Below are 70,132 nucleotides of genomic sequence, written 5' to 3'. Positions count from 1 at the left end.
CAGCTTTCTTTTCTTTTCTTTTCCCTCCCTCCCTCCCTCCCTCTCTTTCTTTCTTTCTTTCTTTCTTTCTTTGAGGCAGGGTCTCTACATAGCCCTGGCTGTCCTGGAACTCTCTATGTAGACCAGGCTGGCTTCTAACTCACAGAGATCCACCTGCCTCTCAGTGCTGGGATTAAAGGTGTGTGCCACCATGCCCTGCAGTGATTTTTTTTCTTTTTGTCTCTCCATTCCACGGAAGTGTGCAGCTTATTTGCCTCCCTTCCCCACCATCTCTCTTGTATGTGGAAAGATGTATTTTTGTACCTTATTTCATGCCTTATCTTTAGGGCTGTGTACGACTCCTCCTCAGCTGAAAAACATGATAAACATTTTGATGGCAGCTGCTGTGGATCTGTTATAATTAAGGGTCAGGGACTGGCAATATGGTTCAGTGGATAAAGGTTCCTGCCACCAAGCCTGAGTTTATTCACCCCACCCTCATGGTGAAAGGAGACAGGCCACTTGCACAGATTTTCCTCTGACCTCTGCACATGGGGCATGGCTTGCCACCCCTCCCCCACCAATAAATCCATATGTAATGTTTTTAAATGAAAAGAAGATAGGGTTAGGATTTTAACTGTCTTAAAGTCAGTGTTAATTCCCCATGGGTTTTTTCTCACATTAAGTACTTGCTTTACCAAGAATGGGATTGAGGCTATATTTGCTGTCTCTGTAGTACTGGGTCCTTGTGAGCATATTGGGGTTGGTGATTTTTTTGGTGTTGGTCTTTTATTTTGAATATTTTATTTTTATATATGTGTGCGTGTGTTTTGACTACTTGTATGTCTGTGTACCACGTACGTGCCTGGTGCCTGCAGAGGTGAGAAGAGGGTGCCAGATCCCCTGGAATTAGATTTACGGAGAGTTGTCAGCTGCCATGTGGATGCTGTACATTAAACCCAGGTCCTCTGGAAGAACAGCCAATGCTCTAACCACTGGACAGTCTCTCCAGCCCTATTGTTCTGTTCTGTTTTGAGATGGGTTCTCTTGTGGCCCCAGTTGGTCTCAAATAGGCTATTTGGCTGAGAATGACCTTGAACTCCTCCTGATCCTGCCTCCACTAGGATTAGAGATAAGTGCCACCATACCTGTTTTGGTTTATGGAGACAGGGTTTCTCCGTGTAGCCTTGGCTGTCCTGGACTCTCTTTGTAGACCAGGCTGGCCCTGAGCTCACAGAGATCTGCCTGCCTCTGCTTCCCTGAGTGCTGGGATTACAGGCGTGTGCCACCAAGCCCAGCTAGCCACACCTGGTTTAAGTAGTGATGGGAATAGAACCTGGGCCTCCTACGTGCTGTATTAGCACTCTACCAAATTAGCCCAGCCCCAGCCTCTGGACAGTATTTATAGTGATCTCTTCCCTGCTCTAGTGTAGCACACAGGCACCTTTCACAGATACACTTTCTTTTGTTGCCAGCACCTCCCACCCTTTGGGGCCTTTGTTGAGTCTTGGCTTTCTTTTTCCTGGCAATAAAGTGTGGAAAAGAATGTCCTCACTGCTGGCCTTATGAATCATAATGGGGTCTTCTGTTCATAAAAGTGGCCCAGGGACAAACCTGAGAGGCAGCGTGGAAGTGGAAGTGAGGCTCAGCAGGTCACATGGGTTATGAGCAGAAATGGGGGCTGAGGATGGCCTTTGTGACTGTCAGGGAAGTGGCCAGGAGGGCACGCCTTTCCTAGATACCTTGTGAGAACCTCCAACGGAAGCCTGTGGTTGGGAGCATGGCCTTGGCACACCCATGAGGGCCAGTGTGAATAGCTCTGCTTGCTCACGTGGTCCTGCCACTCTGGCCTGTTCACAAGTGGTTTGGAAATAGTATGACAAGGAAGTCACATGTGGTTGTAGTTCCAGAACTCTGGAGATAGACAGGAAGGTGGTGAGTTCAAAGCCATCCTGGTCTACAAGGCAAGATCCTGCCTCAACAAACAAACCCAACTTGTTCAAGAGTCAGTCCAACATCTGAAGATGTAGGCTTTACAGTGTAGAGGCGACAGGGTCTCACTCTAGCCTAGGCTGGCCCAGGCTGCCCTTGAACTCACAGAGATCCACCTACCTCGGTCTCCCAAGTGCTGGGATTAAAAGTTGTGCACCACCATGCCCGGCCTCCCAGCAGGTTTTGAATTGCCTGATTTAACCAGAAAGCCAGCGCTGGTGTGCCTGTGGTGCACCTACAGCTACAAAGAATTTCCAGGGCACCCTTCCCAGCCTTTTTTACTTTCAGGTCCTGGCCTAGTGAGCTCTGCCCCTAGCATGCAAGCTGCTTTTCAAAACAACCTGTGATTGTGACCATCCTGCAATGTTTTTTGTTTATGACCATTTAAGTACTTGGGCTTTGGGCCCCTCACCTGTGAATGAATACACACACACACACACACACACACACACACACACACACACACACACACATATGTGTGTATACATACACACACACACAATTATATTGCAGGTTTTAACCCATACCTTTATCACTAGACAACTGCAGCTGATGCCCTGACTAGCTCTGGCCACCTTAAGCCCATCACCCATCCTTCCATGTTTTGCTCTTTGGTGATATCCCTCCATAGCTAGGACAGACGCTGAGAACCCGTTCTTCTGTCCCGGTGGCACAAAAAAAGCACACTGTTTGCATTGTCACCCGGACAGCTGTGGCAGCTGAAGGCATGACTGACTCTCTGCCCCAGCATCTCGGCAGATTTCAAGCTTTTGCTGTTGTGTCACTTTCCTGTCTGCGTCTGTGATGAATCTCTGAGTCTCCTGTAATTAATTTCTTGTGGCGGTGATTGCTGTGCAGTTAAATCCCCGTGAGATAATTATTTCCCTGTCTTAGCTACAAATTCTTTATTTTAATAAACTGATAATGTCTTCACAATCGAGTTCGTGTTTTATGTCCTGGCTTAGAAATTTTATGTAGTATTTTGTTTGACACGCTAGAAAGCCATTCTGTGTGAACATAGTGTGGGGGTGTGCACACATGCATGTGCGTATACCTTAGGTGGAGAGCTGATTCTACGAATATCTTATATAGAAAAAGAGCATCAGGCTTAATTATTTTTTTGCAAAGTGATGATACATTCCTCTTATTTATTAATCACTGGCTTTGATGTTAGAAGTCTTTGTAGATTGACTAAAGAACTGGATTAAAACATTGTGAATATTATGACTTAATAAATGTTTACTGTAATTTTGTTGTTTGGACTCTTGCGTGAATTTCTTCACTTTGGTGAGGCACCTGTGGTAATCTCCCTAATTAGAGAGTCACTTTATTTTTATCTTGGGTGTACAACAGCTTGCCTGCATGAATATGTGTGTGCTTTGTGTGTTCCTAGTGCCCTTGGAGGTCAGAAGGTGGGGGAGGGGGGTCAGAACCCCTGGAATTGGAGTTACAGATGCTGCCATATGCTGGGTGCTGGGAGGCAGATCAGATCATCTATAAGAGCAGCCAGTGCCATCTCTCCAGACCCATCTTAAAATATTTATTTATTCTCATCTTCATATATATATATATATATATATATATATATATATTTAATATTTTTTATTTTATTTTTGAGACAGGAGCTGAGTGTCCTGGGATGTACTATGTACACCTAGCTGATCTTGAGCTCAAAGAGTCCCACCTGCCTCTGGCGGTTTCCCTACTCCACCCCCACACAGAGTTCTTGGATTTAAGGTGTGCTTAACAACTCCAGGTTATTTTGAAATTATTACCCCCCCCACCCCCCCGAGACAGGGTTTCTCTGTGTAGCCTTGGCCATCCTGGACTCACTTTGTAGACCAGGCTGGCCTCGAACTCACAGCTATACGCCTGCCTCTGCCTCCCGAGTGCTGGGATTAAAGGCATGTGCCACCACACTGGGCTCTTGAAATTATTCTTAATTATGCATTTATGTATTGTTGGTGGGGGATGGTCTGATGTATTTTGATGCTAATTACTGCTTACTGTCTGTGTGACCCAACTTTTGCTTAATAAAAAGCCATCCCTCCTGGGCAGGGCAGGAGATAGATGGGGCTAGGAGAGAAAGGAATTCTGAAAAGAAAGACTACCACATAAAAAGAAGAAAGGAGAGAGACCTAAAGAGAGAAGAGGAAGGCAGCGATGGGTTAGCTGGAGGAGAAACACATTAACAAGTATTTGGGATTATGGATGGGAGGTAGCTTGATAGAAGTTATTAGAAGCAGATGGCATGGGATTGAGACAGGGATCCCATGTCTGCATCACTATGGGAGGTAGTTTAGAGGATATCTGCCCTGCCCCAGGTTAACTAAGGCTATTTTAAAATATAACAAGTGTCAGTGTCTTAATTGATACTAGCCAGGCCTACAGATAATACAGATAAATTTTAAAAACAATAGACTTTTAGTTGCTTGCAGAATCCAGAAGAGGGAATCAGATCCCTTGGAGCTGGGGCTATGGGTGGTTGCGAGCCGCCTTGGACAGGTTCCGGGAACCAAACATGAGTCCTCTGGAAGAGAAATAAGTGCTCTTAACTGCGGAGCCATCTCTTTGGTCCAGTTTTTAAAGTTTTTATTTTGTGTGTGTGTGTGTCTTGTATTGTTTTGTTTTGTTTTGAGACGGAATTTCTCTGTATAGCCCAGGCTATACAGTCCTGGATTCCCTTGGTAGACTAGGCTAGCCTTGAACTGCCTCTGCCTTCTGAGTGCTGGGATTCCCAGTGTGTGTGTGTGTGTGTGTGTGTGTGTGTGTGTGTGTGTGTGTATGTGCGGGCGCACTTGCATGCACATATGTGGTTGCTCAAATGTGCAGACAGCTGCAATAACAACACAAGTACTATTGTAGAGTTGCAGAGAGAGGCTGGGTAGAAGCCACAGGAGCAAAGATAAGGATCTGCTGGGAAGATACAAGGATTCTGGAAGCTATTAAGCATTAAGGGCCAAACCTCAGGTTGGCTAGAAATCCTGGCATGGGATGGTGGGATAGTGGCCCTGGTGGCTGGTGGAGGAAGCCAGAGCCTTGTCTGGCCTCTGCTAGTCTTTGGCTTCAGCTACTAGTGACAGCAGGCAGGTGGTGCCCTCTGGTGTCGCAGGGATCAGCTTCAGAACCCTTAACCCAACTGTGCTCCAAAGCTAGTGTGATGCTAGGCAGCTGAGCTTTTTCCGTCTTTGGGTGTACGGGCCTTGTACCTTTCAGGCCTATTGTTTCAGCTGTCCCGTGGGAAGTCACAATTCCGTAGCTTTCAATGTCTGCCTCAGTCACAAGCTGCAGCCTTATAAATTTAGACCCTGCGGCCACACCCTAGGCCCTGAGGGCTTGACCGATCTCTGCAATGTTTCCTGTAACGGGAGCCTACAATCTCTTCTTTTCTGCCTTCTTACCTCCTTATTTCCTTCAGTTACGTGAGACCCTGTCTTTAAAAGAAAATAAAGTAAAAATGGGGCCAGTGAGATGGCTCAGTAGGTAGAGGCCCTGCCACCAAATTGATGACCTAGTTTGATCCCTAGGACCCACATTATAGAAGGAGAACTGACTCCCCTAAGTTTGTCTTCTGAGGCACACATGTACCCCCCTACTTACCCACATGTACATGGGGAGTGACTATAATAAAAATAGATTATTGAGTTGGGCATGGTGGCCTGTAATCCCAGCACTCTGGAGGCAGAGGTAGGCAGATCTCTGTGAGCTTAAGGCCAGCCTGATCCAAAGCGAGTCCAGGACAGCTAAGGCTACACAGAGAAACCCTGTTTCAAAAAAACCAAACAACACACACACAATTATATATCTGCATGAAATTGTCAAAGAATAAAACACCAGGAGTGCTTATAAACAACTTACCATTAATAATAGTGGTTTTTATTTTTTGAGACAAGATCTCACTATGTAGCCTTGGCTGGCCTTAAACTCAGCCTCCTCACCATAATTAAAGGCACCACTACCACCACAATCATGATTTTTTGTTTGTTTGTTTTTTGAGACAGGGTTTCTCTGTGTAGTCTTGGCTGTCCTGAACTCTCTTTGTAAACCAGGCTGGCCTCAAATTCACAGTGATTCACCTGCCTCTGCCTCCCAAGTGCTGGGATTAAAGGCGTGCACCACCATACCCGGATTAATCATAATGATTTAAAGCAATTAACACCTGCCTAGGGACCAGGGAGAGATGGGTCCTTCTTATCTGCCTCAGACTCTGCACTGTAACACTTGTTGCTGTCAAGAATTAAGGATCTGGGGGCTGGAGGGATGGCTCAGAAGTTAAGAATACTGACTGCTCTTCCAAAGGTCCTGAGTTCAATTCCCAGCAACCACATGGTGTGACTCATAACCATCTATAATGCGATCTGGTGCCCTCTTCTGGCAGGCAGGTGTACATGCAGATAATAATAAATACATCTTTAAAAAAAAAAAAAAACGTTAAGGATCTTGGGCTAGAGAGATGCTTAGTGATTAAGAGCACTGGCTGCTCTTCCAGAGGACCCAGGTTCAATTCCCAGCTGCCCACATAGCTCACAACTGTCTTTAACTCCAGTTCCAGGGGAACCTGACACTGTCACACCTATGAAACAAAATTAAATAAATTATTATTTTTACTTATTTATTTATTTTTGGTTTTTCAAAACAGGGTTTCTCTGTGTAATAGCCCTGGCTGGCTTCGAAGTCACTTGATCCTCCTGCCTCTGTCTCCTGAGTGCTGGGATTAAAGGCGTGTGCTACCATGCCTTACTTAAATTATTATTTTTAAAAAGTTATAAGAGCTGACATTTGAGGCCCTTGAAAGCTTCTGAAACCCTGGAAAGACATCACCTCCTGCCATTGCTGCGCGCACACACACACACACACACACACACACACACACACACACACACACACACACACACACACAGAGAATGCTGCCAGTGCCTTTTGCTACCAGAATAGGATGATGAAAGTCACCAACTAAAGCGCACAGTCACAGCCTCTACCCTGTGACCTTCAGGCCTTCCGTCTCTAACTTCCAAATGGTTTGCCTACTATGAGTGGCCCAGGCCCTGAGCCTTGGGCACTCAAAAGGAGGGGAAACCATCAGACCAGAAAAGAGATCTAGCCATATACTCCTGACTTCTAAGTGAGTGGTGCTGAAGGGCCACCGCCTGAAATGAACCCCAGTCGTCTGACTCCCAGAACGTGAAGAAGCTGTTCACCCCTACGAGACAGAACCTAGGTATGTCTTCATCCTGTGATAGTCTATGAGGACAAGAGTCAAACTATCCCCAAGGCCAGTCAGTCCTGGCTGGGCATGGACCATGGTGCTGGAAACCCTTGCCTGGTGTGGGTGGAACACTTCCGGTGTTCTTGCCCGCATGGGAAAGTGTGGGTAGGTGAAGGGAGAGATGCTAGAGTAATGGCTTTCCAGGAGGTCAGGCTGGCCACAGAGGGTCCCCTGTGCCTCCCTCAGCTCCCCCTGGCTGATCCTTGTACAAGGCTCTATTAAGAAGGAGAAAGCGCCCGGGCAGTAGTGGCACATGCCTTTAATCCCAGCACTCGGGAGGCAGAGGCAGGTGGATCGCTGTGAGTTCAAGGCCAGCCTGGTCTACAAAGTGAGTCCAGGATAGCCAAGGCTACACAGAGAAACCCTGTCTCGAAAAACCAAAAAAAAAAAAAAAAAAAAAAAAAAAAAAAAAAAAAAAAGAGAAAGAGAAAGCCCAGCCTCCTGGAAGTTGAGCTACAATGTCAGCAAATAGTGGCAGGTCCTCCTGGAACTGGCTGCCAGAGCGCTCACTCATTCACACCACCATCCGAGGCAGGACAAAACTCCACTCTTCCCAAAGTGTGGTGTTTGGGTTTTTTTGTTAGTTTTATTCGTTTATTTTTTTTGATAAGGTCTCACTAAGTAACCAAAGCTGGCTTTGAACTCACTGTATGGAGGAGACTGACCCCAGTGGACATACTCTGTTTTAGCAATGAGTAAACACGATTGCAAGCCCTTCAGGTCTATTTTGTGTCAAACCAATACATCAGCTGGGATGCGAAGGGAGAAAGCCAGGGCCCTTGCCTTTTTTTTTTCCCCCTCCAAAGTGCCATTCATTTTCTTTTCTGGCCCTTGTGCACTGTCCCCTGGACCTTTATGTAAAGCATTGGTCCCCTAGGGTCTCCAGGTTCCCCATCCATGGACCTGCCCCTATCTCAACTCAGCATGCAGATGAGCATGCAGATGTCTAAAACCTTTCCGGTGTGGGGTTGCAGGTCAGTGTGTGCAGGGCTCATGGAGCATGCTGGAGGTGAGACATGCCTCCAACCCAACATGTGGAAGGTAGACAGGCATGAAGTGCAGGCCAGCTACATATCAAATTTCAGGCCAGCTTAGTTTGCAATGAGACCTTGTACGGGAAATCTTTTTCTTATATACAGCAGATTTGGAAAAACAGAAAAGGTTCCTCAATTAAAAAAAAAAAAAAAAAAGCTAAATAAAAGCATTTTCCCAGAATCCCGGGCGTCCACTCAGGGCTAAACTCCTGGATTCCCAAGTTTCCGGACTCTCCAGACTATCAAGTTGTCAGGGTGACGACCCCGCCCAACCTCCCTGGTCCCCGGAGGCTCTGCCCCTCTGCCCAAGCCTTATTGGGCACGCCCTTGTCGTGATTCCCTTCCGGATTGGCTGAGAGGCGCAGCCCACGCACCAGAATGCCTTGTGATTGGCTACCGTTCAGGCCGGCCCTTCGGACCGCCGCGATCTGGGCTGATGTGGAGCCAGTCCCACACCAGCCAATCAACACGCGAGTCGCTTGTGGCGCGTGCCTGTGCTCGGAATCCTTCCGCCGGGATGCGGCAGGGGCGTGGCTACCCGGGCTTGGAAAGAAGTACCTTGTAGCTGGTTTGCTGCGAATAGGGCTGCAGAATAGCTTTGTGGCAAAGTACTCGAATCGCTAGCGGAAAGCCCTGGGTTCCCGCCCCGGTACCCCTAAATAAATATACAATTAAAGAAACGAGAGAGAGAGAGAGAGAGAGAGAGAGAGAGAGAGAGAGAGAGAGAGAGAGAGAGAGAGAGAGAGAGAGAGAGAGAGAGAGAGAAAGGGGGAGGAGGAGGGAGGCGTGGTGTACACTTGGAAACCCAGCACTGGGGAGTTGGAGGCAGGAGGATCAGAATTTCAAAGTTATCTAGGGCTACATGGCAAGTCAAGGCCAGCCTGGGCTACATGAGACTGTGTCTCAAAAACAAAATATACCTCAAGAGGATGCCAATAAGAGAGAGATGGAAGGAGCCTGGTATGATGGCACATGCCTGTAGTCTGAGAGGCAGAGACAGGCAGATCTGTGAGTTCGAGGCCAGCCTGGTCTACAAAGTGAGTCCAGGATACCAAGACTACACAGAGAAAGCCTGTCCTTGAAAAGCCTTAAGAAAAGAAATAAAATGAAAAAAAGGAAGAAAAATAAATAAAATTAAAAAAAAAAAAAGGTTGTGGTATCACAGGCCTGTAATCCTATCTACTTGAGAGGCTGAGACAGGAAGTGTACACGTTCCAGGCTAGATTGGGCTGAAAAGCAAGTTCAAGTTCAGCCTGAGCAATTTAGGAAGAGCATTCCTCTTCATTCTCCTGCCTCTGCCTCTTCAGCAAGCACAACCGCAGCCATTGGCTGAACACAGCACGAAATGTGGGCCCCAGAGATGGCTCTGCAGGTAAAGGTACTTGCTGCCAAGCTTGAGGACCAGGGTTCAATTCCTAGGACCCACAGGACGGAAGGCAAGAGCTGACTCTTGAAAGTTGTTCTCTGATCTCTGCTGTGGCACATGTCATGTACACCCCCACCACCCAAAATAAACGTGTGTGTCAGGGAGATGAATCAGTAGTTGCCTGAGACCGTGCTAGAGCAACACACACACAGTGTATTGTTCAGTGCACAAGTGCTTAGTGCCCAGGCATGAGGGCCTGTGTTCCCATCCCAGAATCCATGTAAAACGCTGGGCATGGTGGTTGTCTATAATGCCAGCACTGGGAAGATGTGGAGACAGGAGGATTCCTGGGAACACTGGCCACCCAATTGGTGAGCTTCAGGTTCAGTGAAAGATTTTGCCTCAAAAAAAAAAAAAAAGGTGGGGGCTGGGCGTGGTGGCGCATGCCTTTAATCCCAGCACTCAGGAGGCAGAGGCAGGTGGATCGCTGTGAATTCGAGGCCAGCCTGGTCTACAAAGTGAGTCCAGCACAGCCAAGGCTACACAGAGAAACCCAGTCTCGAAAAACAAAACAAAACAACAACAAAAAAAGAGTGGGAGGACCAGGAGTTGAGGTGCATGCCCCAAATCCCAGATTGTATAAATCGCGCACCTTGGCTCCTGCTCCCCTTCTTTCTTTACAGATGCCAGCTGAAGACACTGGGGACCTTTTCTCTGGAAGCTGCAGCAGGAGAGAATTTTGAACTTACGTAAGATGAGAAAAAAAGCCAAGTGAAGCCAGAGGGTGTGTGCTCACCCCATCTAGTCACCTTCTCACTCTGAGCAAGTGAGGAGGGTGGAGCAGAGCTTCAAGTGACCCGGCTGGCTGGCCGGCTGGCTGGCTGGCCTGCTGGCCCAGTTTCGGAACAGCAGAGGAAGTAAGACCTATGCCTTGGCAGCCACAAGCGTGCTGCCTAGGCATAGTTTCCATGGTCTGTCCCCTAGCTGTGGGCGCTGCAAGAAGGAAGGGCTCCAGATGGGGGCTTAAAGAAATGCACTTCACCGCCTCCGTGGCACAGGATGGTGCCGAAAAGGGCTAGGCAGGAGATAAGAGAGCGACATCTTAGACCCGGTGTGACTGTTCTTATCTGTCATTACAGCACCCAGGAGGTAGAGGTAGGAGGATCGAGAGTTCACTGTCATCCCGGGTTAAGTTCACTGTCACCCTAGGTTATATAGTGTGTTTACATGAGAATCCAGTCTCAAAAATAAAATAAGAGCAGAAGAGATGGGTCAATGGTTCAGAGTACATACAGCTCTTGCAGAGGGCCTGAGTTGGATGCCCAGCATCTGCAGCAGGCAGCTCACAACTGCCTGTAACCTCAGCTCCAGGCGATCTGACCCCCTCTCACCCCCTCATATACAGACATACACATGTACACATGAATAATAGATATCTATTTAAAACAGGCAAGAGAACAGAGCCAGAGGGAAGGCACAGCATGCAAACCTAATGACTTGAGTTCAGTCCTCGGAGCGCATGTAGAAGGAGAGAATTTACTCCTGAAAGCTTTCCTTTTTTTGTTTTTGTTTTTGTTTTTTTGTTTTGAGACAGAGTTTCTCTGTGTAGCCTTGGCTGTCCAGGACTCTTTGTAGACCAGGCTGTCCTCGAACTCACAGCGATCTGCCTGCCTTTGCCTCCCAAGTGCTGGGATTACAGGCTTGCACCACCATGCCCGGCTTGATAGGGTTTCTCTGTATAACAGCCTTGGTTGTCCTAGAACTCTCTAGACCAGGCTGTCATGGAATCCAGAGATCCACCTGCCTCTGCCTTCCGAGTGCTGGGGTTAGAGGGTTTCAAGACCACTGACTGGCTTGTTAGTGGACTTTTTGTCTACTTGGTGCACATGTGTGGGGGCGTGCACATGCCAATGCACATATGTGGAAAGAGAAGACAACTTGTAGTTGTTTATTCTCTCCTTCCACATGGTTCCATCCCGGGAATTGAACTTAGGTCATCAAGCTTGCTAGAAAGCACCTTTAACTTACTAAGCCATCTTGATGGCACCCCCACCCCCTTTTAAAGGCCCCTTATTTTTAGTTTTTAATTTTTCCTTTTAGATTTATGCACATGAATGAGCACTTTGCTTGCATATAATGTATATACACCATGCATGTGCCAATAGGTGGTTGTGAGCCACCATGTGGGTCCTGGGAACCGAACCCAGATCTTCTATAGGAACAGAAAGTTCTTAACTGCCAAGCCATCCCTCTAGCCTCCAAGTGTGTGTGTATTTTTATTTAGTTATTTGATTTATTTTAAAAGTTCTGTATGGGGCTGGAGATATGGCTCAGAGGTTAAGAGCACTGCCTGCTCTTCCAGAGGTCCTGAGTTCAATTCCCAGCAACCACATGGTGGCTCACAACCATCTATAATGTCATCTAATGCCCTCTTCTGGCATGCATTAATGTGTATATGCATTAATAAATAAATCTTAAATAAAATAAAAAATAAAAGTTCTGTATGTGTGTGCAAGTGTAGAATTTATGAGCATCACATGTGTGCAGGTGCCCTTAGAGATACAAGTGATTGTGAGCTACCTGATACGGGTGCTGGGAACCGAACCTGGGTCCTTTGTGAGGAACAGTAAGTGCTTTGAGCGGCTGATCCATTTTTCCAGCTCCTCAAGTCTGTGGTTTTTAAGACGAAAGTTCTGGGGTTTGCTTGTGCTGGGCCCTTCTGTAATGGAAACTCAGTGTATAGACCCTTCTCTATCTGGTGGTCCAGAGCTCAGCATCTGCCTCAGAATCATCTGGCCTGCCTACCTGCCCAGTGTCATTCATCCCTGCAGCATTTCCCACTTGTGCCTGTGACCTTGTTCCTAATCCCTGAGTCCCTGCTTGGTTGCTGGGAAGGAAGTGGAGGCTTTGCGCTGAGGCCTTGGTTGCCTCTGGTTTGAAGGAGTTGGCACCTGTCCTGTTTCCACAGCCTGTGGGGTGTAGAGGGAGGGTGAATCCACCCACCTTGGTGGGCAGAAAAGAAAACCATCCCACAATGCACCTTGCTTTTTTTTTGTTTGTTTGTTTGTTTTGTTTTTCGAGATAGGGTTTCTCTGTGGAGCCTTGGCTGTCCTAGACTCGCTTTGTAGACCAGGCTGGTTTTGAACTCACAGAAATCCACCTGCCTCTGCCTCCTGAGTGCTGGGATTAAAGGCATGCAACACCACACCCAGCCACAATGTGCCTTGCCTTCCTTCTGGCCCTGGTCTGGAGGTCCTATCTCCTACCTCAGGACCTCCTGTGTTGTGCCTCAAGGAAAGGAGGTTTTGAATCAGAGATTTGTTTCTGTCTAGTATGGGCTCTGTGTTTGTCCCAAAGCACAAGAGCTGGATCTGCCATCTAAAACAGGTCAGTATTAGCTCTTTAAGCCCTGCAATGCAGCCAGGTGCAGTGGCGCAGGCCTGTAATCCTAGCACTCTGTGAGTTCCAGGCCAGCCTGGTCTATAAAGCTAGTGTAGGACAGCCAGGGTTACACAGAGAAACCCTGCCTCAAAAAACCAAAAAGAAGAAGAAGAGGAGGAGGAGGAGGAGGAGGAAGCTGCAGGGTTGAGTTCTGTTTTTTACTTTCTTCTTTCCTTCATGCCCAGGCTTTCTCTTGCTCTTTTGTCTCCCCCACAACCTGGGGAAAGCAGGAAGACCCATACCAGAGGAAGCATCTAGATTTTTGTTTACACCTCAGATCTGGACCCATAAGAAATGCCCCCTGGTTGGGTGGTGGTGGCTCATACCGCTAATTCTGCCACTCAGGAGGAAGAGGCAGGAGGATCTCTGAGTTCAAAGCCAGCCTGGTCTACAGAGTGTGTTCCGGCTAGGTAGGCTCATGTCTACTGTACAAGCAAGAGGACCTGAATTTGATCCCAGGTGTGGTGGCACACATCTGCAATTCCAGTGCGGGAGAGAGGAGGTAGAGACAGGTGCATCCCTGGAGCTCGTTGGTCAGCCACCCTAGCCTATTTGGCAGGTCCCGGACTGGTGAGAGAGCTTGTTTTAAAAAACAAAGTGAGAGTCGGACGTGGTGGCGCACGCCTTTAATCCCAGCACTGGGGAGGCAGAGGCAGGCGGGTCGCTGTGAGTTTGAGGCCAGCCTGGTCTACAAAGTGAGTCTAGGACAGCCAAGGCTACACAGAGAAACCCTGCCCTGAAAAACCAATAAAACAAACCAACCAATGAAACAAACAAACAAACAACCCTCCAAAACCCCAAAAAACAAAAACAAAACAAAGCAGAACAAAACAAAAAACCAAAGTGAGAAGCTGGGGAGATGGTTAAGAGCACTGGCTGCTCTTCCAGGAGACCCAGGTTTGATTTTCAACACCCCCATGGTAGCTCACAACCATCTGTAACTGCAGTCTCAGGAAATCCAACACTCTCTTCTGGCCTCCATGGGCACCAGGAATGCACATGGGACACAAACATATATACAAGCAAAACAGCCATACACATCAAACAAACAAACAAACAAACAAACAACTCCTCCCTCCCAAACAGCCAGAAACCAAAACCAGGGTGGAAGCCTGACGTGGTGGCACACAGTTTTAATCCCAGCACTTGGAAGGCAGAGGGCAGGCAGAGCTCTGTGAGTTCAAGGCCAGCCTGGTTTCCATAGTGAATTCCAGGCCAGCCAAAACTACATAGTGAGGACCTGTCTCAACAAAACAAAACAAAACAAAAAGCAAAGTGGCTGCCAATCGTGGAAAGACAGTGATGATTGACTTTGGTCTCCACACACACGCACCAACCCCCAAAGAACACCCACATACACACTCTGGCCTCCACACACACGCACCAACCCCCAAAGAACACCCACATACACACTTTGGCCTCCACACACATGCACCAACCTCTAGGAACACATGCACACACAAACACATGAACACACACAAAGAAAGAAAGAAAGAGAGAAAATGAACTTTTTTTCAGTTATTTTAGATACCTGATAGATAGCAAAAACACAGAATAGACCGACAAGATGATTAGCACCCAGAAGGCTCTCACTACAGTGGGATTTGAACACGCCTTCCTTCTGCTGGAAACTTTGGACCGTCTCATCTCACCCAGATTCAAAGGCAACATCTCGGATGCTCCCCAGGGCCAATGTGAAGTGCCACCATTTCCCTCACTGGTCTTGTCGTCTACCCTCAGAGCTATGGCACCAAAGACCTGGGCCATTTTAGAAAGCTGTCTGTGCACACCCCATAGGGCACAGCGTCCCTGTCTAGGGGCCTGGACACTGGCTGCTCCCTCTGCTTGGAAACCTTCTGCAAGATTTCCCAAAGCTCCCTCCTGCCACCTTCAAGTAACTAGAAGCCACACAGAGCCACATCCCCAGCCTTCTTTTTTTCTTTTAGTTGTGACACAGGGCTTTATTAAAGTTGCCCAGATTGGTCTTGAACTCACTCCATAGCAAGGATAACCTTGCAACCCGGACCTTCCTGCCTCTGCCTCCCAAGTGCTGGGATTACAGGGTTTTGCTCTGGGGTCCAGGATGGAGTGGAACTTACCTTCATCCTCCTGCCTCAGTCTCCAGAGTGCTGGTTTTCAGGCTTGCACCAGAATGTACTGTGCTTAACACTTTTATTTTCGGTTCTGGGTCTCACTCAGTATCTTTTGTTACACCGTATGCCCCACGTACCCTATTACAGAATCCCTGTGAGTGTATGCACACGACACACGTTTCTAGAGGTCTTCCCTCTTCTGCACATCTGTTTGCGTGCGTTTTCTGCCTAAGACACCTCCGCAGCTAAGTGTAGGAGGTGTAACTTAATCCTTAATAAATGAATAGATGAATGAACTAACGAACGCAAGGAGGGCAACACCCCGGAGGTTCCGCAACAGGTGAGGGCGAGGACCAGGCTCATCGCGCCTGCGCAGGCGAGCACTCTTTTTTGGCAGCTAGCGCATCATTTGCAGGCGCGGCGCGGCGGAGGGTTACAGCAGAGGGCGTGGCCTCAAGAGGCGTGGCTTTCTGGGGGCGTGGCGAAGCCTGCTTGGGGGTGTGACCTAGCCGGATGTCCCGCAAGCCGCGCCGGCGCTGGCTCAGTCTCGCGCCGTCGTTCGTCCGCGCCACGCTGAGTCGCTTTGCGCCTTACGCTCTCCGCTGTTCCCATAGACCCAGCCGGGCAGCCCCGGTCACGCAACTCCGCAACTATGTCCAAGCTGGCGCGGCTCGGGCGTGAGGAGATCATGGAGTGCCAGGTGATGTGGGAGCCTGACAGCAAGAAGGACACGCAGATGGACCGCTTCCGGGCGGCCGTGGGTGCCGCCTGCGGCCTGGCGCTGGGTGAGTGCGGGGCACGCGGCTAGTACACCCCGCCACGGGCCTTCCCGGAATCAATTCCCTGCAGGGAGGCACGCCCTAAGAAGGTCCCTTCTAGCTGTTGGGATAAGACTCGGATAGAGATGGATGTACGACCAGTGTCAGTGTCTTTAGGGTTGGAGAAGCCCCTTGGCTTGGGGTTGTTATCCGTTTGGGAGGTTCCTCCTTTCCCTCTTTTTAATTGCTGGGATGGTCCTGGAGTTGGGGGAGCCCTCTTGTCTTGGGGTCCCCCTCTAGAGAGGAACCTCCTAGTTATTGACATGGGCCTCTGATGGATGGATGAATGGCCAGTGTCCCTGTCCTGGGGTTGGGGGAGTCCCCTGGCTCTATGCCGTCCTCTAGGAGGTGCTGGTCTTCTGATGGTGTAGCCTTTACTGTTTTGGGGAGCATCACCACATATAGAGAGGCTTTTTGTTGCTTGCAAGACCGCCCTGCAGGTGAGGCTACCCCCTGAAAGTGGTAACCCCCCCAACCACCCCCCTCCCCGCCTTGTTCCTCAGCAGGCTTAGGAAGTGACTCCTGGGGTCTTGACTTCCAGCCTGTGGGGGGACCAGTCTTCTGGTCTGATTTGCAGTTCTTTTTGAGTTCATAGGATTTATGTGACAGGTTCCCTGCCTTTGCTAGGGACCAACTTGAACCATTGCACATCCCTGAAAAAGTGGGGATTCGCTTTTCCTCCCTCCTTTTTAAGGTTATGGTAGAGTCTTTTCTTTTTTTTTTTTTTTTTTTTTTTTTTTTTTTTTTTTGGTTTTTCGAGACAGGGTTTCTCTGTGTAGCCTTGGCCATCATGGACTCGCTTTGTAGACCAGGCTGGCCTCGAACTCACAGCGATCCGCCTGCCTCTGCCTCCCGAGTGCTGGGATTACAGGCGTGCGCCACCACGCCCGGCTTGGTAGAGTCTTTTCTTATGCTTAAACTCCCAGCCCTAAACAGATCCTCCTTCCAGCTACCCTGCTGGTCTGTCTGGTTGTGGGTAGGGCAGAGGCCCTTCTCCTGGGTGAGGCCCCTTTTCCATATGCCCTTCCCAGAGATCCATAGGGCTTGGTTAGCCCTGTGACCTGCTCTGCTCTCTCTCAGGTGTCTGCCTGGGGCTTTCAGCACACAGTGGCTTTTCTCTTCGTTTTTACTTCTCTCTCTCTTTTTCTTTTGGTTTTTCCAGACAGGGTCTCTCTGTGTAGCCTTGGCTGTCCTGGACTCGCTTTGTAGCCCAGGCTGGCCTCAAACTCACAGCGATCCACCTGCCTCTGCCTCTCTCAGAGTGCTGGGATTAAAGGCGTGCACTTCCCCGCGTGCCTCCCCCCCCCCCCCTTTTCTCTCTTAACCGCAAGGACCTCCTTTCCTGCTTCCTTCTCCTCTGCATGGTTCACCCTCCTTTCTGGCTGGGTTAATGCAAGTCTTTTGCTGTTGCTGGGTTTCCAGGCTCTCTGCAGTCCCTTGTTGATCAGGGACTCGCAGACTGCTGCTGGAGAGCCTGGAGATGGAAGTCGAGCTTCCGCAGGGTCCCTTGCCTTCCCTCATCCCCTCTCACCTGGAGACAGGTGTTGGCCTGGCCACTTGCAGGCCTTGCAGTCTGTGGGTGTTGGATAGGAGAACCTTAAGCTAACTGCATCACGATTGGGATTGCATCTGTTTCCTGTCCTCCATTCCCTGCCTGGACTTCGTCTGTCTCCTCTGCCAGGCAGTGATGGAGGACGGAGCTGGTGCTTGTGTGGGCTTAACTGGCCGGACACTTCAGAACATCACTCCGCTGAGGGCCAAAGCTTTCTCCACAGCAAGAGCAACAGGGGAGAGAGCTGTAACCTGATACCCTGCGGGGAAGTGGCCCTCGTACTTCTTAGCTGTGTGACCAGGAACACATCCAGGAGCCTCAGGCCTTGGTTCCCTCATTTATAAAAATGAGCATAAAGGGAGGACCAGTGAGCCTCGGTGGAGAGATGGCAGGCCCAGCACAGAGCTTTGACCACTCTACTGGCTGGAGGCTTGCTGAGTAACCCCTTAGCCTTAATCTACTTCCTCCTTCAAGTCTCTGGTGGTTGGCTGGTCTTTGGGTTGACTATCTTGCGTTTAAAAGTTGGGAGGCACCAGGTGTGATAGTGCAGGCCTTTAATCCCAGCACACGGGAGAAGGGATCATTGTGAGTTCGAGGCAAGCCTGGTCTACAAAGTGAGTCTAGGATAGCCTAGGCTACACAGAGAAATTCTGTCTTGAAAAGCCCCCCCCCCCAAAAAAAAGTTGAGGGGCTTGGGGCTGAAGAGATGGCTCAGTGATTAAGAGGCTGCTCTTCCAAAGGTCCTGAGTTCAATTCTCAGCAACCATGTGGTGGCTTACAACCATATAATGAGATCTGATGCCCTCTTCTGGCATGCAGTATACGTGCAGATAAAACACTCATACATTAAATAAGTACATCTTAAAAAAAAAAAAAGTTGGGAGGCTTGCCAGCCGTCATGGCTCACACTCAGGTGTTTAGGCAGGAGGAGTGCTATGAGTTCAAGAGGGAGACCCTGTGGCCAGGCGTGGTGGTGCACGCCTTTAATCCCAGCACTCAGGAGGCAAAGGCAGGCGGATCGCTGTGAGTTCGAGGCCAGCCTGGTCTACAAAGCGAGTCCAGGACAGCCAAGGCTACACAGAGAGACCCTGTCTCGAAAAACAAACAAACAAACAAACAAAAAAGAGAGAGAGAGAGAGAGAGAGAGAGAGAGAGAGAGAGAGAGAGAGAGAGAGAGAGACCCTGTCTCAGAAACAAGGACAGCAAAATAAAGCTGAGGGGCTGGATAGGAAAACCCAGAGCCTGTATGCCACCTGCCATCTGTGCAGTCTTCTCACGTGGCGGCCACAGATGGCTGTTGCGTGGCCACTCCCTTTGCCCTTTCCTCCTTTCTCCTTCCCTTTCACCCATGACGTTTGGGGATTTTTTTTTTTTTTTTTTTTTTTGGTTTTTCGAGACAGGGTTTCTCTGTGTAGCCTTGGCTATCCTGGACTCACTTTGTAGACCAGGCTGGCCTCGAACTCACAGCGATCCGCCTGCCTCTGCCTCCCAAGTGCTGGGATTAAAAGCGTGCACCACCACGCCTGGCTGAGGTTTGGGGATCTTTAAGGTCTAAATCAAATGCTATCTTTCTTCTGTAGTCCTTGGTATTGTGTCCTTTCTCCACCACCATCCGTGTTCTTTTCTATAGGGCTTTGCTCCTGCCTTCCCGGTTCATGTATGGTGAGCACTCTTTTTTTTTTTTTCCTCTCTCTTGAGACAGGGTTACTCTGTGTAGTCCTGGCTGTCCTTTACTTACTTTCTAGACCAGGCTGTCCTTGAACTCACAGTGATCCACCTGCCTCTGCTTCCCCAGCCAGTGCTGGGATCACAGGCGTGCGCCACCACGCCCAGCCTGGTGAGCATTCTTGTGTAGAGTTAGAGCCTCTCACAACAGCCCACTCCTAGCTCTCTTTTTGTTTGTTTGTTTGTTTTATTTTGAGACAGGGTCTAACTATGTAATCCTGGCTAGCCTGGAACTCACTATATAGATCAGGCTGGCCTCAAGCTCTCAGAGATCCACTTGTCTCTGCCTCTGAAGTGCTGGGGTTAAAATCAGCCATGTGCCGCCACACTTGAACTCAACGATACTCCTGCCGCTTTGAGTGTTGAGATGACAGTCATGTACCACTGTACCCCTTTCATTTAAAACTAAGATTTGTCTAGTCTCTCGGTTGAACATTAAACACACTGAACCAAATGTGCCTGTGGTCACCTGGGTGACCTGGGTAACCGCAGCCCCTGAGTGGATTCCTGGCTCACCCCATGATGTGGCTGAGGTAGGAGATAACAGTGGAAAAGTCTCCACATAAAGTCCTAGAGGTGCTAAGATGTCCTTGTGACCATCAGTTCCCCAGGTTGAGGGGCTGGCCACACCCCTCAATGATGCTGTTGGGTGTTCTGTTCTCTTAAAGTCCTAGAGATTGAACCCAGGGTCTCCCACATGCTAGACAAGGCTCTGCACATGAGCCACACTTCCACCCTCTTTTTCTTTTTTTTTGTTTTCTCTCTTTCTTTCTCTCTTTTTGTTTTGGTTTTTCAAGACAGGGTTTCTCTGTGTAGCCTTGGCTGTCCTGGACTCACTTTGTAGACCAGGCTGGCCTCGAACTCACGGCGATCTGCCTACCTCTGTCTCCTGAGTGCTGGGAATTAAAGGCATGCGCCACCACTGCCTGGTTTTTTTTTTTTTTTTTTGATTTTCAAGACAGGGCTTAACTCTGGAACTTACTCTTTAGACCAGGCTAGCCTAGAACTCACAGAGTTCTGCCTGCCTCTACCTCCTGAGAGCTGGGATTAAAGATGTTCTTAGCTAGTTGCTAGGCAGGGTCTTAAAGATTGTGCAGGCTGGCTTGGAACATGCTCTGTAGACCAGGCAGGCTTGGCTCTTTTGATCCTCCTGCCTCAGCTTCCCAAGTAGCAAGGATTACAGACCTGAGCCACTAGGCTCAGCCTAAATCCACTTTTATGTCTGGGGAAAGATTTGTAACATCTAGCTGATTTCAGCAGCTTGGGAACTGTTTTTTTTTTTTTTTTATCCAGAGTCTGCTGTTTGTGAGGACTCAGGTGACTAAGCCTGAGGGAAGGAGAGGAGCCGTGCAGCCTGTTTGGCTGGTGTTAATTCCCACAGGTGCATAAAGCTGTCTCACCAGAGGTGCCAAAGCCTTGTGCTGCCCTCTGCCTGCTGCTCACTACTGCATATTAGCTCTTGTGTTGGCTGGCCTTGTGTGGATAGACTCAGTATATAGGCGTGACACCAATGGCAGATGCCTTTGGGTGCCTTTATTCTGCAGAGAACTGATGATAACCCTAGGATAAGCACCATCAGCCTCCCCTTACATAGGAGGCTCATGGGACGTCGGTAATGTCCCAGGCCACTCAGAGTAATAGGTGCTGAATGCAGACAGTTGAACGTAGGAGTTTGTACTCTTTTTTTTTCTTTTGTTTTTGTTTTTGTTTTTTTTTGTTTTGTTTTGTTTTTTAGACAGGGTTTCTTTGTGTAGTCCTGGCTATCTGGGAGCTAGTTCTGCAGATCAAGCTGGCCTTGAACTCACAGAGATCCACCTGCCTCTGCCTCCCCAGTGCTGGGATTAAAGGAGTGTACCACCTCACCTGGTTATATATATTTTTAAATTATGTGTATTCATATGACTGTGTATGGTGATGTGCACGCAATTGCTTACAGAAATCAGAAGAGAGAGAGTCAGAAGTTCCCAAACTAGAGTCACATGCAGTTGTGAACTGTCTGACGTGGGTGCTGGTAACCAAACTTGGGTCCTCTGTTGTTTTCAACAAAATCTCAATAGTTGCATTTTACCAATAAAGACTCAGGAGCCAGATGCTGGGGTGAAAGCCTGTTAGCTGAGAAAGGTAGAGAAAACACCCAGCTGACCTTCCTCCTTTCCTGTAGAGACAGGCTTTCTCTGTGTAACAGTACTGAATCCTGGAACTCTTTGTAGACAAGGCTGGCCTCGAACTCACAGAGATCCACCTGCCTCTGCCTCTCGAGTGCTAGGATTAACGGTGTGAGCTACCACACCCTTTTGTTTTTGTTTTTGTATTTCAAGACAAGGTTTCTGTGTGTAGCTCTGGCTACCCTGGACTTGTATGCAGCCTTGGCTGTGTTGGGCTCGCTTTTGTAGATGAGGCTGGCCTCGAACTCACAAAGATCCGCCTGCCTCTGCCCCCCAAGGTCTGGGATTAAAGGTGTGCACCACCATGCCTGGCTGACTTTTTTTCATAATAATCCTATGTTCACTACCTGTCAACTGGTGGCTTGCTCTGCCTTTTGACCTATGGTTGACTTTATTCAATCCTATTTACAATATTTAAGCAGAAAACTCTTGGTTGAAAAGTGTGTGCTAAGGCTGAGCCACACCACAACTAGAAACAGGTTTCTCCAGCAAATAGCACAATCTTGGGGTTCACAGTGTGATCTGTCTGAATTTTTACCTGCTGACCCTTCCAGCCTCCCTTATGGCCCTGAAGCAGTGTGTCCCATTGGTTTTCACAACAGCCATGGCACTACCCCCACTCTGTAGACAGGATTGCCCGGGCTAGGAGGTAGCACAGCTCACCCTGGGCCATTTGCTTGGAAATGGTACAGTGGATGCTGCTTCAAGTCACCCAGCCTGACCTGGACCCAGAGTGGATTCTGGTATGGTAGGATCTGTAGCCACTTCTCAACAGTTTGAAGTGACCCATGGGGCAAACTATGCCCTGGAGAGACAGAGTGGCCTGTCTTGGGGTCTCCAGCAAAGTCATGAGGTCTGTGGCTCCACCTTTACAAACTCACACCCTGCAGTTTCCTGAATGTGTTATCTATCTTATTGTATACCTCCTGGGTGGGTGGGGTGGGGGCAGGGCAGGGGCTGGAGATTGCGATCTTATTGCCCGGAGCCAGAAAGTCCCACATCTGGCCCTGCTGTGGCTTGCCCACCTGTGCGGCTCCAGACACTCAGCTCCCTTGCAGCATGTGTGCCCCTTCCCCCCTAACCCCCTGCAGCTGTGCGCTCTTGAGCACTAAATGCCTAAACCTCTGAGCTGTCCGACCCAGCGCCCACACCCAGCTTTGAACTTAGCCAGGCAGGATCTGCAGAGGGGAACTCCGGGATGGCTTTGGATATCTTGTAAGCACACTAGTGCCTGCTGCCTTCTCCCTATGGCCCCCAGAGAGGCCAGGGTTGCAGGTGGTTTGGTTGGGTTTCTTCCACATACTTGGGTTGCCCTTGTCTTGTTTAGAAGTATTATGCATAGCTTGTTTCAGATCAGGACCCCCCCCACCCCTGCATGCACTGAGGCAGGAGTCTGAGGGAGCGAGTTCTAGGTTTCAGTGATGCTCCAGCCTCTTGAGAGAGCTGGTCTCTTTCCCCTAGCCTTAGAGGACTGACCTGCACGTGTATGGAGTACCATCAGTGAAGCTAGAAAACTCTAGGAGTGGCTAAACCAGGCTCTATTTGTGTTGAGCCGTCTCCTTTCCTGCAGTGCTTACCTGTCTCAGCTCTGTGACTGAGGGGACTGTGCCAGTTGGTCATTTTTTTTTTTTCTTTCTTCTCTGTGATCCTGAGGATTGAACCCAGGGCCTTGTGGATGCTGGGCAAGTCCTCCACCACTGAGCTCCGTCCTACATTCTCTTTTTATTTTGAGACAGGGTCTCAGTCAAGTTGCCCAGGCAGACTTGAAAGAATTCTATAGCCCAGGCTGGCTTTGAACTTATAATCTCCCAGCCTCAGCTTCTGGGGTAGCTGGAATTCTTGCCGTCAAACCAGGCCCTGGTGTCATTTTTGATGGAACGTATGTCCTCCTAAGAAAACCTGGAGACAGCCTGGCATGGTGGCATGCATGTTTAATCGCTGACTCAGTTGGGAGCCAGAGGCAGGCAGATCTCTATGAGGTTGAGGCCAGCCTGATCTATATAGTGAGTTTGAGGCCAGCCAGGGCTACATAGTGAGACTCTAGCTCAGAAAAAAACCACAGAGATCAAGAAGCACACAAAGAATGGACTTATGAAGTAGGGGCTGAAGAGAGAGCTTGGTAAGGGAGGGCCCTGGGGCTAGAGAAGAGAGCCTGAGTTCTATCCCTGGAATTCACATAGTGGAAGGAGAGAATAGGCTTCCGAAAGTTGACCTCTGACCTCTGACCTTTACACATGTGCTGTGGTGTGTGTACTAGACCCCTCCCCCCCATGTTAAGCAGGGAGACTGAGGAGATGACTCAGGTGTACACTCTGCAAGCATAAAGTGTATACCTAGGAGCCACAAAGCTGGGTGTGCCTGTAGTCCTTGCTCTCGGGAGGTGGACACAGGTGGAAAGCTGGGGTTCCATGGCTAGCCTAAGCTACTCAGCTAGCTCCAGGTCCCAGTAACAGAGCCTGACTCAAAACACAAGTCGAAGCTGGGCGTGGTGGTGCACGCCTTTAATCCCAGCACTTGGGAGGCAGAGGCAGGCGGATTGCTGTGAGTTTGAGGCCAGCCAGGACAGCCAAGCCTACACAGAGAAACCCTGTCTCGAAAAACAAAACAAAACAAAACAAAAACAAAAAAACCAAAAAATCAAAAAACCCCCAAAACCAGAAAAAAAACCACAAGTCAAGCTCCGGCTGGACAGATCACTCCATGCTTACGAGTACATGCCTCTCCTGCAGAAGACCTGGATTCAGTTTCTAGCACCCACATGGTGGCTCACAATTGTCTGTCACTTCAGTTCCAGGGGACGGAACTCCCTCTTCTGACCTCCATGGGTACCACGCACACATGTGATGCACAAATATACAGGCAGGCAAAGCACCCATACACATAAAATAAAACAAATTTAGCCGGGCAGTGGTGGCACACGCTTTTGATCCCAGCACTCGGGAGGCAGAGGTAGGCAGATCACTGTGAGTTCAAGGCCAGTCTGGTCTACAGAGTGAGTCCAGGACAGCCAAGGCTATCCTGTCTTGAAAAAAGAGTTTGATGCCAGTCTGGGCTGTCAACACGCATGTGCGCGTGCGCGTACACACTCACACATATGCATATGTCTATTTCTAACTGTCTGTCTGTCTGTCTATCTACCTATTACTGTGTTTTTTGGGGACAGTGGATGAAGGGTTTGTGTCATGAGATTTGTATCATGTCTTCCTTCCAGTCATCAGGGGCATCAGTCACTGAGTCCCTGGCATGTGAGGTTCTTAGGCCTCAGGCTTCCCACTGAGGCCCCCTCCCCTGACTTCCCACTGAGGCCCCCTCCCCTGACTTCACACTAAGGCCCCCTCCCCTGACTTCACACTGAGGCCCCCTCCCCTGACTTTGCACTGAGACCCTCTCCCCTGACTTCCCACTGAGGCCCCCTCCCCTGACTTCACACTGAGGCCCCCTCCCCTGACTTTGCACTGAGACCCCCTCCCCTGACTTCCCACTGAGGCCCCCTCCCCTGACTTCCCACCGAGACCCCCTCCCCTGACTTCCCACTGAGACCCCCTCCCCTGACTTCCCACTGAGGGCCCCCTCCCCTGACTTCCCACTGAGACCCCCTCCCCTGACTTCCCACTGAGGCCCCCTCCCCTGACTTCCCACTGAGGCCCCCTCCCCTGACTTCCCACTGAGGCCCCCTCCCCTGACTTCCCACTGAGGGCCCCTCCCCTGACTTCCCACTGAGACCCCCTCCCCTGACTTCCCACTGAGGCCCCCTCCCCTGACTTCCCACTGAGACCCCCTCCCCTGACTTCCCACTGAGGCCCCCTCCCCTGACTTCCCACTGAGGCCCCCTCCCCTGACTTCCCACTGAGGGCCCCCTCCCCTGACTTCCCACTGAGGCCCCCTCCCCTGACTTCCCACTGAGGCCCCCTCCCCTGACTTCCCACTGAGGCCCCCTCCCCTGACTTCCCACTGAGACCCCCTCCCCTGACTTCCCACCGAGGGCCCCTCCCCTGACTTCCCACCGAGGCCCCCTCCCCTGACTTCCCACCGAGGCCCCCTCCCCTGACTTCACACTGAGGGCCCCCTCCCCTGACTTCCCACTGAGACCCCCTCCCCTGACTTCCCACTGAGGCCCCCTCCCCTGACTTCACACTGAGGCCCCCTCCCCTGACTTCACACTGAGGCCCCCTCCCCTGACTTCACACTGAGGCCCCCTCTCCTGACTTCCCACTGAGACCCCCTCCCCTGACTTCACACTGAGGCCCCCTCCCCTGACTTCCCACTGAGACCCCCTCCCCTGACTTCACACTGAGACCCCCTCCCCTGACTTCACACTGAGACCCCCTCCCCTGACTTCACACTGAGACCCCCTCCCCTGACTTCCCACCGAGGGCCCCCTCCCCTGACTTCCCACCGAGGGCCCCCCTTTCAGGCCAGGCTGAAGGGCATCTGTTTTGCTCGTTTTTTTAGGGACTTATGATGACCTGTACCACTGGTCCGTCCGGTCTTATTCAGACTTTTGGGCTGAATTCTGGAAGTTCAGCGGAATAGTCTACTCACAAATGTATGATGAGGTAAGTGGGTCTTGCCACACTCTTGTCTCCTTTCATGGTTGTTTCTGAGCGAAGTGTTGATGGGAGAATACTGACTCATGCCTGCTTTTAAAATCCCCTGTGTGGGCCAGCAACATGGCTGAGTGGGGAAAGGCGCTTACTGCCAAGCCTGATGACCCGAGTTTGATCCCTGGGACCCACGCGGTAGAAGGAGAACTGACTCTTGCAAGTTGCCTTCCTTGGACCTTCTTGCATGGGCTGTGGTACATGCAACACCCCTTACACATGCACATATTAAAAACATAAGGGGGCGTGGCCTGGAGAGGTGACTCAGTGGTTCAGAGCATCAGTTGCTCTTCCAGAGGATCCTGGTTCAATTCCCAGCACCCATGCAGCAGTTCACAATAGTCTGTAGTTCCAGTCGCAGGAGATCCAACATCCTCTTCTGGCTTCCACAGGCACCATTCACTTGTGGTTCACAGACATTCATGTAGGCAAATACTATAAAATAAAATACTACATAATAAAATAAAAAATACTACAAAATAAAATAAAAAAATTAAAAGTAGCACAGAAGACCAAAGCAGTAGGACTGTAAGCTTGGAGCCAGCCTGGGCTATATAGGAAAACCCCTATGTACTGCTACGGCTTCCCCTTCTTTTTGACAAGGGGTTTCATGCAGCCAAGGCTGGACTGCAGCTCCTAATCCCCTTGCCTCTATCCCCCAGGTGCTGGGATGGCAGGCCTGAACTTCCCACTTCCGGCCTGGGCAGTTCCTTTACTTCCTCTTTAGCAACTGTCTTAAACAGGTGCTTAGTAAACTCTGTTGTAAGAATTTCTGGGAGTGGAGGGTGGGGTGGCTTCCTTGGGTGCAGGGCTGTGCTATGGCCACAGGTCAGGGTTGGTGTATGGGTGACATCATAAGGCTCTGTGCTGGGGCTGGAGAGATGGCTCAGTGGTTAAGAGCACTGCCTACTCTTCCAAAGGACTCAGGTTCAATTCCCAGCACCCACATGGCAGCTCACAACTGTCCGTAACGCCAAGATCAGACACCCTCACCCCAATGCACATAAGTTAAAATTAAATAAAATATTAAAAAAAAAATAAGGCTCTGTGCTGAGGCCCTAGCTTCCTTCTGCTGCCCCTCTGCAGGTCGTGGACACATCCAAAGGAATTGCAGATGTCCCCGAGTGGTTCAGGGGCAGCCGCCTCAACTACGCCGAGAACCTCCTACGCCATAAGGAGAATGACAAAGTCGCCCTTTACGTGGCCCGTGAGTCTCATGGGTGTCCTGGGTCATGAACGTGTGTGGCCCTGTGGGTGTGGAGGGGCTGCGGGGAGGGTAGCAACAGGATGTCGGCATCCTCCAGGCATAACGAGCACCTCTGCTGGGAGACAGCGAGGGCTGGTCACAGACTTCGGCTTGTTTCTGTCATTCTCCCTGCCTCCCCACCTGAAGACAAGGTTTCTCTGTGTAACAGCCCTGGCAGCCCGGGAACTCACTCTGTAGACCAGGCTGGCCTGGAACTCACAGAGACCCGCCTGCCTCTGCCTCCCGAGTGCTGGGATTAAAAGCCATGCACCACCACCACTTGGCCTGTTTCGATCATTCTGTGTGTGTGGTGCATGTGTGTGTGTGCATGTTCAGGAGTGTGCAGGTGCACTTGTGTGCATATTTGTGTGTGCAGGTGCATGTGTGTTTATGTAGAGACCAGAGGACACATCAGGCTCCTACGCTAGAGGTTGATGTAGTACGGGGAAATGGGTGTTCCAGGTGGATACAAGCTCCCCTTTGAGTAATGACACCTTCCTCCCCCGTCCCCCCTTTTTTTCCCAGACAAAGTGTCTTTGTGTAGCCTTGGTTCTGGGATTAAAGGCGTGTGCCACCACACTGGCTACACCTGTGGTTCATCCCACTGTAGGAAGTGGGGCTTAGTGGAGTGGGTGGAGCTTCCTGGAGCCATTTGCTTTTTGTAACTCAAGGTTCTGCGTTTTGGACAGTGCTAACTAACATCTTTATTACCAGTGAGAGCCACAGGCATATGTCAGATGCTTAGCCCTAATGCTTCTGAAAAGGACCCACTATGCTCTTTGGTGTCACAGTATCTGTCTGTCCCAGTCTGACAGTGATCAGTTTTCTGGTGTCTCTAAGCTTCCTTTAATCTTTTTTTTTTTTTTTTTTTGGTTTTTCGAGACAGGGTTTTTCTGTGTAGCCTTGGCCATCCTGGACTCACTTTGTAGACCAGGCTGGCCTCGAACTCACAGCGATCCGCCTGCCTCTGCCTCCCGAGTGCTGGGATTAAAGGCGTGCGCCACCACGCCCAGTGGCTCTCTATCAAATTCTTTCACTTAGAAGTATTGCAATGGGGGGGAATTAGATTGCTGAGTTTGGTGTAAGGCTAAATGAGCTTGAGTGAGGATTTTAGTTCAAGGCCCAGTCTCATGATGTTGCTGTGTGACTTTGGGTAAGTTGCTCAGCCTCTCTGGCTGTCTCTCCACTGCCAAGTTGGACAGATGATAGCACCTACTTCTGGATTGTTGGATTTGAGCTGGGCACCTCTCTCTCTCTCTCTCTCTCTCTCTCTCTCTCTCTCTCTCTCTCTCTCTCTGTGTGTGTGTGTGTGTGTGTGTGTGTGTGTGTCTCAGAACAGCCCTTGGCACAAAGGAAATAAGTGGGCTCCTCTGTCAAGGTTCTATGTTGTGAATCTATGCAGCTCTCATCATGGTGCCTGTCACAGAGCATCTCTGGTGGGCCTCAGCCTGAGATCCCAGAGCCACAGTCACTTCCGACACACGTGCTCAGCACAGGGCTCGTGCTGGGTTTGGGTGTTGAATGCCTTTTGCTTCTTCCTCCCCTGGGTTCCTAGCTCCGTGGTGCAGGTCAGGCGGAGGCATCGGCTTGGGTGCCCCCCAGCCTTTCTCCTGCTCTTAGCGGGCGTCTCCATCAGGCCCTCATGCACTTGTTCCTCAGACCCAGGCAAGTGCTGGGAACTGCAACTTTGAGTGGTACAAGCAGGCTTTCTACTCTGCAGGGGGCAGGGGAAGGTGTCCCTTAGTGCTGGGAAGAACACATAAAATAACCTAAGAGAAAGGAACTGGTGGGCTGAGGGGGACCAGCTTTAGTCGGAGGCCAGGGGCAAGGAGAGAGTCTGCTTTCTGTTCTCTGTGAACTAGCTCACTCACTGTCCCGGAATCACACTGCATGACCTCTTGGACTCAGCATTAGCTTTTCTTTTTCCGGCTGCGGGTGGTGGTGGTGGTGGTGAGGTGTTTCCTCTCTACAGAGTTTCTCTGTGTAGCCCTGGCTGTCCGTCCTGGACTTGCCTTTTAGACCAAGCTGGCCTTGAACTCACAGAGATCCTCCTGCTTCTGCCTCCTGAATGCTGTTATTAAAGGTATGCGCCACCATGCCCGGCTAGCATCAGCTAGCTGTCTGTCCTATTGTCTCCACCAGTGTTTCCTTCCTAGACACCCATAAGGCCCCATTGCCTGTGTGTCTAAGTCTGTGTGTGCATTGGAGGCTTGAAAAGGCCGGGGCTCTGGGGTGACACCACCATACCTTCCTCTCTGGATCCATAGAAATGCATTTGTTTTACTCTGGTGCTTCATGAGTACTCTGTTTCTCCCACTGCAAAATGGGAGCAGTCACGAGTCTTATACCACAAACCACAATGGCATCCCTGATGGTTAGGGGAAAGTGACCTGCTTCTCAGTGCTTGTGGTGCGGTCATCCATTCAGGTGTGTACTGAACCAAGGGTGATTCCCCCCCATCCCTGTCTCCCTGTCCCCTCTCTCACAGGAGTAGAGGTCAGCTGAGCTGGCATTTCTGTAAGCTTTGCCCTAAGTGGGCAGGAGGAGGCCACTTCTGACTCACTGTCCCCTGTGCCTTCCCGTTAAAGTCAGAGCTTTGCTGAGCCAACTTGCTTCCCCCTTTCCTGCCCTTCATGTCTTCAGAGTGGCAGGTGCCCTTAAGCTGGGGCCTCTCTGAGCTTCCACCAGCCTGAGCTTGCACTCCTTCCTGGCCCACAGTTGGCCTTCCCAAGGCTGCCCTACAAGCAGTGTGGAGGCTTGTAGATCATTGGGTTTCAGTTTCTGCTGCTTTTAGAACGTGTGTGTCGTTCTGCCCATCCTCCTGTTACCTCCCCCCCACTACCCCCACAGATGTCACCTGTCACCTGGCTGTGCCCTGCTCACCCAGGCATCCACTGCAGTACTTAGGCTTCCTTTGATAAAGCCACAGGTGCTTCAGCCTTCATGCTCCAGTGAGCAGCCAGCAGCCCTCCGGCCCTGTAAAGGCTTTGTCAGCACAGCTGGCTACACAGCACACTTTGTCTCCGAGTACTGTGGCCCAGGATAAAAATGTCCTGGGTTGTAGACAGAGGAGCAGCTGCATGGCCAGCATTGGAGAGTCAAAAGAGAGGCTGGTGGGCTTCTGCCAATCCTGGGCACACAGAGGACACCAGTTTTGTGCCTTGGGATGAGATGAACTCACACCCTGCCTCAAAGCTGATGGTCGCAGGGCTAGTGTCTTTCCAAGGCCATTGTTTCTCCTTCAGGGAGAGCTCCAGTTCCTCCACAGCCCACTCCAGTTGCTGTGCAGGGCGACAGGTCACATGACAGGCCATCTTGGACAGATTGCCATCTCAGTCCTTGTGACATGGCTGGCTGACAGGGGCTGGCCCAAGGCTTCACCCCTTACAAAGAGGGCTCCTCCAAGGGCCTCATAGCTGCCTGCTCCCCACAGCGGGCCACAGGGGAGATGCTGGAGCTTGTTTTTGTACTGGGATAGGTGTATTCTCTGGCTGATTTGTGTCTGCAGCTTCATTTTACGTCTACGTGGAGCAGTGGTTCTCAACCTGTGGGTCGAGACCCACTATGGGGCTTTAGGGATTTGAACCACCCTTTTATAGTGATGACACATCAGATGTTCTGCATATCAGATATTCACATTACGATTCATAGAAGTAGCAATGAAAATAATTTTGTGGTTGGGGTGGGGGCCTTCACCACAACATGAGGAACTGTATTAAGGAGTCCTAGCATTAGGAAGGCTGAGAACCACTGACTTAGAGACAGTGTCATTCACCAAGTGGCCCTGGCCGGCCTAGACCATGTGATTCTCCAGCCCTGGCCTCCTGAGGAGCTGGGACGATGGGCTTGAGGCAGTGGGCTCAACTGTTGCTGTGACTTTTATGACCAAGGCTCAATGGTCACTCTGTGGCCCCACAATGATCCACTGGTCATCAGGGCCAGGCCTGGGAAGCTGGGAGAGGGGCTGTGTGAGGCACCTAGTCCACTGCCATTTGTTTGTTTGATTGTTTGTTTTGCTTTTTTGAGACAGGGTTTCTCTGTGCAGCCTTGACTGTCCTAAACTCATTTTGTAGATCAGGCTGGCCTTCAACTCACAGAGATCTGCCTGCCTCTGCCTCCCCTGTGCTGGGATTACAGGTGTGCGCCACCATGCCTGGCTCCACTGCAGTTTTTAGTACCTATTGATTAAATAGGTAAAAATTGGCCTTGGTGTTTTGACCTAATTTCTTTGCTAAGGACTCCTGCAAGCCCTGGAGTAGCTCTCACAGTGAGGCCACCGTGGACAACAGTGGTCATTTAATATTCTTCCTGTTTGTGGCTTAATAAGACCTCACTTTGTAGCCCTGGCTGGCCTAGAACTCCCTATGTAGACCAGGCCAGCTTCAAACTCAGAGGTCAGTTTGCCTCTTTCCTGAGTGCTTAGAGTTAATGCTTGGGCCCCCACACCCAGCTCATATAATTTTTTTTTTGTTTTTTTTTGTTTTTTTTTTTGTTTTTTGTTTTTTTTGTCCTGGACTTGCTTTGTAGACCAGGCTGGCCTCGAACTCACAGCAATCCCTCTGCCTCTGCCTCCCGAGTACTGGGATTAAAGGCGTGCGCCACCACGCCCGGCTCCAGCTCATATAATTTTAAAATTCATACTATTTAATTTTTGCATTAGATGTCAGTAAAACAATAATCACCAAAGCCCGGTCAAAGGTGGGGCTGAAAACAGGATAGATGAGGCCTAAGTGTGCCGCACTGAGGGGAGGCCCAAGGGTGGCTGCTGCACTGGTCTGGCCATAGAAACTGTTAATCCCAAAGATGGGAGGAGAAAGGTTACCAGCCTAAATAATCATGGCTAAATGAATTAAAGCAAGCAATTACCTTTTTTTTTTTTTTTTTTTTTTAAAGACAGGGTTTCTCTGTATAGCCTTGGCTTTCCTGGACTCACTCTGTAGATCAGGCTGGCCTCGAACTCACAGTGATCCCACCTGCCTTTGCTTCCTGAGTGCCCCCCCCCCCTTTTTAAAAGATTTACTTATTTATTATGTATACAGTGTTCTGCCAGCTTGTATTCCTGCATACGAGAAGAGGACACTAGCTCTCACTGTAGATGGGTGTGAGCTACCATGTAGTTGCTAGGAATTGAACTCAGGACCTCTGGAAGAGCAGCCAGTGCTCTTAGCCATCTCTCCAGGCCGGTGAGCAGTTACTTAACGCAAGCGTAGTTTATTTGTGTACATAGGCTGCCTCCCCCAAAGGCGAGGTTTCAGAGGTCAGCATTGGATGTGAGAAAGACAAGGTTTTTATAGCTCAGGGGTAGGGGGCTTCCAGTTGGGGGATTTGGTGGGCAAAATAGGCCAGGTTATGCATAGTTAGTCATAATGACCTTCTAAACAAAGACATGATTATAAGGGGTGGTAACAAGGTAGTCATAACAACCCTTTGACATGGTTGCTGTTTCTTGGAACAGGCAGTACAGAACCCTTTGTAGTTAAGGCTACATGTGGAACATAGCCCAATCCTTGAGAAACAGGCTTAATTATAAATGAGAATGAACCTAGTTTGTCTTTACTATAAGATGGCTTTTAAGCCTAAGCTGGAGGTACGCTGATTCATCAGAACCGCTTTCATCACTCAGATTGTACTGATGGACAGTAGATTGGCAACAGCTGGGGCCAGAGGTGACCATGAGGCTCATGTGAACAAAGAATGGGTCTGTGGTGATCCGATGTGTGGTGGTGGCAGTGCCAGGGAAGTGCTGCTACAGGTGACAACTGTGCACATGCTGTCTCCATATTAGTTTCCTGGTCTCTACGTTGCACCCTCTTTCTGCATAGCATAACCTCCAGGTCTTTGGGGTCGTCCCACCATCCCACCAGTCTGGCTATTTTCATCAACATGGTTAGCATACTGCCCCAGTCTGCCTAGCAACTTATGACCCCAGTCTGCCCAGCAACCCATGACATCATTACCTACCTGCCACTAGGATTATAAAAGGACAAACCCACCCTGTCTCTCTCTCTCTTGTTTCTCTTGTACCTATCTCTTTTCCTCTGTCTGTCTCTCTCTAGGGCACTTCCCCTTCCTTCTCCCCTCATGCTTGTACAATAAACTTCCCCATGTCGTATCTGTTTGTGTGGCACATATTTCATATTTCCTATCTTCTTTTTCATATATAAAACATCTCCTCCTGGGGATCCTGCCTTGGGGGTCTGAAACTGGCTTCCATGCTGCCTGGCTGGCTCTCCTGTGGAGTGGCACCACCCTGGGCCTTGTTCTGCATTCTCCCGTGTCCAGGTCTCCTTCTCCTGGGGACAGGCTGACTGGGGTCCCTTCCTGCGTGCCTTGTGCTTGAGCTGTTCTTGTTCTCTCCTCAGGGGAAGGCAGAGAGGAGATTGTGAAGGTGACTTTCGAAGAGCTGAGGCAGCAGGTGGCTCTGTTCGCAGCCGCCATGAGGAAGATGGGCGTGAAGAAAGGGGATCGAGTGGTCGGTAAGGAAGGGCCTTTCTCTTTCTTTCATCTCTCTCTGTCTCTTTCCTTTTTTCCTTTTCTTCCCTTCCCTTCTTTCCTTGGTAAATGCCTTTTAGTGCTATGGTGTTTCAATCCCTAGAACCAGAAACTCAAACCAAATTGAACCAAACCAACAACAAAATGGGCCAGAAGGTGGAGAGATTTGAAAAAAAGTTTAGCTGGGTGAAGAACACACCCCTGTGTGGTTCCAGTCATGCAGCCGGGTCCAAGCTGACACAGGGTGAATGGCGCAGAGTCCTGGTTGCTTCGGTTTCCCCATCACTTCCAGATATTTGGGAGGCTGAGGCAGGAGGCTTGTAAATTTGAGACCAGCTCAGGTTTCACAGGGAGATCTTGTCTCAAAACAAAACCAATTAACAACATAGAACAACAAGACAAAGAAGGCCAAAGCCAGAGTCCTCTCTCTTGTTGTTCTGGGAGGACCAGGAATTCTCCTCACTGTGTGTCTAGAACAGAAAGGGACAAGGATGTACAGGAGTGATCTGCGCAGTTGGTGGATTAACAGAGATGCCTGTAGGAGTTAGCGCTGCCCTGGGGGAGTGTGCAGGAGGAACCGGAGCCGGCTGCACACATAGCCCGTGTGCTGTTGAGAACAGGTGTCTGTTAGGAGCGAGGGCATGGTGACAGTTGCCCAGCACTGCTCTGTCATGGCTTTTTCCACCTCTCCCTACCTGCTCCCCTCAAAGTAATGCTCCTCACTGCTTCCCCACTTCACTTTTGACCACAGGGCGGGGAAAACGCAAAACCTTAAGGCTGAGGGAACCTCTGAAACCTTGTTGGAGACTGTTGAGTCTGTAGGCCTCCAGGCCTGTATGTCCCCTCCTGAGCAACCCCCAGCATCCCATTGTTCCCTCAGGTGGCATCCCGTGTCCTAAGAGCTCAGTAGCCTTCCAGTTCTCCTTTCACTCTGATTTCCAAGCAGCAGGAAGGCCTGTGGGGAGCTGCCCTTCACCCAGTAACTTTGCTTAGTTAGTAGCAGGAAGGGTGTGCCTGGGGCAAGCCACTCTTCAGGGCAGCTTGGGACACATCCCTGACCCTCAGTCGGACAAGGCCACGGGCCAGGGTGATGATCTGAATAGTTATGTGTCATTTCTGGCAGTGTATGCCTCTCCTGGAGCGGACTGACTGACAAGGCGCCAGCTTGTGTTTGCAGAGGGTCAGGGTGCTGTCACATCACAGGGACCAGGTCCAGGGCTGGCCCCAGAGCCCTGCAGCTCCTTAGAAAGTAGGCACGGCATGGGGTGAGCACAGCCTGTGCTGGTTGGCAGGAAAGGCATGTGCCAACTTACCCTACTCTGTCGCCTGTGTTCTGTGTTTCCCCACTGCTACTGGCACATCAAGGTAAACAGACACCACCTCACTAGGGACTACCCCGGCAATGCTCTCCAGAGTCAGCTCGACTTTTTTTTGTGAGCTCATGCCCTCTGATGTCATCTTTATGTTGTTTGTCTGCCCTGTAGTCCCCCCACCCCTCCCAGGGACCGGCTCTGTGTCTGTCCCTGAAGACAGGCTCTGTTTCCGTTCCTGGTGTGATACATGCTGTGGAAGGCCAGGCACACAGATGGCATCTAATAAATAGCTTCTGGGTGAATGTGTGTGAGGACTGGTCAGGTTTTTATTTGTATTTTCAGACAGGCTCTTGTTATGTAGCCCAGGCTGGCCTGGAACTTTGGTCCTTCCTTATTGCTGCATGCAGCTAGCACAGGCTTTAGAGGCTAAAACCTCACTTTTCTTGTGTCCTTCTTATCCCTTTTTAAGTTGTTTTTTTTTTTTTTAATTTAAATGTTTTAAAAAAATAAATAACATTTAAAATAAATTAAAAAATTAAAAAATAACATTTTATCTATTCATATATTTTATGTGTATGAGTTCTCTGTCTTTCATGCACACCAGAAGAGGGCATCAGATCCCATTACAGGTGGTGGTGAGCCACCGTCTGCTTGCTGGGAATTGAACTCAGGACCCCTGGAAGTGCAGTCAAGTGCTCTTAATCACTGAGCCATCATCTCTCCAGCCACCCTTGCTGTCACTTTAAAAAATTGAGTCAAGCAATGCTGAAGCCTCTTCTCCATTTTGTTTTTCTTCCTCCAGTTTGTTTTGCGCTGCTGGATTGGAACTCCAGGCCGATGCTTGGCCTGGTTCCACCATTGAGGCCAAGAGCCAGCCCTTATTTGCGGTTTTTCAAATCTGTCCGCAGGCCTTTCTGAGAGAAGGGAGCACAGAGCCAGGGTTGCCTGGGGACATTTCAGACTCTTCCTGGGACTGGGCTCTCCAGTCAGGCTGGCTCTTGGCCTTCTGTGGCTCTCAGATGGACCCTCCATCCCAAACTGTAGGTCCACATAAAGAGTCACTAAGTATCAAGTGGCACAGGTCCCTGCAGGGGTGAGGCTAGGCACCAAACTGTTGACAGCTGTCTTTTTTCTTTTTTGGTTTTTTCCAAAACAGGGTTTCTCTGTGTAACAGTCCTAGCTGACCTGGAACTCTTTGTAGACCAGGCTGGCCTTGAACTCACAGAGATCCACCTGCCTCTGCCTCCCGAGTGCTGGGATTAAAGACGTGCGCCACCACTGTCCGGCTCACAGCTGTTTTCTTTTACTGTGGATGTGGCCTCCAAGGTAGGCCCGATGGCTTAGGAGGAGGCCAGGCTGCTTGTCAGGTAGTCTGGGTTGCGCACTCTTGGGTGACCTCGGGTGACAACAATGGGTAAACGAGGCTCTTCAGGTCTGCTCACAAGCAAGTGAGCACTTCTGCAGCGACATTGCCACCTGTGAGGCACCAGTGGACTCTGTGGGGTTGAGGGGAAGGGCGCTTGAGTGCCTGCCCGTGAGCTAGCAGGGACACACACACACACACACGCACGCACACACTTAGCGAGGCACAGTACAAACCGCTGTGCCTTTCTGCAGAAGGTCATGAAGGGGCCCCAGGTAGACACTTGTCCATGGCTCCTTTCCCAAGGCCTGTGTTGACCTCTACCCCAGAGCACTGGCACTGTCTGTCTGGTTGCTGGTGACCCCTCTGACCATAGCTGTTCCCTGACTCCCTGTCATGACGCCAGCCTCCCTGGTGCTGCCACTCATTCTGCCCCAAAGGGCTCCACTGAGCTCTCCTGTGTGTGTGTACACGCGTGTCCGCTCTTGTTCCCCGCACCCATATGCCAGCCAGCATGTTTCTTGGGGCAGTGGTTTTGACCCCTTGTCGGGTGGGGGTCAAATGACCCTTGCACAGAGGTCACCTAAGACCGTTGGAAAGCACAGATATTTACATTGCGGTTCATAACTGTAGGAAAATTACAGTTATGTAGTTGCAATGAAAATACCTTTAGACGGGCTGGAGAGATGGTTCGGTGGTTAAGAGCACAGCACTGGTTGCTCTTCTAGAGGACCTGAGTTCAATTCCCAGCCCCGACATGGCAACTCAACAACTGTCTGTAACTCTCTTACCAGGGGATCAGACACCCTCATACAGATACATATGCAGTCAGACACTACTGTATTTAAATTAAAAGTAAATATTAAAAAAATAATTTTAGCGTGGGGGGGGGTCACCATAACCTGAGTAACTGTATTAAAGGAGTGCAGTGTTAGGAAGTGGAGAACCACTGTCTTAGGGTATCTGGGGCACACTGAAAGGCATTCAGCAAAGCAAAGCTGAAGACCGCCGAAGTCCTAGCCCTCACCTGAGGACTCCCTGTTAAATATGTGGTGCACACATGGTCAGGCTGCTATGGGACTCCCAGCAAAGGGGAAGTGACTAGCTTAAGGAAGGCCTCCCCAAGGAAGTGCCATGTGATGTCAGAGCTGAAGGACAGGTGTGTGCTGAGTGTGGAAGCCTGGTGTGGGTGTAGGTGTGCTTAAGTACCAAAGCTTGTGCAAAGGCCCTGGGGCAGGAGAGGAACACTTGAGGAAGTGAGTGAAGTGAGCAGAGAGAGGAGGAAGAGCCAGGAAGGGGAGAGTTGCTTATGGAGGCCATATGGGGTCATTTTGGTTCAAGTGAGGGAAACGCACAGTGGGTGGACAGGCTGGCATTTCTGTTTCTTAGATACATTAGGTCTCCCAGGGAAACTTGTGGAAGTCTGTTGGTTTGCTTTGCTCAACCCAAGGCTTTCTCCCCTCCCTCCCACAGGTTATCTGCCCAACAGTGCGCATGCAGTGGAGGCCATGCTGGCTGCTGCCAGTATCGGAGCCATCTGGAGTTCAACATCGCCAGACTTTGGTGTGAATGTGAGTTGGGGTCCTGTTGGAGGGGTGCCACTGGGTCAAAGAGTGTCCCCAGTGGGATGGGACTCCCCACCCACTTGGAGCTGGTGGCACGTGTGGCTGTCTAATCTGAGCTGCCAGTGTCTCCCTGGGCAGCCATAAGAGGGAGGGGGAAGGCCGCATGGATTCAGATCTGCCCTTGATTCTGGGAACTGAACAATTGAGCACAGGGCATCCATAGTGTAAACAGGGCATCAAGTTTTGATTGATTTTTTTTTTTTTTTTTTTGTAGACAAAAGTCATACTCTGTAGTTCAGATTGCCCTTGAGTTTGAGGCAATCCTCCTGCCATTTTTTTTTTTTTTTTTTGAGACAGAGTTTCTCTGTGTAGCCCTGGCTGTCTTGACCTGACTCACTTTGTAGATCAGGCTGGTCTCAAACTCACAGTGATCCACCTGCCTCTACGGCCCGTCCTCCCCCCACCTCCCCACCCTCCAGTGCTGGGATTACAGGTGTGCTCCACCGCACTGCACCGCATCCGCCTTGCTTTTTAGTTCTAGGGTTACAGGCATAAGCCATCTCACCTGACTTGGACCTTGTTTTTGAGTTTACAGACTGGATCTTGTTTCCTTCCTCAAAGTCCTGCCCACTGGTTCTTGCTTCTCAGTTACCGGGTGGTGTGTGCAGTTAGCTGTGGTGTTGCGGTTATCAGGTGTAGCAATCAGCATTGCTCTGGTGTCATGAAGTCACCTTGCCTTCTCTGCCTGGGATGTTGGGACTCTTGAGGTTTCCTGAATGAATATCTGTCTTGACATTCTTGGTTTGGTCTCTCTGAGGAACCGTGACACTCACGGTGTGTCCAGAGGGGCCCACACAGCTGAAGTGTGCTGTCAGAACTGAGAAAGGCCTGCTTTGGCTATAGTCGTTGGGTCGGTAGGACCCTGGACATTGTGGATTGACAAGTGACAGAAGACTGTGCACTGTGGGAGGACACGTGGTGTCCATGCCATCTATTCTCATGTGGTGATCATGCCAGCTGTTTCACATGGTGTCCATGCCAGCTACTCTCACATGGTGTCCATGCCAGCTGTTTCACATGGTGTCCATGCTAGCTACTCTCACATGGTGTCCATGCCAGCTACTCTCACGCGGTGTCCATGCCAGCTGTTTCATGCGGTGTCCATGCCAGCTGTTTCATGCGGTGTCCATGCCAGCTACTGTCCTGGGGCCAGCTTCTTCTCACCCAGCTGGGTCAGTCGATGTGGCCAGCAGCTGAGGGTTGGTCTGGGTGCTGGGCTGGTAGAGCACGGGGTGAATTTGTGGTGTGTTCCCTGGCTCAGTCTTCAGGGTGAACAAGTAAACTCATGTCTGCTTTAAGGTATATTGTCTCGGCAAAGGATTTTGAGACATCATCTCATCTTCTCACAGAGGACAGTGGGGTTGTTCAGGGCCTCACTTTGGTCCATGGCCCAGTAGGCTGAGGTGGTGCCCATGTGTCCTTTTCTACTTCCTGAACCCTTTCCCCACCTAATGGCGCTTCCTGGGCTCTGTCCCATACCTAACTTCATATCTGTCTGGGGTCAATAGGCCTTGGCCTAGACTGAAACACCACAGGTGGCTCCCAGCCCCAGGGTCTTCTGTGGGGTTGTATGAGCTAGCTGGGGCTCATGGATTCCTGATGGGAGGTTCTAGCAAGGTGGCCCTAGGTGTCCTCATGGGAGGTTCCGACAGGGTGGCTCTTGGTGTCCTCATGGGAGGCTCCGACAAGGTGGCCCTAGGTGTCCTCATGAGAGGTTCTAACAAGGTGGCCCTAGGTGTCCTCATGGGAGGCTATAACAAGGTGGCCTTGGGTGCAGTTCTGCTTGGGTCCCTCAGGAGGCGGCCAGAGTACATAGGCAGAAGGGCCTTTGGCTATGAGGTTTCCCACCTAAGATCCAGAGCCCGGGATGGGGACACACAGTGCATCCGTGGGCACTGAGAGAATGGGTGTAGGAGGCTTGTGTGGCTGGGAATCTTTCAACTGTGGGTTCAGTAAGTATTGGCTCTTGCTCACTGGGAGGCGGAGTTGTCCTCAGAGCTGGAGTGACCTGTGTGAGGGCCATGGACCTGAGATAGAGCTGACCTCAGGTCAGAACTGGCCATGGGATGGTGGGAAAGGGGTGGCGAAGCACCCTTCCATGGACTGGACTGCCCTCTCCTGGGCAGACTGGTTTCCAGTGAGTATCATCCTGGCTTCTTGTCTGCAAGTCTGGAATCCCAGCTGTCATTAGACACTAGGGGGCAGCAGAGCCCCACTGTCTCCTCCATCCTGTAGGGCCTTGCTTGCACCTCAGGTCAGACTCTGGGGAGGGTCTCCTTTCATTGGTCCTCTCCTCGGTCTTACACAGGAAGTGAGTCTTGAGCCGCCTGCCAGGGGACCTGACTGCTATGGCCGGGGGGACACATAAATGACACCTTTCTGAAAGGGTTCAGAGGCAGCCCCTGGCTTAGGGCCCTGCGTCCTCTGGCAGGCCTACTGTTTACTCACCTCCACACCTGTTCCTCGTCAACTGTGGCCTGGGACAGATACAAAGTCATTGATGCTGCCATCCAGGCTGCCTATCCAACACTGACCACCCCTGTTCAGGGTGAAGACCAGCTGGGAGGAGGTTCTAGAATGTTCTAGAATGAGGAGCAGAGACCTTGAACCGGGCAGAGGCCCAGCCACAGACTTCCAGAGCGCGCGCGCGCGCGCACACACACACACACACACACACACACACACAACTTTATATATAAATACAAATACTTTTTGAAACAGGGTCTCTGTAGCCCAGGCTATCCTGCACTCATTGTAGACCAGGCTGGCCTCCATCTTATACTACTTGCCTTTGCCTCTCAAGTGCTGGGATTAAAGCTTTTTACTCCTTTTAAACTTCAGCCAGGCACTTTCTGAAACCTGCAAGGGAAGGGGAATGCCTTTCTTATTTTGACTAGTGTCCTCTGCTGTCAGTCACCGAGTATCTCCTCTTGGTGGGGTGAGCTCCAGATCCATATTGACCCTAGCACATAGCCCAGGCCGGTCTCAGACTCACAGTGTAGTTGAGGATGGCCTTGAACTTCTGATCCCCCTGTCTCTGCCTCTCTGGGATTAGGGAGGCGCACTGCGCCTGGTTTTACGGAGTGCTGGGGATGAAGCCTGGAGCTTTGTGGACACAAGGCAAGCAGCGGCATCAACTCGAGCCACACCCCCAGGCCTGGTGTGTCACAGGCAGGCGGTTTTGCCGTTAGACTCACTAACAGTGACCGAGGTGCTCCTCTAGCTATGACCTTGGCTGTGGTGCTCCAGGGAGGACAGGCGCATCTCTGTGATGATGGAGCGCCACTTCTCCGGCATGCACCATGGTGCCCCACTTTGATCTGTCTTAGTCTCCCTACTACTGCTACTCTGCCGTGCTCTGTGTGCCTCACAGGAGATGACCTACCCAGGGCCATACTTGCCAGCTGCTCTGGGTTTTTCTGTTTTCTTCGGACCTGGTGGTGTTTTTGGAGACATCATGGAGGCCCCCTTCTAAAAGAGCCATGTGCTTAGGGCTCAGCCAGCAGCCTGTCGCCTCTCATTCTCACAGCACATTTTAACTGCTCGAGTGCGTTGTGAGTGGAAATAGGACAAGACACTGTCCCCACTCTGGGTGGCCATCTGTGCGAATCAGCAGGGGCCGCTGGTTTCAACACCTGATTGGTTGCTAAGCACTGGCTCAGGGTAGACCCATGATGGCCAGGTGTTCATTGTAGCATAAGCAGTTTGCACAGCTCTGTGGACCTCAGCAGGCCGAATGCTCCTTTGCATGCTCTGAGCTCTCTCCCTCACCTGCCCAGCTACTGGAGCTTCAGCTGTGAGCTGCAGGCTCTGATTTGGAAATCTTTGTCGTCTTTGCTGTCTGGGTACTCTCACTGACACTGGGGGTGTCCCTCTGCGATGTCTGAGCCTTAGGTCCCTGGCTGCTGGGCCTTCCTTATGGCCACCTATGAGCGGAGGTGGTCCTCTGAGTGAAGGCCTCACACCTGTTAGCACCCTCCCAGCTTAGCTCCTTCCCAGCCACTCTGGCCTCAGACTTTCTAGCAGACTTGACCTTCCTTCTGTCTGTCCACCATCACTGGCCCCGTGCCTGGCTGTGGGATTCCTTCTAAGGGCTGATGTGGTCTGCCCAGGGTGGTCAGCGCCCACCTCTGTCCTGCCATCTATTCTGTGTCTCCCCAACAGAGCAGCCTATGGGCAGAGAGCCCTTGTACCTGGGGGCCAGGCTGGAATCCCAGTTGTGCCACTGGCTTCTTGACATTCTCTGCCTGCCCACCAGAAGAGGGCGCCAGATCTCATTACAGGTGGTTGTGAGCCTCCATGTGGTTGCTAGGAATGGAACTCAGGACCTTTGGAAGAGCAGCCAGTGTTCTTGACCTCTGAGCTATCTCTCCAGCTCCCCAACAGCCAATTTCCTTGGCCCTAACCAAGGACTCTCTGCCCATGGAGTCTCAGGTACAGAGTTCATGTGCTTTTGTGGTCACTGCTTCCTATAGCAAAAAGAGTAGGACAGTAGGTGTGTGCTACAGGTGTTCAGGAGTCCTGCAGCGTTGGGCATCCTTTGTTTAGGGAGTGAATGGGACCACGGGGAGACGGGTGCAGGATACCATTGTTACTGCCAGGTCCTGAGTGCTCACCACTCAAAAGCCAATGTCTGGGAGGCAAGAGCTGGAGAGGAATTGGGGTCATTCAAATATGGAGGATGGAGAGGGGGCTGTTGTCCCCCGAGTCCTGTCCTGGGGAGTGTTGGGTGCAAAGGGGGTTTTCATAGCAGAGGAGTCGGGAGGGAAGGAGGAGTGGACCAGGAAGGCTGGGTCTTCATCACCTTGAGGGGAGTCTCCCTCTTCCCTCTGCCCTGAGCAGAGCACCACAGTGGGGTTCTGTGAACTCCCAGGGCTGGCAGCCCCTCATAGAGAAGGTGAGACCTCATAGCGCTGCACACTTGTGGTGTGCACATAGGTGGCGATGGTCCCTCATCAGGGACTCTGAGGTGAGACGTCCACACCCTGGGCATGGCCTGCTGTACTGTAAGGGTGTGTGTGGGTGACTGCTACGGGTACTGATTTTCTCAATCAGATTTGGCAAGACTTTTATTTTATTGGGAAAAAGTAGTTTGATTTTTTTTTGAGACAGGGTTTCTCTGTGTAGCCTTGGCTGTCCTGGAACTCACTTTGTAGACCAAGCTGCCCTCGAACTCACAGCAATCCACATGCCTCTGCTTCCCGAGTGCTGGGATTAAAGGCGTGCACCACCACTGTCTGAGGGAAAAAAAATTTTTTTTTTTTACCAGTGAAATCCACAAGTATAATTCTTTCCTTTTGGTTTTAGTTTTAAGTTTGTGTTTGATTTTGTTTGTTTTTTTGTTTTTTGAGACAAGGTTTCTCTGTGTAGCCTAGGCTGACCTGGACTTGCTTTGTAAACCAGGCTAGCTTTGAACTCACAGTGACCTACCTGCCTGCCTCTCTGAGTGCTGGGATTAAAGGTGTGCACTATCATGCCTCGCTGTGTTTTAAATTTTATCTCCCCTTGCACCCTAGGGTTTCTCTGTGTAACAGCCCTGGCTGTTCTAGAACTTGCTATGTGTACCAGTCTGTCCTGGAATTCACATAGATCTGCCTGGTTGTCCCCAAGTGCTGGGGTTGAAGGCATGTGTCATCATGCCTGCGTCTTGTTTTCTTCTTCCTCTTCTTCTATAATTATGTGTGTATATGTTGTGTCTGTGTGGCGTGTGTGACACAACATGCATGTGGAGGTCAGAGGACAACTTTGCAGAGTCAGTTTTGTCCTTACACTTTTACATGGGTTCCAGGAATTGAACTCTAGCTGTCAGGCATGTACCACCAGCAGCACCTCTGCCCTTTGAGCCTTCTCAGCAGCCAGTGTGTTTGTTTTTGAGATAGGGTCTCACTGTGAGCCCAGCCTGACCTTGAACTCATGAACTCAAGATCCTCCTCTTTAGCCTGGGAGCGCTGTGCCCAGTGCCTCTCTTCTCTGAGCGGTCTGTATTGTGCATCCTCTTTTAAGTTTGAACCGGAAGCGTGGGCACCAGCAGTTTGTTTCCCTGTGGCTTTCTGGTTTTGTTTATATTTTAGAAGAGTGGGGTCCCTTTTGGGTTCCCTGACAAGTGCCCGGCACACAGGAGGTGGAGGTGGGTCCTTTACCTGTGCTCCACAGTGTCAGTCAGTGTGGGATTGGGGAAGTGACAGCATTGAAATGAACTCAGTCCAGGAACCTTTAGTTCAAGATGCTTAGATGTTTAGTTGCATCAGGACTCCAGGTGGGCTGAGGGGATGCTGCTGTAGCTGGTGGGGGTGGGGGGGACCCACCTTGAGCTGTGTATGGGCTCCCTCCCCGGATTCCTGCTGAGTCAGCATTTCTTCCTGCTGGGAGTCACCCAGGGAGCTCTGTAAACATTGCAGAGCAGCTAATTAGTCACACTTAGGGGCCTAATTAACCTAATGATCCCTCTGCAGGTGGCTGGGCCTGCAGCCATGTGGGGACCCTGTCTATGATGTGTGCTGTCACTGTGGGCTTTTTTTCTTTTCTTTCTTTCTTTCTTCCCTTTTTTTTTTTTTTTTTTAGCAGCTTTTGATGGGACCACAGAGGGGAGAGGGGTGGAGGGTTCCTTCCTGGCCTAAGATGCCTCCACATGGCATGGTGCCCGCCCTAAGTGGGGTAAGGGGCTAAGGAAGTCTTCCTCAGCGCTTTGATCTGTTCCCCCTTGAGGGTGCAGCAGAGGCATCCCAAGGCTGTGCCCGACCACATTAATTTCTATGGGAGGTAGGAAAGGGCCACCCCTGGTTGGCTGTGGGTTCCTCACATGTGGTACACAGTTCTGTGAGTAAGCCTGTTCCTCCAGCCAGTGCTTTCTGAGCAGTGCTCACGTTTACAGGAAAAAGTCAAGACTACATGAGGATGCAGGCTCCTCTGGCACCCCTCTGGAAGGCAGACGGCATACATTTGTGGAGGGCTGTGGTGAGAGGTGTTCTGTGCAGTGAGGACCCTCTGCTGGGGGCGTCGGACCTTTTCTGTTTGAGGATATGCTTTAGCCTTCCTTGGTGTAACACCGCTTCCCAGCTGTGGATGGAGTGTGTATGCACTGCCTGTGTTGGCAGCAAGAGCCGAGGATGAGTGGCGTTGCTCAGTGTGGACACCGACCCTTCCTCTCCTGCGTTTATAGTTTCTGTGACCCATCATCTCATTTTCAGGGTGTCCTGGACCGGTTTTCTCAAATTCAACCGAAACTTATCTTCTCAGTAGAGGCTGTTGTTTACAACGGCAAGGAGCACAGTCACCTGGAGAAGCTGCAGCGAGTTGTGAAAGGTGCTTGGGGGGGTGTGTACGCACATGCACAGATTTGTGTCCCCAGGGGTCCTGAGTTTACGTGTGTGTGCATGCATGAGTGTGTGTGTGCAGATTTGGGGCTGGCTCCAGGAGTCCTGGATGTATGCGCGTGTGTGTGAAGAGAGCGCTTGCCTCAGAAGTCCTGTGGGCCACATGCTCCAGTCTCCCCCTTAGATTGTGCTGGGCGCATGCGCAGACAGCAGCTGGACCTGACCTTGTGCTATCCCTTTTTCAGGACTGCCTGACCTGCAGAGAGTGGTGCTGATCCCCTATGTCCTCCCACGGGAGAAGATAGACATTTCCAAGATCCCCAACAGGTAAGGAGCCATCTCGTATATAGATGAGGTCACAGATGTGTGAGGTGGGGAAACCGTTAGCTGAAACCCTCACTGTGGTGTGGAACGTGGGAGGCCACCAAGATGACTCTCTCCAGACCACACAGCAACAAACTGTCAGCTTCCTTCCTGTCTTGCTGTGGTCCGGGAGGTCCTGGATTGGGCAGAGCAGGCTGGTACTCCGTAGTTGGTGTGCACACGCATGCTCACATGTGTCACACTCAGGTTTGTACTTGCATGTGGATGCTGTGTGGATGGACAGGTATGTGCAGAGTGCATGCAGCCTACCTGAATCTGTGGGGTCAGCACTGAGCATATACAGACCTTATCAGGGCCACTCCTTACCCAGCATTTCTACTGTGTGTTTTCTGGAGGTGACCTAAGTCTGGGAGCATGTGCTAATAATGTCATCTTTTGCATCCGGGACAAGTAACTCCAGATTTTGGTCTCTATGGGGGGTGGGTTTGAATCTCTGCTCCCCAGGATACCGGGGAAAGATGTTGTTTGCTGTTTGTTCCTGGCTGCTTTTCTGGCATTGGTAGTTTGTCAGGGGATGAGGCCAAGGGGTCTGTTTTTATTGTGGACCCCTTGATCTTCTGGGGACAGTTGAAGGTTATCCTTGCAGGGCTCTTTCTTTCAGCCTTAGCTCATGTTACTGGCAAGTGCTGCCTTCCCCCCTGCACCCCCCCCCCCCCAATCTGAGGCTGTGAGGAGGGCCTATGGGGACATGGCAACGGTCCCTATGCTCTCTGAGGAGAGAGGCTTAAGACGAGTGGTGAATGATTTTGCAGGGTGCTGCTTGGGGCCCTGCAGGCTGTGAAGCATATTTCCTGACCTCCTCCCTCAGTGCCTTCTGCTGCAGAGGATGCCACACACCTGTGGGTGGGGACATATGGACTGCTAGGCCCACAGGGCTTAGCAAATCCATCCCTGAGGAGCTGTGAGCTGCCTGGCTGCTTCCTTGTGAGATCCAGGTGGTTCTGTCAGAAACGAGTCAGGGTCTCAAAGAAAGAGACCACCGGGCTGGCTGAAGTGCCTGGACAAGGTGCGGGTGTGCTCCAATAACTCAGGTGGTGACCGGCTTTTCCCCATTGGCTGAGGTCCGACCTCCTGGTCTCATTGGATTTGCTGGTTTGAAAAGGAGTGGTGCATGGGAAAGGAAGAAGAAAAAATGGTTGTCGCTCAAGGGGAACGGGGCCACTGTCTCATGTTGTCAAATTCCTGGAGTACAGTAGGAGTCTTTGAGTAAGCAAAGGTTTTAGTGGGTGGTGGCGATAAAAATATTTGCATAAAAGTCTTACAAGGTGGGAGAGATCCAAAGACTTGAATTCTTCGATTTAAACAGGGAGTTTTAGTAATTTGATAGAAAAAGCTCATATTTTTGATATTTCTTACACTGCTGACTAGCTTTGAGGTCTGTCCTATATGGGGCCCTGGCTCCCTGGGAAGTGTGCTGAGGGCAATGTGCAATTTGGCGAGGCCTGGCCACTAGAGTCTCCCCAACTCTGATCCCAGCTGTGTGGCCCTATGACAGTAAGTCACCTGTCTGCACATTCCATCCTTCAAATGCAGATGGGGCAGCCCTCTTGAGTTAAATAGGTCAGTGCTGTAGGTAACTGTGTGTCCCCGGGAGGGATGGTGGGTTCTGTCCCTTGAAGCCACTCACAGCCACAGCTGTGTGTGTGTCCACTGTCAGTCTGTCCAGGTGTTTGCTCCTGTGGACCCAGGCATCTTGCTGCCTGGTAGCTGACAGCCAGGTGGTGGAGGTCTGGTCTTGTCCATTCAACCTGAGATTTAGCCTTAGTGTGTCTGGAGGCCATGATGCAAGGGGTGTGGAGAGCAAGGGTCATCTCTGTGCTGATTGGTAACTGATATAAAGTGAGGTAGCCAGGAGAACCACATACGCTCTATAGAACACAAAGCCATCCCCTCATCCAGCCCCAGGCACCAGGCGCTGTCACTGTTCCCTTAAGATTGCTGGCTGTCACAGATAAATCTCAACAGGGGACTCCTGGTCCAGAGAGCGTGGGGCAGAGCCACCCCTGATGTTTTCATTTTTAGAAGAGAAAGGAAAGCAGTGGTTATTTACTGTGACTTACGAAGCCTTTGAAAGAAAGGGTTTTTCTCTGTGGGAAGTGTCCATTTAGACTGGCAGTTCCTAGAACAGGGCTGAGGAGGAGGTGTGGGTGGGGGGCGTGGCTGTCAGACTCATTTTGAATGGCTCTCTTTTTTTAAGTTATCCTGTCCCTGGTCTCTGAGGCAGCTCTACTCCTGCCAGGTAGGGTGGGTTTCGGTGTCATTAGCCTCAGCAAATTATTCAGTTTAATGACATCCCACGTCCTTGCTTGGAAGTGAGAGTCTGATTAGTCAGAAAACAGAGAGATAATGTTCCTGTTTGTTCTATGGTTCTGGGCCACCCACATTGGGTGCTTCTGTTGGCTGTGGAGTAAGGCCGAGCAGGACTCAGCGTGCAGCTTGGGCTAGTTGTATTTCTTCCGGGTCAGGTATTTACACTCGATGCTGTAGGCCCCAGGATAGGATGTAATAAATGAGGATGACAAATATTTGCTCGTGGTGACTTTGAGCCAGTAGCTTCCTGATGCTGCACTCTGCCCCTGCCCCAGAGTTGGGAAGCCTGGGCTGTTCATCAGGAGGTGAAGTGTGAATCAGGAAGTGGACCGGTCCACACTGGTTCTGGGGTCTGTGGACAATGGATAGGCTTGCTGTGAGCTAGTCTTCCTGGTAGTGTAGAGGGAATTGACTCAGGGCACGCATGCGCGCGCGCGTGTGTATGTGTGTGTGTGTGTGTGTGTGTGTGTTGTCTCTAAAAGCCAACCCTTGATCCAGGAAATTCCAGTGCTAATCTTCATCTTTAGTGACTTCTCCTTTATCCATCTCAAGTTTGGGAGAGCGGCTTTTCCCTTCCTCAGGCATAGGGCGTCCAGACCCATTCAGCATCCCTGGGTACCAGGCGAGCCCGCATTCCAGGCTCTTATGGTAGATATGTGGAGGGGTCTTGGGCTGTATCTAGCTGTGGGCAGATCAGCAGAGCTCTTCTGGCATTCTGGAGTGTTCACTGTTGGTTTCTCATGGTCCTGCCTACAGCATGTTCCTGGATGACTTCCTGGCAAGCGGGACAGGCGCGCAGGCACCGCAGTTGGAGTTTGAACAGCTGCCCTTCAGCCACCCTCTGTTTATCATGTTCTCCTCTGGCACAACAGGAGCACCCAAGTGCATGGTGCACTCTGCTGGGGTAGGTGTCTTGCCTGTGTTCGTCTAACAGTCTTCAGACGAGTCCCTTCTTCAGAGTCCCCAGGGTGATGCTTTTCTCTGAGTGACATGCCATGCCTGGAGGACACCCTGAGCTGGCCCAGGGCAATGGAACACTGCAGTCCTGGGGCGGTAGGCTGGGGGTGCTGGGGAGCACACTGGAGCCTGGGCAGGAGGCACTCGGTAAGCCAGACACTTTGACACTGCAGGTTGTGGGGCCCGTAGGGGATTGTAAGCTCCGGGTGGGTTGCCGGTGTTCTCAAAAGGCAAGCAGGAAAGAGGACGGACTGTGCCAGTACATCAGCTTTGCAAAGGGATGTGGCTTCAGAGAACAGTCTAGAGTGTGCTGTGTGTGTGGAGTCGAGCAGGAGCTGGGTGGCCTTTGGAGCTTATATGGAACTGTAGATTGTGATCAGAAACACTTGAAAACCACTAGGTTATGCTGAAGGTATAGTTCACTGAGAGCTTCCTGTGCTGTGAGGCTAGAGGCGCACACGAGGGACACCTGCTTTCTGGGGGGTGGGAAATAAAGGCTGAGTGTCAGCAGGGTCTGCATCTCCCACAGCCTCAATCCTTGCCTGGTCAGTGGCCTCCTTCATGTGCCCTCAAGTAACCTCTCATGAGACACCTGGGCCTTAACCTGTTTATTTGTTTTTTGTTTTAGTTTTCCTATAACTCAATGCTTCAGGCAAGGGAGGGTCTGGCGAGGACCCATGGGTCCCCATTGTTGCTGCATTTAAGGACAGATAGGAGAGGGTCATGTTTTCTCTGTCTTCACCCTGCCCTTGCATCTCCAGCTAAGCTTCTTGCCTGGTTTTGAAAGCCCCACCTCCATATTTGTTGTTGTTGTTATTTGAGACAGGGTCTGACTGTGTGGTCCAAATTGGCCTTAAACGTGGCAATCCTCCTGCCTCAGCCTCCCAAACACTGGGATCACAGTGGCAAGCTCATTGCCTTGAAGATAGGTGAACATAGATTGGAGGAGAAGAGTGTGTTGCTCTGGTGTGTGGGGTCAGAGGTCATTCCTGGCTTGTTGCTTGGGTTACTATGTTCATGGGAGGGTCTTAGAAAGCAGTGTTCTAGGCCAAGCATGGTGGTGCATGTCTTTAATCCCAGCACTCGGGAGGCAGAGGCAGGTGGATCGCTGTGAGTTCGAGGCCAGCCTGGTCTACAAAGTGAGTCCAGGACAGCCAAGGCTAACACAGAGAGACCCTGCCTTGGAAAAAAAAAAAAAAAAAAAAAAAAACAACAACAACAAAAAAGAAAGCAGTGTTCCATTCCTTCCTTTAACTTACTCAGGGCCAGGCCTGTGGCTCAGTGGGATGGCATCTGCCCAACGCATGCACACCCTTGCTTCCATACCCAGCACTGAAAGAAAAAAAATGAAGCTCTTGTCTGAGACCCAGGGAGTCACCTCCCCCATGGTTAACATGGGTGTTTAACAATCAAAGGATAAGTGTGGGTATGGATGCTCTGTTGTGAGCATTGAGCCTGAGGGTGACAAGCAGGTGCATGGCGGAGTAGCCCTTGGGAAGAGTCTCACTTGTGTTGCAGTTCCATCATGAGTGGAAAGAAAACAGCCCCCTCTATAAGGTGGTTTCTACTGACCTCTGTGTTTGTTGTTTCTCTGTGCCTGTAGTAAAATACCCCAACTAAATCAGCTTAAAGGAGAAAAGGGCTTATCCGGCCTTATGATCAGGGTGTGGAAGGCAGGGTGACAGGAACGTGAAGCCACTTGGTAGTCAGGAAGTAGAGAACAGGAAGTGGGGCCAGACTTTAAAACGTGACAGACAGACATACTTCTTCCTTGGGCAGGCTCCATCACCTGATGGTTCCATAGCTTCCCAAACAGCGCCACCTGCTGGAGGCCATGTGTTCATTCAAATTATAGCAGCCTTGTGTGGAGGGCCCCCTTCGATTGGCTTGTCTTGTCCTTTGACTTCTCTTGAGTATGAGTGTGTGACATGTGGGGTCTTGTGCCAGCCCCATAGCTTTTCTGTAGCCTGTGAGCCTACCCGTGAACCTGGTGCTCACACCTGTGGGCCGGGCCCAGGCAGTGAGGGTGACATCCCCAACCTGTCCTCAGGATCTCATAGAGGACCCAGAATAGAGACAGGAAAACCAAGGTTGAGGGTGAAGTCATGGGCAGTGGGCACTTACTGTATTAGCTGGACTCATCTCTGAGAAGGAAGATCCTCACTCCCTCACCACCCCTCCCTGTCCCCCTGCCCCTCCCCTCCTCAGCCTCCAGCCAGAGCCTCTGGGACTGCACATGTGCAGGGTAGGGGGGTTGCTGAGCTGCCTTGGGGAAGCGGAGGAACCATGCGCAGGGCTGGAGGAGGAGGGCGTTTCCTAGGATGTGCATTGTAGATTTGGAGCCTGGGACTATATTGCCTGCTACATACAAAGCAGAGGGTGGGTGGGAGGTGTCCCATGTGGTCCCCTCTGCCACGGGGTCCATGAGCTCTGTGTTGAAGATGCCTTCTCTCAGGAGGAGCCCAACGGTGGGGACAAACCTGCTGTTGGCCATTGAGCTTTCACTCCCATCTCAGTGAAGGTCACCTCTCTTTCTTCCTGAAGTTAGTGTGTCCCTGGTGGTGTTCCTGATAGGATGGGCCCTGAGAGCTCATAGGCTGGTGGGGTGTCCTGGGATTTCCTGACTGATGCTCGGGCGTCAGATGGCAAAGAAACACTGAAGCTGGCCCTTAGCTGGAGCCAGATAGCTCCAGCTGGCTTTCTCAGAGGGGGCGGGGGGATGGATGCTGTGTCTCACCCATGTCTCTCAGAGGGGGTGGGGCATGGATGCTGTGTCTCACCCATGTCTCGCCCTCCCTCCTGCAGGGCACCCTCATCCAGCACCTGAAGGAGCATGTGCTCCACGGCAACATGACAAGCAGTGACATCCTGCTCTACTATACCACGGTGCGTCCTGTGGCCCTTGGCCGCCCCTCCTGGGGCTGGGTGGTACGAGGGACGGCAGATGGGTATGGTCTCTACCTAGAGCATCGTAGGGTGCTGCCACTAACCCAGAGCTTGTGGGACTTGGGGTGTTCCAGTCCAGTCTGGAGAGGCTCTAGTAGGATCTAGCAGTGTTTCTTAGATGGCATGGCTGTACTGGCTCTTGTTTGTTTGTTTGTTTTCAGTGCCTAGGATTGAACCCAGGTCCTCAAGCACGCTAGGGAAGTGCTCTATCACCGAACCACATCCCTAGTCCTTCGTATTTTTCATTTTGAGTTATCATCTGAGTTGCCCAGGCTATAGGGAGCTTAACTCGGTAGCCCAGGCTAGCCTTGAACTCCTGACCTCTTGCTTGAGCCTCCCCAATCCTGGGTTTACAGGCACGGACCACCATTCCCTGCCCTCAGGGAACTTCCTCACCAGTTGTATGTCCCCATCTCCCAATATTGATTGACCCTAGGGTGGGTAACACTCCCCAACAAGTCTGCCCAGGCCTCCCAGACGGTTGTGGCCTCGTCCCTCTGGCCCAGGTAGGGGAGCTTGGGTGCCCCTTATGCCCTCCAGGAGATCCCTGCCAGAACCTGCCTACCCTATTCCCTCCTGTTGTGTTTGCCCCAGATCTTCCCAGATTTCCCCTATGTAGATGGAGGAGTAATCTGTGAACCCGAATGCGTCATTTCCTTTGAAAACATTTTTTGTTTCTTTCTTTTAGACTGGGTTTTACAATGTAGTTAAGGCTGGGCCCAAGCTTGAAGTCTTTCACTCTCTCCCCTCTGTCCCCAGTGCTAGTATTTCAGGCCTGCAGCTCTGCTTGGCTTACCTGGTCTCCCTGTTTGAGGCAGGTCGGCTGGATGATGTGGAACTGGCTGGTATCGGCTCTGGCCACTGGAGCATCCTTGGTCCTGTATGACGGCTCCCCGCTGGTCCCGACGCCCAATGTGCTGTGGGACCTTGTGGACAGGATAGGGTAGGTGCGCTGGGTCCTCTTACGACAAGCTGTCATTACTGTTGGCTTGCTGGGGAGGGCTCAGCGTCAGACAGACCTGCCGTCTTCCTTCTGTCCCAGAGCGCTCTGTCTTTCTGCTTGACAGGGCACGGAGGGTGCTGGAAGCGGAGGGGATGGAGGACAAGGCGGGCCCTACCCTCAGCACCATTGCCTGTGGAGTGAGGACCAGTCCTCAGGCTGGGAGGGAACTTTGAGGGGTCAAAGGAGCGGCCCGAGCTCTTGGAGTTTTCTTTAGTGGGCTTGGAAGGCAGGGCCTCACGTGTGAGACAAGCACTCTAACCCTGAGCTACAGCCTTCAGTGTGTCTGCCTTTCTTCTCGTTCCCTCCCCCATCCCTCCTCTCCTCCATCCCCCCATTTCTTACTATTTCTAAATTCTTACGTAAATCACATGTGTTGAAGGAGTTTGGGTGATGTGTCAATTGACCATGTGTGGTGAAACGGCAACTGCTATCAATCGATGTCACACCGCAGCTTTGAGTGGTGACTGTATTTTTCTGTGTGCACCGTAGAGCACAGACCTTAGGGCCCGTGCAGCATCATGAACAAGGTGTGGATCTTACTCCCAAGACTGTGAGATTCTTGGAAATCTCGGATCAAGCAGGGTTGAGGGTGTGGGCTGCTGTTTGATGGGGTGTCCCTAGGCTCAAGTGAACTGGAGAAGAAGGCTGGTGCATGCAGGAAGGTACAGATGTCAGGGGTGAGGCCAATAGCTTAGAGAGACTGCACTTCGTTACCTAGGGCAGCTTAGCCTGTTCTTAGTGGTCCCTCGGGGCAGGTGGAGTGGCCAGCTGTCTGTTGTAGTCTTCCTTGGGGAAATCAGAGCTATAGCACAGGTGCTTTGTGGCCTCTGATAGGGCTTGGCTAACCTTCCTCTGGCCTTGCCCACTTCTCTCCCTTTGGTGGATGCCAGTAGGAGCCCTAAAGTACAGAGGCCACGGCTGGGCAGGACACAGCATTAGATAGCTCCTGGTGGCTGGAGATTATGAAAATGTCAACCATAGAGTCTCCTAGACTCATGTGTTGCCAGCACTAGGTGTAGATGAACCCACTGCCAGCGATGAAGGCTCAGCACTTCTGGCGCCAGCAGGACTGCTGTGCCATGCTCAGTCAGTAGCTGGGACATCATGGTAGAGGCCGAAGGAGAGAGCCTTTATTTAAACATTTCCACACTTGTGTGCACCATATGCATGCCCTGGTGTGCAGGTGGAGGCCAGAGGACAAATAGTTAGAGTGAGTTTTTCTCTTTCTACCATGTAAGTCCTGGGGGTTGAACTCAGGTCATCAGACGTTTGGTGGCAAACGCCTTTACCCACTAGGCTGGCCCACCACTAGTGTTTTTAAATCTTGGCTATTAACATTTTATGTAAAACTGGGTAATGCTATTACAACCCTAATGTGCGAGAGAGACTGTGGCTGGCCCTTGGTATCTACTGCCAGGCTTTAGGAAATGAATTGGTTTTGGTGTGGGGTGAGTATAGTGGGGGAAACTACCAGGATGGAGAGGGAAGTGGATGCCGTTGGGGCTTCCGAGCTCCAGTGTAGTGTGTGATGCATATGTGTGAAATTATGTTTATATGTGCAAAAGTACACGAGATTGCATATGCATGTGTACACACACGAGTGTGAGCTGCAGTTGTTGCATGCACACGTGCAAAGCCAGTGTGCTCATAGATCTGTGGGCTAGCTTCATGCAGGGTGTACTCGCTGAGTCTATGCCCCAGTGCTAAGACTTGGTCTTCCACTTGCGCTCTCCTGGAGTGCACCTCCTCATCACCCAACAGGACAGCTGTAGCTTGGTCCTTAGGTAGTATCTGCAGCCCTCAGGTCCCTGCTCAGCTGTCAGTGGCAGTGAGAAGCACAGGTACAGGGTCGATGGGTAGTGGGTAGGATGCCCCATTCCAACCAGTCCTGAGACTAAGATGAGGTTAAGAACACTCACAAAAACCCTGATGTTGGGGTCAGCAAGGTGTCCTTTGTTTGCTTGTTTGTTTTGTTTTTTGGCTTTTTTTTTGAGATGAGGTTTCTCTGTGTAGCCTTGGCTATCCTGGACTTGCTTTGTACACCAGGCTGGCCTCGAATTTACAGAGATCTGCTTGCCTCTGCCTGCCAGAGTGTTGGAATTATAGGCATGCGCCACTGTGCCTGGCTCAGCAAAATGTCTTAGTGGTTGCTGGGTGGTGGTGGTGGCAGCGGATCTCTATGAGTCCTAGGCCAATCTGGTCTACAGAGAGAGTTCTAGGACAGCCAGGACGACATAAAGAAACCTGTCTCAAAAATACAACAGTCCCCCCAAATCTGTGCCCCCAAAAAGAAGAAACCCATTGTCTTGTAGCCAGAGGCACTGGCTAGGATCAGCAGGCTGGCAGCATCCTTAAGACCTCAAGGCCTTTAGGTTGTGGTATCAGCTCCTAATTGGCAGCATAGCCTATCCCCAGCTCTAACGCCCAGGCTCAGACCAGACTTTCTAAGGCTGGTTTTGCCTACTGAGGTGAGCTATGGAGAAAAGATTCTGGTGAAGGATGGGGCCAGAGTTCTGCTGTCTCTATCTTGGGATATACGGCAGTCGCCCATCTGCAGTGCTGTGTGGCAGTAAGACAGGCCAGCATGAGAGTCCTCTCCGTGAGTGGCCTTTCTTCCCCTGGAGGGAGTTGGTCACTTCTCACTGTCATGGGCCTCTTTGTGTGCCAGGCACCTGTTTCATGTGGATCTCTGCTGGACCTGGTGCCAGGCTGGTAACGGGACCGAGCTGTCTGGGAGCTGAACGGGAAGGGAGGAGGTGGGAGGCTCTGTGAAGTCTGTTATTGATGGCAGGAAGCTGTGGGGACCTGAAGGTGCTCTCTCTCCCACCTATGTCACAGCATTACCATCCTGGGAACAGGAGCCAAGTGGCTGTCAGTGCTGGAGGAAAAGGACATGAAGCCAGGTGAGTGGCCCCTTGGGTCCATGTTCCTAGAACTAGAACCACCCCTTTAGGAACTGACACTTGATCTGGATGTGTGCTGGAACCAATGGGCGTGGCTTAATCAGTGGGAGTGGCTTAATCAGTGGGCTTTTTTTTTTTTTAACTCCCAGTGGAAACTCACAACCTCCACACGCTCCACACGATCCTGTCCACCGGCTCGCCATTGAAAGCCCAGAGCTATGAATATGTGTACAGATACATCAAGAGCAGTGTGCTCCTCGGCTCCATCTCAGGTATACCAACGATGGTTACTGCAGGAGGAATGGGGAAGTGGGAAGAGAAGTGTGGGGTGGCCACACCTTGGAAGCCATGGTTTTGGGGGGCATATGGATACCTAGTATGAGGAGCGGGGTGCCTTCATGGCTGGGTGTCCACAGCCCCACTTTGCTCCCACTGAGCTTGCTGTGTGCGGTGTGATGAATGTGCCTGGGTGGGGTGTGTGGGGTGTGTGAGGCTTGTTAGTTATGTCGTGAGTCTTGGGCTTCCATGTGACCTGCCGAGAGCATGTGACTATGAGACCAGCTCCAAGTCCTTAGGCAGGGAGGTTCAGTCCTCAGACACAGGGACAGATAGTGAGCTGGGTCCAGTCTCTGTCACTGACACCTCTCTCTGTAAGGAAGCCTTCCCTGTCAGACATGACCAGCCTGCGGGAGGGCTGCTGCATGTCCAGGCAGCTGCCTCTTGCTGTCAGGGAACCCGGAAGGTTGGCTGCCCCCCAAGGGTCACCTTGTTCTGAGGGTCACCTATCCTCTATTGCTCGCAGGTGGCACTGACATCGTCTCCTGTTTCATGGGACAGAACTCATCTGTCCCTGTGTACAAGGGTGAGATCCAAGCCCGGAACCTTGGCATGGCTGTGGAAGCCTGGGATGAAGAAGGTGAATAGTTCCCTGACTCTTCTGGCCTGTGAGGAGGGAGAAACACGTGCACAGATGTGCCCCTTGCTTGTGATAATTCTCCAGTCCCCTAAGAGGGGAGCGACCACTCTCCCACGAGGAGCAGTGTCCTTTCCCATGGATGGGTTTTGCACTCATAGGCTCCCTGACGCCAACCTTGGGCATGCCATGAGACCTGAGTGGGTATCGGGTTGTATGAGGGTTTGCCCGGGGCAGTGCACATCCAGTGTAGGTCACCCTTATTGCACACAGCAAGGTTGTGTCCAAGTGGGAACGTAGGGAAGGGAGTGTGTGCCAGGCTCCATCTTCTCCCGTCTGCCAGGGAAGGCCGTCTGGGGAGAGAGTGGTGAGCTGGTGTGCACCAAACCCATCCCCTGCCAGCCCACGCACTTCTGGAACGACGAGAATGGCAGCAAGTACCGGAAGGCTTACTTCTCCAAGTTCCCCGGTAGGTGGGAGCATGCTGGCGCCACGCCCTGCCTGCCTGGGGCTTGGCGTCTCCACTCACGGGCGCTTCTCCATCTCCGCATCTCTGTATCTCCCCAATGGGTCTCCATGGCTCCTCAGGGTCAGCTTGAAAACATCCCAAGATCTGTAACTAGGTTCAGTTGCCCCTAACCCACCCTGGCACTCACAGCCTCCAGCCGCCAGCACTGTGCTGAGAGCCACGTGAGCCACTGGGCAGAGGACTGGGGGCTGCCTGCCCTCTGGTCAGGGCTTGTCTACTTGTTCAATGGAAGTGGCAGTGGGTGGGGGACAGTAGAGGGTGACGGACGCTCATGCAGCAGACTGACTCATGCTAGGCGGGCCACCCATATATATTAACCTGTAGCCCACCCTGTCAGGCTCCCCCCTGTGGAGGAGCCCCCTTCTCTGTGGCCCTGATTCCTCGTGCCTTGATTGGAACAAGCACCCTCACTTTGGACAGATGCTCCTTACACCCTCGGTCTCCACAGGCCTTGTTGGCTCTGTGTAAACTACATGTGTGCAGTCACATGTGCTGAGGTTACAGGCGTGTGCCACCATACCTGACCCATGCTTGCCTCACCCTTCCTGGCCTCAGCACTCAGCCTCACACTGCCTGCCTGTTCCTAGTAGACTTAGGAAACCTTTGGCCTCCCTTCTGTCCCTGTCTCAGGTATCTGGCCAGGTGTATCCCAGCCCTCCCCTTAGTGTGACCAGTCTGTTCTACATTTCTTGAAGGTGTCTGGGCACATGGTGACTACTGCAGGATCAACCCCAAGACAGGAGGCATAGTCATGCTGGGCCGGAGGTGAGGTGTCCCCTCCTCCTGCCATTCCCTCTGGAGGCATGGGCGAAGTCCTGTTCAGTGGGTGAGGCAAAGGCAGCAGGTGGCAGTTGGGTGCTGGGGAGGAGCCTGCCAAGAGGGATGGGGTTCTGCCACATGCTTCAGCCACGTGCCTCTTGTGTCCACAGCGATGGGACCCTCAACCCCAATGGAGTACGCTTCGGCAGCTCGGAGATCTACAACATTGGTTCGTGCATCTCTCCCCTGCATCTCTCACTCGGGTCTAGGGTGGTACCACAGGCACCAGGACCCAAGGCTTTCAAAGAGCTGGGTGAGGGTGGACTTCCATGTAGCAGTGTGAGGCCTGGCCTCCACGCACACATCCTCTCTTCCAGAAGATGCCTGGCCACGCTGTGGCGCCTCCTCAGACCTCAGAAAGGGTTAAGATCACTTGGGTTTGGCTTTCCTCAGGTTCCGTCTTCACAGCAAGCTTAGAGCATTGGCTAATATGATCTTTGCCTTCTGGGCAAGGATACAGAGGCACAGAGAGGGTGTGTGAAGGCTGAAGGTCACAGAGCACAATGCAGGACACCATATGCATACCTGCGAGGGACTCTCAAAGCTGGCCTAGGGACTTAGTCCTGAGCCAGGCCTAAATCCACCTTTCTAAGGAGGTGGCCTCCTTTGTCCTGCTGAGAGCCCCAGATAGTGCCAGGTCAGTATAGCCAGGGGAGACTTGAACTTAATTCCTTACCTGAACTTCATTCCTCCTGTGCCTGGCCCCTTTCTCCCTGGCAATGGCATCTTAGTGGGCACCCCCAGCCCAAGTGCAACTGTAGTATTGCCCAGTTGGCCTGGTGCCCTTCCTTTCTGACAGGTGACATTAGCGTGGTGGCCTGTGGAGAGCTTGGTGCGAGGCTATTTCCTTTCTGTTTCTACAGTGGAAGCCTTCGATGAAGTGGAGGACAGCCTGTGTGTCCCCCAGTACAACAGGGATGGTGAGGAGCGCGTGGTCCTGTTTCTGAAGATGGCATCTGGGCACACCTTCCAGCCCGACCTTGTGAAGTGCATCCGTGAGGCCATCCGCCTTGGCCTGTCTGCTCGCCATGTACCCAGCCTCATCCTGGAGACCCGAGGCATTCCAGTACGTTGTGTCTCACCTGGGCCTATGAGAGCCTGGGTGGCTGCAGCTTGCTCTTGCTTCTATATGGGTACCATGTTGCCTAGCAACCACCTTCTCCCTCATGACAGCATTTCCAGCAGCTTCTGTGGGATGCCATATTGGGGCTGATGGCCTGGGTATGCTCTGCAGGGTGCTGTGGGAATGCAAACTCTGAAGGGACCTGCAGGTGTGTGTGTGTTGGGGTTTTGTGGGGCCTGGAGAAGGGGCTCCTGAAGGCACCCCATCCTGGCTCAGTCACATTTGGAGTTGGGGAATGGTGGCATGCATGCGCACAGCTATCCACACTTGCTCTGAGGCTGCCTGCAGGCTGCTGCTCTGGAGATGATGAGTGGGAACACTGGGTTTCTGGCTTGGGGGCTCCCTGTGAGGGGGAGCAAGCATGTGCAGGCCTGGTGTTGGAGATGGACTCGGCTGGGCTGAGCTGGGTGAGAGTTCCTGGAACAAAGCTAAGAGTAGCTAAGTCACGGACCTTGAGTACCGGGAACAACCTGGTGGCCTGTGCTGTCTGGGAAAAACTTAACTATGTCTTCATAGCCAGCCACCTAGGGGTGGGAGGCAGAGAGCCCGAGGTGCACACTTTGTGTGAGTGCATGTGCGAGTGTGTGTGTGTGTGTGTGAGTGCATGAGTGTGTGCAAGTGCATGAGTGAGTGTGTGAGGAAGTGCATGAGTGTGTGTGAGTTCATGAGTGAGTGTGTATGTGAGTGAGTATGTGTGAGTGCATGAGTGTGTGTGAGTGAGTATGTGTGAATGTGTGCGTGAGTGAGTGGGTGAGTATATGGGTGAGTGTGGTGTGTCAGTGAGTGTGTGAATGAGTGTGGGTGAGTGAATGCATGTGTGTGAATATATGTGTAAGTGCATGAGTGAGTGTGTGTGTGAGTGCATGAGTGAGTGTGTGAGTGTGTGCGTGAGTATATGTGAGGAAATGAGTGTGTGAGTGAGTGCATGGGTGAGTGTGTGTGAGTATGTGTGTGAGTGTGCATGTGTCAGAGAGTGTGTGTAAATGAGTGCATGGGTGAGTGTGTGTGAGTGCATGAATGTGTGTGTGAGTGTGTGTGTGAGTGAGCATGTGTGTGAGTGCGTGTGTGAGTGAGTGAGTCTGGCCCTCATGGTACCCTTCTGGGCAGTGACAGGTCTCTTTATACAACTGTTTCACGGCCAAAGAAAGCAGATGGAGAGGAGAGATCTGTCAGGGGGAGTTGGCACCTGAGGCAGATATGGTATCACTCTGAGATACCCACATGCTCCTGTGGTTTTGACATAGGCATGGGGTCACATGTCAGGTTCCATGGACAGTGTCAGCACTGCTGCTGGTGTCCTTTCCAACAGGTGTCTGCAGGTGCAGGGGCACACGTGTGAGGCCACTGCTTACCTGGTTTTATGTGTCTTCTTGTAAGAGAGCATGGGGAGAAACCCGGTGAGGCCATGCCGTGCCGTCTCTGGTTTAAACACTCCTTTCTGTTTGTCTCCTGCCTTTCCCACAGTACACACTCAATGGCAAGAAAGTGGAGGTGGCCGTGAAGCAGGTGATGGCTGGGAGGACCGTGGAGCACCGGGGGGCCTTCTCCAACCCTGAAACCCTGGACCTGTACCGGGACATCCCTGAACTGCAGGACTTCTGAGCCAACAGCTCATGCGCCATCCAGTGATGCGTGTGATGGAACTCAGGGGCACTTTAGCCATTGCTCCAGACGGCCCTGGCCACTGTGCACCCTGTGGTCTCAGAAACAGCATTCCTGTTTTGGAGTCATTGGTGGGGACCATGTCTCCCGTGCTCCAGGCTGTGCCCTGGCCTTTCAGAGACCAAAAGGACACATTGAGGCTTGGCTGCTTGAGTCCTGCTGCTGTAGGTCAGCAGGTGCGGGGCTGGTGACATTTGGTGACATCACACTGGAGAAGCAACGTGGTCACTGTTCCATGTTGCTCTATGAAGGTGAAGTCTGACATACACTTCCTGTCCTTTGCTGGCCTTGCTCCCTCAGCCGTACTGTTCTTTCAAGAGCTGTCTAAAGACAGGGCATCTGGCCCTGCATGCCTGTCACCTCACAGCTGGCTGCTGGGACCCCTGGCCTGATGGCTTGTACTGTCTGACACAGCCAGAACACCATTCAAGGGAATTGTGAGTTACACTTTAGCCAGCCAAGAGCTCTCTGCTATGGCAAGCCCCTTCTGCTGGCGAGTGCCCGGATTGTCTCTGGGTTTTGACAGCAGTGTGTGAGTAGAGCAGACGTTTTAATGTTAATTGAGGACCTGGGTCCTGGGGGCACTTGAATCCCTGGGTGTCTTCCCTGTGCCACCACTTAGGTGTGTGCCAGGCAGTGAGATCCTGGAGTGCTTCCAGGATGCAGCTGCCTGGCCTCAGGGGGAAAGGCCCGGGCTCTTTCTGTTCTGACTGTCCTCTCTGCGTTTGTAAGTGGAGTCTCAGGCTTTGGTCGCCAGGACTCGGCGGTGCTTTGCGTCTACCACGTGGAGTATATCACAAATCCTGGTGATCGTGTTTTGTATTTTTCTTTTTTTAAACTGAGCACAACATAAAACCTTTTGAAAATATACTGGATTTTAAGTCTATAAGGGAAAAGTGCTATGAAGAATTTTATGGAATAAATTTGTGCCATGCACACTTGTACATGCGCAGTGTGCTTGTGTTCCTCTGAGGCGATTAGATCTTGTGTGGTCAGCTATGCCAGCGTTAGCTCACTGCTGCGCCATCCTGTTGTGCGGCCCAGCACAAGTTGTATAGTGGTATTTTCTGGGTTCCTGGTGTTTAGCATTGTCCTTGTTTCTGTTAGGTCAGTGTCTCAGGCTTCCTTGCATCCTGAGCCTCCCAGTCACCTGGGGCCAGGTGTCGGGATGACAGCGCAGCTGTAGCACCAGAGTCTCCCTAGATTTCTCCAGCTAGCCACAGACGCCAGTTCAACCCCCTGCCCCCTCCCTCTCCCCCAACCCCCCCTCCACCCCAACCCCCACAGCCCCCCCCCCCTTCCCAGAGTGGCAGCCCGGATCTCCATGATACAGGAACAAGACAGTTCCTGTCTTACATGCTGCCCACTAGTATCATCTGGCTTGGGCCTGGCTTTCCTGGAACTGGCTGTGCTACCGGGGAGCTTGGGGACCTGAGCACCGAGGGGACCTTTTGCAGTGTCCTATGAGTTTAAAGCCTTGATGGGCCCCCTCGCCCGTTTGTTGCATTTTAGACCCTGGCCATTCCTCTGGCTAATTGTTCTCTCCCCTTTGTCATCTCTAGTAAGCATCGGTTGCCCAGCCCCTCCTGTTGTCACCCGTCTGCACAGGTTCCCAGAGGAGCTTAGGCATCGGGGTACTCTGAATCAGTCTCCCTGTGGGAGTTCTAGGGAGATACACAGTTTTATGTTTCTACCACAAGGATGTATCTGTGGCTCTTTCTTTTTGTTCCCCTTTTCTGTTTAATTCATTAATTAATATTTTTGTTTTTTGAGACAGGGTTTCTCTGTGTAGCCTTGACTGTCCTGGACTCACTTTGTAGACCAGGCTGGCCTCAGAGCAATCCACCTGCCTCTGCCTCCCAAGTGCCGGGATTAAAGGCGTGTGCCACCACCGCCCAGCCTAATTTATTTATTTTGATGGTCTAGGGGATGGAACTTGAGGCCTCATGTGCTAGGTCAGTGCTATATCAGTGAGTTATATGCCAGCCCATTTTAAAAAGACTTTAATTTTTTTTCAAGACAGGGTTTCTCTCCCTAGTTGTCCTGTACTCACTTTGTAGACCAGGCAGGCCTCAAACTCACAAAGATCTGCCTGCCTCTGCCTCTCGAGTGCTAGGATTAAAGGCATGCACCACCATGCCTGGTTTAAGAGATTTATTTTTATTTCATGTGTACGAATGTTTTACTGCATATATGTGTCTGCATCACATGGATGCAGTGCCCACGAAGGCCAGAAGAGTGTATCAGTTCCTTTGGTACCAGAGTTCAGCACAGTGTGAGTATGGGGAGAGCAGCAAATGTCCTTAATTGCTGAGCCAAATAACCCAGCTGTACTACTCTCACCTCTGTGAGAACCCAGGTTCTTACAAAGTCTGAATCCCTTAATTCATTGCTTTCCTGTTCTGACTCAGCAGGCACTCAGGGTGTGACAGTTCTATTAGATCTGCTTTCCTGCGTGGTTGACCTTGCAAATTGAATTTGGGGGTCGGTACCTCTGCCTGGCTGATTTCATGGCACTAATCTGGGGACTGGTGAGGTGCTGGGGTGCCATGGCATGGGAGTTATGGGTTGGGCTTTCTGGCTAGGCAGCTACTTGCATCTTGTCTAAATCGCCTGTCCCCTTCCATTCTGGTGTCCCAGCTCCCCACATGGAAGGCGGAGGTCTGTGATGGATGGCTGCTGTTCATGGTGGCTTTGCCAGCCACTCTGTCAAAGGGACAGTGTCATGTCAGATGTTCCATCTTAAGACCCCAGGTTTATTTTTAGCCAGCCTTCTCCGAGGTGGAGCCACACAAGGGTTCTGGGCTTGGCTCTCATCCTACAGACTGGGGTGGACTAACCAGTACAGTCAAATCTCAGATCCCTGCTAGGGTGACGTCCTGTCATATCCCCTCCCGCTAGTCAGAAGAAACTATCATGAATTTTGGCTGCCTGGATGCAGAAGCATTGAAGGGGTCAGGCCGTGGTTAGCTGTTTTTGAGATGAGGGTATCAGGCAGCTCAGGGTGACCTCTATATAGCCGTGAACTTCCGATACCCCTGCTTCCACACTTAGTTTTATGCACCGCTGGGGACAGGATTCAGGGTCTGTGCAAGGTAGGACTGGATAGCTATCTGCCTGAGCCACCTGGTCTTCCCGGGATTGCAAGACAGCTACCGTGGTTCTAGTCATGGGAGCCATGTTTAAAACAAGAGGTGACAGAGCCAGGCATCTGCACTCTTGGGAGCGGCGGGGGTCCTCCAGATAGTCTCTGCTCTCTGAAATAGATCTGCGGGGGAGTCTGGGGAGACCAGCATTTAGCTTTCCTACCCTGGATGAAGGAGGAGGGATCTGGAAAGGTGTGCAAGGCTGAACTTAACTGTGCATAGATGACTGCTTTGGGCTGGCTGAGGATGCCTGGGGGTGGGGGGTGGGGGGGGATCTGACTCCTTTGTGACATGCACACTGCTGGCTGAGCCACTTCCGGCCCTGCCTGGGTGGCTGCCACCTTCACTCTGGAGGTGGGCGACATTAAAAATCGGAAGCTAGTCTTCATGCAAATGCACGCCCCACTTTGTCTTAAGATTTTAATTTTTCTATGAATTAATTCCACTCTCCTTTATCCCCTCCCCCCTTTCACTGTGGAAAGAATCAGAACACTCAGCAGCCGATGAGAGGAATTTTCCAACCATCCTGTTTTGTTGAGCATCTTCCCAGGCCAGGGCCCCTCTAGGACCAGGAAATAGCCGGCAGGACAGTTCCTGTGATGTGTAATTTACACATGAAGCCAACAAGCCATTTATCCATGAGTCATACCACATAGGAGAAGGGATACAGGAGATAGAGACACTGCTAGGTGGGAAGGTGCCAGTCACGTGTGATCTGAAGGAAGGGTACTTTAGGCAGAGGGGACAGTTGGTGCGAAGGGTATAGGGGCCTCTTCTGCTTGGAGGCTTTCATGGTTGGAGAAGTGGGTGCCATTTCTCACTGACTATCCATTGGGCTGCATCTTGACCCGGAGGCTCTTCAGTCCCATTGTCCCCTCCGTCCTCCAAGCCATCAGTAGGCGCTGTCCTTTGGCTCTGAGGCCTTGACACTTTTGGAGCTAGTGTCTCAGTATCTCAAACCTCCAGCTATCCCAGCCTCTCAAAGCACTGGAATTCCAGATGTAAGCTGGGGCACCCAGGAGAGCCCAGGGTTTTTTCAGGGGTCACTGGAGCGGTGGCTGTCCTGGTTTTCACCTGGGCCTAGAAGGCCACATTCCATCCTGCTAGAGTCCTGAGGGGGGGGGCGCGTGTGGGTACCAGTGAGTGTCCCCAGGTATCCCTCTCTCCCCCTGCAACCCTGTTAGTCACAGTGGATCTTCGATTCTGGGAGCAGTTCTCTTCTGCCCAGTGTCTGCAGAGCCTCTGTCTTGGCTTTGTAGTTCACTGGACCTCTTTAACATTGGCACAGCCCTACCCCAGGGTCTTTGCACACTCTGCCTCTTCCCTCGCTTTCCCCACCCCCTCTCTCTTAAGACTCACTATATTGTCCCCAGTTCAGCTCCTCTTGCTTAAGCCCCCCCCCCTTCCACTCTAAAACGCACCCCCCTTTACTCATGACTTCTCTAACTCATTTCCGTCTTACAGCTTCCTCAACCATGTGGCCACCTGTCTCCTGTCCAGGGTGCTGGCCTTGCATGCCTGAGGACTGGGCGGGTCCCTGGGGTAGGAGAAGTGTGGGACCAGGGAGTGAATGAAGGAGAGAGTGTTTAGGGAAGAGGCCACCTTGCGCTGAGCCTCTTGGCTTTTTCAAAACCTCAGCTGCTGTTACGTAACTGGCTGTCTGCAGAACTGTCTGCCACGGCTCCTCAAGTGGTTATACTTGGTGTTTACAGCCTCTCTTTCCTCTCCTGTGAGTTCGCTTGAGAGCTCAGGGCTCTGGGGTTTGGCATCTGCAGGGAGATGGGTCTCCTGCTGTGGACCAAGAGGCGCTGGGGACCTGGAGACACTAGTCTTGGCTGCAGCCCAGCAGCTGTGGCCTAGGAGCAGCCCACAGGCTGTTTGTGGGAGGTGAGGTTTATCCTGTCAATCACAAGGGGGCGGGGAGAAGCAAGGGCCAAAGTGGAAGAGAAGGACTCTGTGCCTAGCTGTGTTATCTCCACCCACTTGTTTGATCCCTCTGAACCTCATCAGCCTTGTTTGTAGAGCTGGGATGGATCAAACACCCCTTTGGGGAAGCCTCTCAGTGGAGGCATTCCTGGTACAAGGCTGAATTTCAGAGGTTGCAGGAAAATCATGGCGAGAACTGCCCTGTATTACTTGCAAGGTGTGAGTCCCGGTTCCTGCGCTAGCTCACACAACAGCAACTCTCTTTCTGCCCAGGCTTTCCTCTATATCTGGTTATAGAAACATCTCAATTAGTGTTGTATTCTGCAAGTAGAGAGGGATGTCAGGGTAGCCCGTGTCACTGGCCTTGGCGACAAAAGTGGGTGTTCTCTCCAAATCTCTTTTGTTCTGTGTTATTATTATTGTTTTCCTTTCTTTCTTTTTTTTGTTTTTTGGTTTTTTTTTTTTTTTTTGGTTTTTTTTCAAGACAGGGTTTCTCTGTGTAGCCTTGGCCATCCTGAACTCACTTTGTAGACCAGGCTGGCCTCGAATTCACAGCGATCCGCCTGCCTCTGCCTCCCGAGTGCTGGGATTAAAGGCGTGCGCCACCACGCCCGGCTTCTTTCTTTTTTTTAATTAAAGACTTACTTACTTATTATGTGTATAATGCTCTATTTGCTTGTACCCCTGCAGGCCAGAAGAGGGCATCAGATCACATTATAGATGGTTGTGAGCCACCATGTGGTTGCTGAGACTTGAACTCAGGACCTTTGGAAGAACAGCTAGTGCTCTTAACCTCTGAGCCATCTCTCCAGCCCTAATTTTGTTTTTTTCTAAACAGGGTTTTTCTATGTAGCCTTGGCTGTCCTGGAATTCACTCTGTAGACCAGGCTGGCCTCGAACTCACAGACATCTGCTTGCCTCTGCCTCCCAATTGCTGGGATTAAAGGCCACCATTGCCCAGCTACTTAATTTCAACTGGCCATTCAGAATAAAGACCCGTGGAGTCTAGTAAGATGGCCCAGCAGGAAAAGGTGCTTGCTGACAAGGATAATGACCTAGGTTCGGACCTCAGGACCTACACCTAGCAGGAGGAAGCTGACTTCAGCGAGTTGTCCTCTGATCCCTTGTGCAGTGGCAAGCACGCACATGCACACATGCACATGCAATACACGCAACTTAAAAAGTGAAAAGGAATGAAAGTACTCTTGGCTGAAAACAGCTGTGGTGGTTGCTGAGAGTGTGACAGCTCTCCTGCCTTAGCATGTGGAGACCCGTGGCCTGTAAGTCCTGGCCACAGTCAAGATCCAGTCTGCTTCCCCGTGCCTCCGCACCCTCACATGCTTTCCTTTTTACTCCCTCCAGCCACCTTTGTTTCTGCCGCCACCTCTGTTCCTCCTTGTATTTACCCCAGATCCTTCCAGGAACTCTTCAGCTCCCCTCCTGCTACTGCTGCTGCTGTGGCCGCCACCACCTCAGCCACTTGTGACCATGACATAGACATGTCCACTCTCTCCTCTTTGTGTGACTGCCTCAACCAGTCTACTCGTGGTAAATGTTAAAAGAGGGCAAGGGCAGGCTGGGAAGATGGCTCAGCAGTTACGAGCTCATTCTGCTCTTACAAAAGTCTGGTTTGGTTCCCAGCACCCATGTCAGATGGATTGGAACTGCTTGGAACTCCAGCTCCAGGGGTTCTGATGCCCCCTTCTGGCCTCTATGGTTATTGCACACAAACACACACACACACCACCACCACCACATAAATAAAAATCCTAAAAAACCCTCCAAAACCAACTTTGGGTCTAAACTTTTTTTTTTTTGCTTTTTTGAGACAGGGTTTCTCAGTGTAGACTTTGCTGTTCTGAATTCCCTCTGTAGACCAGTCTGGCCTTGAGCTTACCACAATCCTCCTGCCTCTGCCTCCCGAGTACTGGGATTATAGGTATGTACCACCATGCCCAGCTCCAGGGAAGATTTAATTAGGGAATATAATCTCCCCAGACCTCAACATCTTAGGCTATTTTAAGGAAAAATAAACACTAAAGTGGCACTTGCAATAAGGGTTTATCAACACTAAGAGTGATTTATTTATGTTCAGTAGTCTGCTCTTAGCCAGAGGCCTTCAAGGGCTACTTTATCATCATGGTGACCTTTCTTCTTGCCAATATTTCCTGCTCTTCCACTGCTGAGAAGAACCTTCATGTGAACCTTGAAGATTCAGAGTCATGGCACCAGCTGGACCCAAAGCCACATACTCTGCAAACCTTGATTCCCTACTTAGGGGTTTGTCACTATGAAAATGACATAGCTGAGCCCTGTGGTTCAGGGAAACTCCCAGATCCCTGTAGTGATGAGCCAGTTGCTTACAGCCGGATTTGCTCAGACGATCACGTGGGGCCATAGGTGTTCCCTCCACAGACATCCCCCACAGTCACCTTACCCTGCTCTGGACTAAAGGATTACTTCCCCCATCACCCTAGGGCTGTGGGCTCCTCACACTGTAGAAGCTAATTAGCACGGATCCTGGTGTGACACTAAACATTTTTCTCACAGGACGTGCTCTTGAGCAAAGAAGAGAGAATAAATAGAATTTATGAGGGATAAAAATGATTTAAAATGCACTTAGGCAGATGTGGTCAAGAGAAAGGGTATGCAGGTATGAAGGCTGTGGTGTCCTGAGGGTCCAGCCTCACTTGAAGACAGCAGGATGACGGATTTCTTCAAAGAGTCTGGATTCAAACACTGAGAGAAAGCCTGGCTCAGGGGCTCAGGGGTAGATTAGAAACTAGTGCATTCCAGGTTGTGGGTAGACTTCCAGCACACACACACACACACACACACACACACACACACACACACACACACACAGAGAAATAAAACAGCTTAGACAGACCCCCCCCTTTTTCTGCCTCCTGTGTCTTTCTCCTTTTGTGTAAGTGTGTAAGTGTGTACTCTTCTGTTTTTGCACAGAGGCTGAAGCAGGCTGAAGCAATCTGTCTCTGCTCCACAATGCGAGGGTTACAGGCCAAATCTGGCTTTTTGCACAAGTGCTGGGGTTTCAAACTCAATGGTTCAGGGTTGCACAGCAAATGCTTTTACCCACTGAGCCATCTCTCTGCCTCCTTTCCTTCCTTCTTCCGCCTTCCTCCCTCCCTCCCTCCCTCTGTAACTCTACTTCTGAGCCACACTCCAGCCCCAAACCATTGCCTTCCCCCAGTGAAACGCTGCAGGTGGCCCCTCGGTTTGCCTCAGGGAAACTGGTTGAACTGAGCGAGGGCTACTTTAAGGGTGGAGCCGCACGCATCGTTCGCATGGTCACATAGAGAGAAATACTCAGAATAGGGCCACACACATCTTTCAAATTGTCATACCGGAAAATACTTACATGGCGGGAGAGAGGCCCTGAATACAGAACCCTGCAAGTGTCGTCACGTGACACCCTCACTGGGGGCTGGATACAGAGCGCAGGGAGAAGGGCATAGGATTCATGCCAAGACACTCCTAGTGTCATCTCTTGGGGCCAAGGTTTTGTTTCTCAGTACCTGTGTCTTGAGTCTCTGTCAGGAGCACGTGATTTGGAGAACTACTCAACCCTCAAAAAAGCAGCATATCAGAAGTACTTTCTGTGTGCGTGCGTGTGTGTTTTCTTCAACCTTTTGGTGTACGTTATGAGTTGTTCTGTTGAGTGCTAAGTATGGAGAGTCCATTGGGGCTCTCCCAGAACCTGTGTCTATCATCCAGGCTCCTTTTGGCTGCTTGTGAAAACAGAGTTTAAGCACTGCAGGGCTGCCGAATGCTACAGATAGCCGAAAGGCTGTGGGAGTGATGGACCCACTCCAGGGGTCCAGGTGGACAATGTGAGGCTCTGTGAATTTTTGTCACCTTGGCTGTGTGTGAATGCTGTGGCCTTGCTGATGACTATCAATCAGCCTCAGTCTTTCTCTAGCACGTCTCAAAATTGCTCTAAAGTCCCAACCAGGTGATGTCTTCACAGCTGACTCCTTTTAATTGTTATTTTAAAACCATTATTTTATTCGTCTGGGTGTTTTGTCTGCATGTATGTTTGTGCAACACATGTATGCAGTTCCCACAGAGGCCAGCAGAGGGCACTTGATCCCCTGGAATGGGAC

At 51.2% G+C, this 70,132-nt stretch overlaps 1 protein-coding gene across 1 annotated transcript; it reads left to right on the top strand.

Annotated features, from left to right (window-relative positions):
- The first annotated feature begins 15,670 nt into the window (after window positions 1–15,670).
- On the top strand, window positions 15,671–60,920 carry Aacs (acetoacetyl-CoA synthetase). The gene is made up of 18 exons (XM_051161426.1): window positions 15,671–15,956; window positions 25,884–25,987; window positions 27,119–27,239; window positions 33,641–33,754; window positions 37,920–38,017; window positions 45,259–45,373; window positions 45,630–45,711; window positions 48,835–48,982; window positions 51,841–51,921; window positions 52,800–52,924; window positions 55,823–55,887; window positions 56,037–56,159; window positions 56,690–56,803; window positions 57,144–57,269; window positions 58,025–58,094; window positions 58,259–58,317; window positions 59,012–59,214; window positions 60,736–60,920. Exons 1-18 carry the CDS (start codon window positions 15,824–15,826, stop codon window positions 60,871–60,873), a joined length of 2,019 nt encoding a protein of 672 aa, XP_051017383.1. The 5' UTR covers window positions 15,671–15,823; the 3' UTR covers window positions 60,874–60,920.
- Window positions 60,921–70,132: the final 9,212 nt, after the last annotated feature.

The sequence above is a fragment of the Acomys russatus genome, chromosome 19, assembly GCF_903995435.1.
Source record: "Acomys russatus chromosome 19, mAcoRus1.1, whole genome shotgun sequence".
Taxonomy (NCBI): Eukaryota; Metazoa; Chordata; class Mammalia; order Rodentia; family Muridae; genus Acomys; species Acomys russatus.
The sequence above is the reverse complement of the archived record's forward strand: the minus strand, read 5'-3'. Positions and strand labels throughout refer to the sequence as shown.

What these genes read in the sequence shown, in the direction of transcription:
- Aacs (XM_051161426.1), top strand. Translation starts at nt 15,824, where the DNA reads ATGTCCAAGCTGGCGCGGCTCGGGCGTGAGGAGATCATGGAGTGCCAG. An exon ending in ATTTCCAAGATCCCCAACAG is followed by an intron (nt 45,712 to 48,834) that starts GTAAGGAGCCAT and finishes TCCTGCCTACAG; the next exon opens with CATGTTCCTGGATGACTTCC. An exon ending in ATAGTCATGCTGGGCCGGAG is followed by an intron (nt 58,095 to 58,258) that starts GTGAGGTGTCCC and finishes TTGTGTCCACAG; the next exon opens with CGATGGGACCCTCAACCCCA.